This window comes from Enhydra lutris, unplaced genomic scaffold (genome assembly GCF_002288905.1).
Source record: "Enhydra lutris kenyoni isolate GAN:26980312 unplaced genomic scaffold, ASM228890v2 scaffoldscaffold56, whole genome shotgun sequence".
Classification (NCBI taxonomy): domain Eukaryota; kingdom Metazoa; phylum Chordata; class Mammalia; order Carnivora; family Mustelidae; genus Enhydra; species Enhydra lutris.
Genome location: NW_019154140.1, coordinates 6433253 through 6503644, shown reverse-complemented (window position 1 = coordinate 6503644; position 70392 = coordinate 6433253). Strand labels below are relative to the sequence as shown.

Genomic DNA, 70392 nt, shown 5'->3' with positions numbered 1-70392 from the left:
CTATGTATCATCCTCTTATTTTGTTCCATGTTTTTGAGGCTACCTGATTAATGCATACACATTTAGAATTATTTTAGCTTCTTAAATATTGTCCAGGTCCTTATCTTACTGGGCTACATTCTAGGTAATTTTGCAGTCCTAGTTTCCACCTTACTAATTTTTTCCTCAGCCATGTCAAATCTGCTATTTAATTGATCCACTGAGTTTTAAGATTCAACACTTCTTACTTTTTATTTCCAGAAATTCTTTTTGGTTATTTTTCAAGTCTGGTTAGTTATTTATAGTCTCTTATTTCCCAATCACTTTTTTGAGCTTCTTCATCATTTCTTTAAACCTATTAAACTTAGCTATCTTACAGTCTGTGATTAAAAATGTTTACATCTAGGGGTGCCTGGGTAGCTCAGTTGGTTAGGGTCTGCCTTTGGCTCAGATCATGATCTCAGGGTCCTGGGATCAAACCCCACATTGGGCTCCCTGCTTAGTCCTGAGTCTGCTTCTCCCTCTCCCTCTGTCCTTCCTCTCCCACCCCACTGTCTCCCCTTCTCTCAAATAAATAATATATAATCTTTAAAAATTTAAACATCTGAAGACTTTGTGGACCTATTTCTTCGGATTCCCACACAATATGCTTTGTTTCCATGTGTATTTTATGACTTTGACCATGAGCTATGAATTTCCTCGAAATTTCATCTGTGACAAAACTTTGAGTGCTGTGATGCGGAGGAGTTCCCACAGAAGATTTAGATTTGATTCAGCCAGTTACCTGAGTAGTACCAACCTAAGATCAATTTAAAATTTCTGCTTGAGGGGTATTTTTGTTTTTGTTTCTGTTCTTGTTTGGATCACACAGCATATGAATTTGGACCACAAACTCAGATTTGTGGTTATGAATTCTGAAGGGATATTTATTATTTTTCCTACCATCTGGAATGACTCAGACCAATTTCCTTACTGTCTCCTTCTATGTGAAGGTTTATTTCTCATTCTCCTTACACAGAGTTTTGGGGTGTACACTTTGAGGGCCCAACTTTGTGCAGGATAATACCTTGGCTGTATCTCTTGTTCCCACACCCTGTGAAGCCACCAGAGTAAAAGCTCAAGGCTTCTAGGGTTCTAAAGACACTCTCAGGGTAAAGACACCCTTTGGTCCTTGCTCACCAATCTCTGCACCTACTTTCACTTTATTTTGGGTTCTTTACAGTTCTTTCCTTTGTGCCAGCTTGGTGATACATTTAAGATTAAAAGTTGTTTAATTAAAATTGTTGCTAAAATTGTTATTTCAACTGAGATGGTCATTCAGGGTATCTAATCCATTGTACTCTTAGAAATGAAACATCTTTTTCAAGGCTGGGGTTGAGATGAAGGTAATGCAACCTTGACACATACAATTCTTTGTCAACTGTTCTGGTTCCAACACCACTTGTCCTCGAATGTCCTCTATTTGAAGGGTGTGTGTTGTTTGGGAGAAAGAAACATGGCAATAAATCCTTAATTATTGCCAATCAAATGTCAACGGATAGTCTAATGCAGTAAGATAACAAGTGATTAGAGGGAAAACTATTATTAATCACAAAGCAGGAATTGTGTCTACTCAAATTCAGGGCTTTGACCAGGAAGTAGACCAGCAGCAGGCACCAAATCAGCCTCTCTATCAGGCAGATTGCAATGTCACAACTGACAGGGTATACCGTATCAGTCCAAAGTTTAAGTCTCATGGAATGGGGAAGAAAGTGGGGGAGGGGAAGATGATGTAGGGGCATGTGTTCTTCCAGAGTTCCAGTTCCCAAAATGGCAGAAGTGGTTGAATTACTGCAATCATCTCTAGGAAGCAAAAGTGGTGATCTTGACATTTGCCTTTGGGATTCACTTCTGATTCCTGTCAAGATCAAGCATAAAGTTCTTCGTGGGGAGGAAATGAGGACGGGAAACGGGCATACTGAGATTACTTTGAGCGTATAGAACACAGACTCACTTGCAATAATTCGTTATTTGGGGTCCAACATCCTGTTCAGAACCTCTATCTCCACCCAGTGAGGAGACAATAGTGGGCACTTTCATGACCAGGCTCCTGAACTACTTGCTTTAATGTTTTCTCTTGACCTATCATCACCTGTGTTTTGGGTTTTACTAGACCAAAAGGCACAGAGACTGTGGGGAAGTGTTGGCAACTGGAATATTATTCTCCTATCTGGGCAGGTCCAAGTCATAGACTCACTGACCGTCAGATCTTAAACTCCCCACCAGTTGACAGATGAGCTTGGTGATGAATAAGGTACAAAGATATATGAGGTAAACTAGGAGAAGAGGGAGGTCAGGAAAGAAAGTTCTAAGGAGTACTTGGCTTGTCTGGGCAGAGAAGAAGGGTGACGAGGAGGAGGGTTATGGGTAAAATGTGCCACTGAGGTGAAGCCTATGAAGAAGGGATTGAAGCCTTTGATGGGTCAGGCCTCTTCACCATGTTCTTTCTAGCGTGGCAACTACCACTCAGAGGTCCCTCAAGCTGGACACACAGGTTCGAGGAGCCCTAACTCAGCAACAACTCTCTTTGAGAATGTGGGTTGAAGGAAGGTCTCCGGTGGTGGCCAGGCTACTCCTCATTACCCACAGTGGCCACCACAACCTTTCCTACTAATAGTCAGTGCTGGGAGAGCATGTCCTATTTGCCTCTCTGGTTCTGTCTGCTGGGGGCCTGTGGCATCAGACTATTGGCAGCTGTGGTTCCAGACAATGGTCACAGTCGATTCTACCTGGATCTTGCCTCAGGTTTTGCTTTAATAGGCCAAGTGGATCAAAGAATTTAACTTTTCTGCATCCAAGAGATTCTCATATATAACGTGCCTCCATTTCTTCACAAAACAGAGGAGAGAGGAGGCACAGGGTGATGCAAAGAGCGAGACCTGGATTTCCAGGCAGTCGATTTGGCCTCTGGTCACTGCTTTGCAACTCACCAACTATAAACTTGGATGGGTCACCTACATTTGCTGAACCCTCACGCTCTAAATCCTACTTCCCTGTTCTCTAGTGCAGAGTTCTCCAAGAGAGGCTGGACTACATGATCTACTGGGTATAGGGGGACAGTCTTTTTTTTTTTTTTTAAATATTTTATTTATTTATTTGACAGATGGAGATTACAAGTAGGCAGAGAGGCAGGCAGAGAGAGAGGGGGGAAGCAGACTCCCCGCTGAGCAGAGAGCCCGATGCGGGGCTTGATCCCAGGACCCTGAGATCATGACCCGAGCCGAAGGCAGAGGCTTAACCCACTGAGCCACCCAGGCACCCCTAGGGGGACAGTCTTAAAGGCTTTCATTTTTTACTCATCTTTCATCTTTTAAAAATTAAGCTTTAATACATTTAATATACAGATTAACACCAACACCGTCACTTGGCCCGTTATGAGAGGGTCACGTGTCAGGTATATTGGATGAAGCTTGCTGGATGCAAAGAAGCAGTGTCAGGGACGTGAGTAAAAAGTTTAAAAGTATCAAGAACATCATTTGAAATACGAAATATTGTTATTTGAGATACTTACATTTGCTGGTGTTGATAAAGAGTCACCCTGTTAACTGTGTGGCATGACTTGAGCTAAGAGCTAATGATAGAACTTTAAAAATCCTATTCATGTATGGGGGTGGCAACTTTTTTTGCCAGTAGGTTTTTAGGATCAAAAATGTTTAGAGACCACTTTTTTGCTGGGAGGATGTGAATGACAAAAAGTAACACGGCACCACCATCAAGACTCCACTGGAAATGGAGGTGGACACCAGAAACAACAGTTTCAACAATGGTGACATTTTTAATGACAAAAGACAATGAGGCACATACAACAAAGGGGCATCCGTGCTATGCAGTGTTTGTCCTAGGCCAGAGGCCAAAGGCAAAGGAGAAGAGCTGTCAACAGCCACATCTTTCTGGAGTTGGGGCCTCAGGGGAGAGTTGTTTAATGCATTCCTGGACTGCTTACGGAACATCCTTCCTGCCCTTCTGGAGAAAGAAGCAGGCATGCCCAGGATGAGGCTTGTGGGGCTTCTGCTCCTGGGTATGAAGGAAAGGAGCTCTTTGCCTAATTGCCCTAGGGGACTCCCTTCTGTGCAAGAGGGGCTTCTTTGGACAACAGTCAGCTTTCCCCTACCGACCTTTGCAGGATTGATGTAACTGGGCCTGTGTTCTCACCTGCTCCCAAGGCCTACTCCACCACCATGGAGCCTTCCATATACCTCCCCTACAAGGCTCTCTCACAAGATACTCCTCCCAAGAGGAGCAAAATAAGAGTTGAGGATGAAGGGCCAGGGGTCTCTTTATCTCCTACTAGGGTAATTGTAGTTGTTGCAAAACTTACAGCCACAGGCAACTGTAGGTGGGAAAGGACCCTGAGCTTCTAGTTTATTCTGCTGGTCTCCATGGTTGGAGTTGAGGCTTGAAGAGTCATCATTGTCTGCTGGGGTTTGGATGGGAGCCCAGCAAATACCTGGGAGGCTGGGAGAGCTCTGCAGCTGCCTCTGTTTGGGGTGCAGGTGGGAGTCCATACCTTCCTTCATCCGGCCCCTAGGCTCTGCTTTACCATGCCAGCAGACACTGTGTGTGGGCCACTGGCAGCCTAGGGCTCAAGGATGTGGGAGCAGGTGGGAAAGACAAGCGCCAAAAGCCCTGGTGATGGAGACATGAGCTGGGCTACTGGGAATGGAGCCCTGGAGCCAGATGAATTTGGACTGAATAACCATCAGTGCCCTACTCTTCCTGGGCAGGACAACTCTGTAGCCACTGACTTATGGCATTGCTCACGAATCCTCCAGAGCTGTGCTGTTCTGGAGAAGTCAGGTTTTCTGAGATGCCATAAAACTTCCAGGTGAAAAGAACCCTCGAAGCTGGAAACGATAGGAGAATGGTAAGGCAGCTGAGCTAAAGGCCACAAAAAGTAAGTGGATACATGCTGTCTTAGTGACCTAACTCTGACTATGTGGCCTTGGAGATAGAAGCTTTCAAAGCCTTGGAGCCACCAGGACTCACTCCAGGGTTCTGAGGGTGCTCTGTATAAGCCAAGCTCTCTCTCAAAGGCCTTTCTGGGAATCTCATGGTGCAGGTTCCAAGTGAGGGGACCCCATGGTGAGAGGGCCTTCTCCAACCTCAGGCTAACAACTCATTGTCAGTTGTAAAGTCAGTTTGATGGATTCCAAAAAGAAAAACAGAAAGACAGAAGGAAGTCAGGATAGCAGGAGGGCAGGAGGAAAAAGGGAAGGGAGGGAAGGAGGAAGGAAGGGTGGGGGAAATAATAGAAAATCTTACAGGGCATCTCTTGTTTCATAAAACTTACACATATGCATGGGTATACTAGGTCATGACAAAAATGGTTTCTTACTGTGGACTGTAGTTAAAAATTTGAAAAACACTCTCCTGGGAAGACCCCTTTGTTCAGGTTGCCTTCTCTGCTTACAGCTGCTTCCATTTATTCATTCCATTTCCACCATCTAGAACATAAACAGAGTGAACATTGCTAGCATGGATTAGAAAAGACAAATGAGTTTACCTTTCTAAACTTCATGTTTTTTACTCTCTAAAACAAGGGAACTGAGAGAATGACCGGTGGCTTCTGTCTCTATGAATCTGTGAATCTCTGTCTCTCAGAATGTTCTGTGGGAGTTTGCTGAGAGTCCTCCCTTCATTTCCACCACGCTCATAACTCTAAAATATTTAAGGAGGGAAAAGGGCCCTAGAAAATGGGAAAGCAAATAGTTAGGTGGGAGTGTTCTAGCAAGTTCAAAGGGGATATTTTTACCAGGAGTGTTGCCTCTGGGCAGCTTATAATCCTCTGTCCATGGGGACCAGGTCTCTGGGAACCTCACAGGGACAACATGATCCACTCCAGCTCTGGCCCCATGGCAAGAAGGTCAGAGAATGCCAGTCAGCCTCAAGGTGAGTGAACAGCCTGAAAAAAAGGGGAGTCCATCCGCTGAGGCCAGGCAAGCCACCCGGAGTCTGGTATAGAGGTCAAGAGGCTAGGCTCTGCCTTTCCCCAGCTTTTGAGAAATGAAATGCACAGGGGTACCTCAGCTTGGCACTTCTGGAATCTTCCCTTGCAGGCAGTTCACACCTGGAGGGCTCTTTTGTTTCTCTACAGGTCTTTGGGTCCATGGCACCATAGCACGGCAACTTCACACAGCAAATGCTTATGAGATGTTGTCTGATGTAACTTTGCAGAGATGAATACTGACAAAAGCACAATGTGAACACCCTCTAAGGACCACCCCCTACCCCCTCACACTGCGGGGGGCACAAGTGAGAATATGAGAAATGTGAACTTTGGGGAAAAGAAAGAGAAAATGAGTGTTTTCTGTAGAGGTTCTAGAACACGTATCAAATTCAGTCAAGTGAGAGGAGTTAAAAGCTATTGTGTAGCGTAGGGAGGCTGACCATCACCAAAGTCTTCAAGAGAACAGGGTCTGAAGAACAACCACTCTTCTTAGTCCCTGGCTAGGGCGATGTAGGATCAGGAGCCAATTACTGATGACAATAAAACTGGGGGAGGTGAATGTCATGTATTCTTGCTTTTCTACTTTCACAAAACAGCATTTCTAAGAAGAAAGCTGAGATTAAAGATCCATCTTTGTTCAATATACATACAAGCTGGCTCATTATTGCCTGGTGAAGCATGTCATACAGACAGTACATGCTACAAAGACCAGAGAACTGACAGTTATTTTGGCCTAGAGATGTCACGGCAGGTCTTATATGAGAGACGGAGCCAGACAGAGGATAGGGCTGCAGGGACAGATGAGAGAGAGCAGATCAGATACTGGGGGAAGATTAAAAAAAACCAGGTTAGGGCCAAGTGATGGGGCTCACAGCAGTGCATGCCGGGGACTCTGAAGACATCTACAATCTACAAATCTGGGTTATCTGATGGCGGTCCAACAGGTGAAAAGCCCATGGAAATAACTGGGGTTTTTTTGAGTGGCACTGTGAAACAATGGAAAGTGCAGAGAGAAGACCTGGGTTCAAGTGACTGTCACTCCCCAACTGCAAGAAGCTTAACAACTCTGCCCATCATGGTACAAAGGGAGAGTATTTTCTACTCTGCCTGACTTTGATGAACATCAGGCGAACAGCTGTGAGAAGAGACTAACAGTCAGTGACTGTAGAATGAATACTCAGTAGTCATCTTCTACAACTTTTTTTTTAAAAGAATTTATTTATTTATTTGACAGACAGAGATCACAAATAGGCAGAGAGGCAGGCAGAGAGAGGGGCGGGGGGGGGAAGCAGGCTCCCTATCTAGCAGAGAGCCCGATGCAGGGCTCGATCCCAGGACTCTGGGATCATGACCCGAGCGGAAGGCAGAGGCTCAACCCACTGAGCCACCCAGGCGCCCCTTCTACCACTTTTTGATAAGGTTTATTTTCGAGCTGCCAGGTTCCCTCATCTGGCCAATTAAGCACTGCAAACATGACTTCTTCCAGAGGTTCATGGAACTTTCTGAGAATGCCCAAAGATGTTAGTTGTTAGAGATTTCCTCCCTTTTTTTTTTTTAAGATTTTATTTATTTATTTGACGGAGATCACAAGTAGGCAGAGAGTCACGCAGAGAGAGAGGAGGAAGCAGGCTCCCCGCTGAGCAGAGAGACTGATGCAGAGCTCGATCCCAGGATCCTGGGATCATGACCTGAGCTGAAGGCAGATGCTTAACCCACTGAGCCACCCAGGCGCCCCTAGAGATTTCCTCTTATATTTTCCTTCCCACGATGCTTCGGGCAAGGGGATTCTTTCTTTTATTTTCATGATAAGCCAGGAATCCATCCATCACTCTGGTAGGACTTCCAAAGGGGCTCTTCCTTTCATCTGTTTTTCAGAATAGATGGTCCATTCCCAAGTTCAACCAATCTGAGTCTCTTCTATTTTTTTTTTTTTAACTTTTCCAGAGGGAAAGTTTCCATGAGTTTCTCTTCGTGAACTGTTTCAGTGCCCCTTAACAAATTTTGCTGTTTGAAGTTTCTTCGTTCTGCTTAGCCTCAGTCCATTTCTCTAAATCCACTTATTGAGAGTTTGAGAGGGGCTGATTATCCTATAGTCTAGCATAACTGTTTCATAAATGGTTCAGAGCCTATGGTGCCAGCAGACTGGTACTATCCTTCACTGAAGAGCTATGCCATGTTGGGCAAGCCATTTAACTTCGCTATGCCTCAGTTTTCCACCTGTTCAGCTTGTCCCTCTGAGCCATGTTTCCTCCCCTTCCCAAAGGAGCTCGCCAAATGCTGGACGGCTTTGGGGGTATCTTCATTATAGAATATTATGTTGCAATGTCTATTTCTTTGTACATTCCTCCACTGGACAGTGAGCTCTAAGAAGGTGGGGACCACATCTTTTTCATGTCTCCTCTAGCATCTAGAGTGGTGCCTAGCACATAGCCAAGGAAGCGCTGTAATTCCTAGGCAAAATTTCCTATGGCGTGTTTTCCCCGTCTACCTACAATTCCAGGTCTCATGATACACTCTTTAACTCCTCTCTTCTCTTCACACCAGTGTCATATGGGACGGATGGCTGGGTCCAGGGCCCAGGGCAGCTGAGACTAAGCTCGCTTCGACGAGGTTTGCGACGGAGGTTTGCGCAGAGAGAACCGAAGGTGCCCGCGACAGGCGCCCCCAGCCCGGCAGATGACGACGTCCCTGTCGGGTCTGCCCAGGTGGGGGTGACGCACCTGGTGGGGGTGACGCACCTGGGAGAGGCGTCCGCAGCAGGCTGGGTAGAACCACGGCGGCTGGAGGTGGGCGAATGCAACACGGATTAACGCGGGCACAGCGTGGATCTGCACACGCATAACCACGCAAAACTCTCACGCACCGAAGACAGAAGCAAGCCCCGCCCTGTGCACCGCAGTCGCGGAGGACCGCCCCGGGCAGAAGCTCCCGGTGGTTGATTCCGAGTCAAGATGGTTGCAGCGCCGCCAGCTCTCTTGCCCCGCGAGTCAGGTCTTCTGGGCCGGGCCACGGGAAGGGGCGGGCCTGGGGGCGGGGCCTAGAGAGGGGCGGGGCCAGGTGCTGGGCTGTCTCTGCTTGTCAAAAGGCAGCTGCCGAGCGGGAGGCGCCGGGAGCGCGGAGCAGCGTGCCCACCCGCCGGACCAGGTGCGGAGCCGGGAGCGGCGGGGAAGGGGGACCCGCGATCGGGATTGGGTCCGGGGGAGGGGCGTCGGGGGTACCGGCCCTGAGTGCCCGGGTGCAAGCACGAGAGTCTACATCGCAGGGGCAAACTTGGCTCCTGAGATCCGGGCTGTCGTGCCATGAGGCTGAGGCACTGACGGGACACTGAGGTCTGAGGAAGAGCTAAAGTCCGTGCCAGGCTGGCAAGAGGAGCAGCGACCTCCTCGGTGCTCAGGGAGTTTAACACACGAATTCTCTGCTAGCACAGCTCTCCGTACTTGGGCAACAAGAAGCATTTGTTTTCTTCCTCTGTTGGGGAGCCTTGGCGTGGAGTGGAGGGGTAAGAAGGGGAGACTGGCTGTCGATGGTGCTGAGGTCTCCTGGAGGTGGGGTGCGTGTGACCTTATCATCTTCTAGGACCTATGTAGGGTCACCGCGATGGTGGAGTTGGATCTTTTAAGTAGAGTGGTGTTTTGGTTTTTTTCTTTCTTTCTTTCTTTTTCTTTTCCTTTTTCAACCACCGATGATTTTAGACTTAGTTGGCCCTAATGCACTGGATTTATTTTTTCAGGAGAGCCCATCCATAGATGTTGAGAGGAACTTAAGGACAAACATCTCATTGAGGAGGGGGCTCAGGGAGTATTTCTGTTTGGGGAGTGAGGGGTCCCACATCTGTGAGTGGTTGGGGAGAATTCAGGAGAAGTAGCTGGGAGAGAATAACATGGGTCTGGAGGGAGCAGTCGACACAGCCCCCCTCCCCCATGGACCACTGAGGCTGAGACCCAGGCTGCCTGAGCTGGGAGAGCACTGAATCTCCCAGCACAGGCCCTTCCCGCATCTCCTCCTCCTCCTCTTCCTCCTCCTCCCTGCGGTGAGTGAGTCAGCCTCCTGTCTGGGCTCAGTTGCAGCCAGAGGGGCCAGAGCCCAGGCAAGCAACTGGGCAGGCATTTTCTGAGCATTGCAGAAGCTCTCCTAGGCAGAGTCAGTGCCACTCCAGCTCCCTGCTGGAAGGCTGTCTTCCTCGTGGCCTGTGGCAGCCACTCCTGTGTCGGGGACACCTAACACAGCAATGATTATGGGATCGCTATGGTATGACTGTGAAGAGATTGTGGATTTGTGGTAAATCCACATCTCTTATCCTTCTCCAAGGATCAGGAGGTATATCCCAGCTCCGTAGACTTCCAGCTTCTCATTCCACGTCTGCCTAGTGATCTTGTAAGTGGCGCGTCTCTGTTAATAAGGTGGGTGTGCACAAAAATTCAGGAAGATTCTAGGACTAGGGAAGCCATGGCCTTGTCAAAGAAAGTTTTAAGCCAAGCTGGTGGGGTGTGTGTGTGTGTGCGTGTGTGTGTTGAGGTGGAAATGAATAGTCTGGGCACGGGAACCTCAACTCTGTGAATTTCGAATGTTGTGTATTGGCGGGGTGGGGGGGCCTTCCTCGTCCCTTCCCTGTCCAAGTGCTGGAGGGGATTGAGGATCCTTCTCGAATGGTATGCAGCCAGACCAGGAGGTAGTCAGACTGTAAATTTCTCTCTGGCTTTTGTTTTGGGTAGTTCAGATCCTTGAGCAGAAATAGAAGGCTCTGAGTCCATTGCCTCCACTCAGCAGCCTCTCTGGACCTGTATGGAATGAGCCCACAACCAGGCTGTGGTGTGGGGCTGACTCAAATTGCAAAACTCTGGGGATTCACAGTCTGTACTCTGGTGGGGTCCCATGGCTTCAGTTTGATTATTCCCTCATTAGCCACAACTTGGACCTTTTCCAGGGTAAAGAATAAGAAAGGAGGGAAGAGAAAAAATTTAGGAAAAGAGAAGAGTGAGGTAAGAAAGGAGGGAAGGAGAGTTAGGAAGCTTTCCTGAACCCTCACAGCACCTTGGTCAAGGGCCTCATACTTTATTTGTAGAAACATTGTGGAAGGTCTGGTACAGTTTGAGGTGCCCTGGTTATTCGTGTTTGTGGTTTCTCAGTCTTCTTCCCATCCCACCTCAGAACTGATTTCCTTTTGGGATTAAGTCCCGGAGGTAGCACCAAGAGGAACCCCTGGACCTCCACCCCCCAATCTCAGAGCAAGTACCCAGTTTCTGAAGCCCGTGTGTTCCATGTTTGTCCCCCCTGAGGGGCCAGACCAAATAGTTATCCAAGCAGGAGACAAGCTCCAGCTCTTCAGTTCTGCACCCCATATCCTTAGGAGATAGTGGCCAACTCGACTGAGATCTGTTTCTGGAACCTCTGCTAGAAACCTGCTGTTGTCTTGGTCTAGCAGTTGGGTTCTGGTAGCCGGAAGGACAGAGTCAGGAGCACCGAAAGTCTGAGCTCAGATGACGGTCCAGTTTGTTGCTGGACGGGATGAGTTCTAGCCCCCCAGCTTTCTGTCACTGCTGCAAGTCTGTTTTAGATGCAGGTAGAGGGAAGGAAGGAAATGACAAGGTTTGGTTAAGAGACTCTGAGGCACCCAGCTTGGTGCTAGGCCCTCTGAGGGATGACAGGAAGCAGAACCCATCAAATTGGGCCTTTTCCCTGAGATGGTGTGAGCACCAGGAGGGGCAGCTGTTCTCAGCTGTCTGCTCGCTACCATCCGGTTCTGAGAGGATCCATCTGGGCAGAAACTAGCCTGGCTGTCATTCTGGACCACAGGGCATTGCTTCCAGTCATGCTTTTCTCTAATCCCCTCTTCACCCTCTCCTGCATCCGTGCCTTCTGGGTGAGCTAAAGACAGTGGCCATATAATTTACTGTCCAAACTGGGAGACTTTGAGTGTGACAGGGGTGTTGTTAATAAGTTATGTCAGGACAATGGACACACACCGCAGCTGTCAAGGCCTCACTGGGACATTTAGTCATTCTCCAAACCCAGCAGAGGCCACACTGTTAAGGGGAAGATGGGTGGGAGTGGGTTTAACGAGGAAGAGAAGGTGGGGGAATTCCTTCATGATGAGGGGAAGATGGAGGTAGCTTTATTCTGAAGGCAGCCCCAAATAGCCCACCTTGTTCCCTGGTACTAATCAGCCAATTCTAGGCTTCTCCCTGAGGTAGCACTGCCCACAGCCAGCCTCTCCCACCACCCACCACCCAACCTACCACCTGCTTGTATGACTTCCCTTCACCCTTGGCTTATGACTGGCTTCACCTTTGGTTTTCCTGCTCCACCCCTATCTCAGATGGGGACAGAAAGGCCTGCCAACTCCTCTTCAGCTGCCCCTGGGGGAATTGGGATTCACAATGGAGCCAAGACTTTGCCTTGTGCTTCCTCTTCCCTCTTCCCCCCTAACTGCAGCCTCTTCATTTTGTCTCTCCAGCTTCCCAGATCTCGGGGGGCCACATCATACCACAGGGAAGTCCAGCTCCCAAGCGGGTAAACAACAAGAAGGGGAGGTAGTCAAACCTTGCTTGTGTGGATAAAGGGCACAGGTCACTTGCAGTCAGTTTCTGGGAAACTGGTGAACAGAGTGGAGGTCAGAACCAGAGAAAAATCGTTTAGCAGGAGATGGAGTCAGTCCCCCTAGACGCTGGAGTTTGCCTGTCTCCTCTAGTCTGACTATTGGGGAAATGGTCTAGGGCGGGGGTAGACTGTTCTTGCTCAACCCAAGCTCCAAGCGTTGGTGGCAGTGACTGTATCCAGCTGCAGTGACATGTAGAAAAGAAACTGCCCTCCCTTCTGTGTTCTTGGTCCTCATGGTCCAAATGCTCAGCGTGGGCTCCCTGGAGAACCCTCAGCGGGTCCAGCATGAGAGTGACCGGGGAGCCCCGCGTGGGGGCAGAGCCTCATCCTTAGGGTATCAGTACTGACCACTCTGGCAGGAAGGAAGCTGTTCTCATCACCAACAAATGAAGAGGACAGGTGGACACCTCTTGGGAAGTCCCACTCTTTGAAGCAACCTGTGGGGCCAGGGAAGGGAAGAGAACCCCTGGGCTGATCTGCAGATGGCAAAATCAAGAAGCAGAAGCAGCAGGCGCTAGGGGCATCTAAGCATGTGTCATGCTTTTGCGAACCTGCCTTGCAGGTCCCGTGCCAAGGAATAGGCTAAGTAGTGTTTCCAGAACCAGATGCCACACAAAGTCCCCATTCTGCACTGGGGAGAGTCCTGGTCCTGAGTAGGGTGTGGCAGCTAGACCAGCGGGCAAGTGGAGTTTGGGCAGGACCCAGAAGCCAGTTCCTGGGAAGCTGCTGCCTCTCACTGGGCTTCCGACCACAGGTTGAAGCTTGGAGGTGTTGCACAAGGTGTGACATTCCAGGCACGGTGGGGCACCTATGAGGCCCAAGGCTTTGCTAGTGATACATCCAGTGTGTGCCGCCCGCTGGCATGGGGGTTGCAGCTCCAGGAACATCTACTCTGAACGCTGAGCTCAGTAGGACCCAGGGCTGTGTCAAGTTCATGGCATGTGTGGCCTCTCAGAGCTCCCACAACCTTGTGAGATAGAAGCCACTGCTATGCTCCTTGTACACAAGGGAAACTGAGGCTTGAGGAGTTTGAGCAACATGCCAAGGTTCCATAGCCGAGGAGTGGGACAGTCAGGACTCACACTTGGATCTGTCTTACCTCCACAGAACCCTACCAATTGTGCATAAAGTGGGAAGCCACAGGGCATCAAGTGCCATGCTTTGTGCATAATAGGCCAGCAATAAATGTTGGTGAGTGGCAGGGTTAGGTTTACTAACTGGTTTGAACAGGTTGACCTGGGTGCAAGCTCATTTTGCCCAAAGGTTACTCTGGGGACAGTGGCCTCTCAAAGGAGTCTCTCTCTGCCAGCACCCGCAGGCCTCAGGGCCTCTCCAGTAGTCTTGGGTACCTAACTTGGGTAAAAACAGCTGACAACAACTTGAGAGAGAGCGAGCTCTGGGCAGAGAGATTGCATGGGGATCAAATAAGATTTGAATGGTCTGGAAGACAAGTAACAAACACTCTGTCAATTTCAAACAAGCCACTGTATCCATAACCTGCTATATGCTATGGGCACTAAGGAAAGGTCATTGTCCCATTGTCCCATTGTCCCGGAAGCTAAGCTCATCCCTGTTTACCATTTCCCCACCTAGCCACCCCTTAAGGAACACTCCTGAAGCTAGCCTACCTGGAAGGAGAAATGGACTCTAGCCGCATGTGTCAGCCTCTGCCAGGCACTGTGCAATTTCTTATCTCCTTTAATCTTGACAGCTTCTGCTTGGGGGTATCTGCTATCACTCTCTCCAGCATGTATATGGGAAACCAAGGTGGAAGGAGACGCAGCAGGCTGCCACGCTGCATAGTTAACCCGTGACCATGGCTCTGCCCTCCTGGCTAATGCTGGGCCTGGCCAGGCCAGCCACCCTCGGTGCCAGAGCCTGGGGATAGGGGGAGAAGGAAAAAAAAGTGCTTAGCCCACCCTTCAGCAGAGGCCTCCAAGGTTCTTCGGCATACCACTGAAATGTTAAGCAGTGCTATCAGAAGCTGTGCTAACAGCCTCTAGGAATATGAGGAACACAGGGTTGGAGTTAGGCACTCCTGGGTTCAAATACTTTCTAGCTCGTGACCTTGGAAAGGTTTCTTAACCTCTCTGAATCTCAGGTGCCTTATCTGTGAACTGGGATAAGAACAGCTCCCTTATGGAGCGTGTGTGGGGACTAGAAATGATGTAAGTAAAGTGTCGGGCTTGAAGTAAGCCCTGGAAAAGCATGGGCACATTCAGTAGATACTGAGGGCCTACTGTGTGACAGGAACTATTCAAGATGCTGGGAATTTAACGGTGAGAAGTAGAGTCTTGTGTGGTTGTTCTCAAATCTACTAGACCAGAAGCTCATCATTGTGAGAGGTTCCTTTAGAATCCAAGAATGGCTGTCTTGGTACCTGGCTGAACTCAGATTTGGTAAATTTCTCTTCCTGCCATTTGTCGGCTGATGAGCTTGGGAAAGTTATTTAGCTCTCAGGGACTCAGAGTCTTCAATTCTTTTTATCATACAGACAATATACTTATGTATAGATTAAAGGATAAAATGGTATATATGTATTATATATATGTATGTCCTGTTCACATCACCTAAATTCAGAATGGAACATCGGTAGCACCTTAAAAGCTCCCGTTCCTCTCCCTATTTGCATCCCCTTCCTCTCTCTCCACCCCACTAATACTTTGAACGTTCGTTAGGTATTTCTTCCCTTTTCTTGTTAAGTCATCATCTATGTAAGCTTTACAAAGCACTGTATTATTTGACTTCGCATGTCTTTGGAGCTTACCTCCACTCATGCTCTCTGCGATGTAGGTCTTCGCTCCACATCACGTTTCTGAGATTCGTCCATGTGGACGCACGCAGAGTTAGTTCACTAGTTGTCCCTCGGCGTCGTGTCCCCGGTAAGGATGTGCCGCAATGTGTACATCGCCCCTCGTGGGGATGGATGTTTGGGTTGTTTCCAGTTTGGAGTTAATTGTGGTGACACTGCCGGGAACATGTTGCGCTTTTCTCACAGGGGGGCGGGGAAGGGCTGGCCTGGGGGTAGAGCTGCTGGGGTGCAGAGAACACGGTGGGGCCTTGCTCTACAGTGCCAAACCCTTTTCCACAGCGCTGGTACCAAAAAGCACTCCTTTCATAGGTGAATAAAAGTTCCCGTTGTTCCCCATCCTTTTCAACACCTGATATAGACTTCATTTCTTAAAATGAAAAAGTTACACTGGAGGAGTTTCTAAAGTCCCTTTCGGCTGTGGGAATGGAATCAACCTCCCGGCTTTTGTGTCCACCCGTCTGATGTGTTGTACACAGCTGGCCTCAGCCTGACTGCACAGGGTCTCCGCGTGCGGTTGACACCTTCCTTGCTGCGCGTCCAGCGACAGTGAGGGAGGGGTCTCGTGGCTTCACAGCCATCCCAACCCTTGGCGTTCTGTTCAGGTCAACCAAGAGCCTGGTGACGGTCAGCACATACTAGGTGGCCAATTACTACCCACCGAATTGCATTTTGCCGAGGGTATTGGGATGGTAGATTTTTCCTGGGCATTGATTTTGAGAAAAGGACATGGAAATCTCAGAACTTTGTGCTTATTAACTAATCAGAGTTCAGGGTGCTGGGGGCTGAGATGAGATTTACATCTGTCCAAGGCTTTTTGAACATCTGAAGGCTCCAGGTGAGGTAAACTGAAGACTAATTGTTGAACATCTGGCCTTGATCTTTGACTCTCTGACTTGTCCAATCTGAGCGGGGGGGAATGGGTTAGGGTGCTCTAGGATTGGGGTGGAGAGAACAGAGGAGGTGTCCTGGGGAAAGGAGCAGAATGCCCACAGAGAATCCTTTTCCCTTACAAGGTTGAAGAATCTTCCTGGAGGTGCTGGGTTGAATAGGGGTTAGCTAGACCCAGTGTCCCAGCAGCAACACCAACAGCCTCTGCCCACTCACCCAGCCACCCACAAAAGAATGTGGCTGCCTGGGCAGTTGCATGGGCCACCCCAGGCGGCAATCCTGTAATTACCCATCTAGTCTGTGCCTGTCAGCTCCAGGGGCAGGCAAGGGCCTCTGCCCTGGGCTTCGTCTTGGTCACTAGGCCCAAGCTGGGCTCGGTAGGGCCCCACCTAGTCTTCAAGCCCCTCCCACCCCAACCCTGCCCTCTTGTCTCTCTCTACACTAACCTTTAACCTCTGTGAGGCTAACACATCAGATAAAAGCTGACAATCGTAATAAACCAAGGGTTATTGTAACTTACACATTCCAGGCACCGTGTTAAATTTTTTCATGCATTTTCTCTGTATGCTCCTCAATAATCCTATGGGGTAGGAAATATTGTTATCCCCAATTTATAGAAGAAGAAACTGATGTTCAAAGAAATTAAGGGAGCGGGGGTGCCTGGGCGGCGCAGTTGGTTAAGTGTCCGATTCTTGGTTTCAGCTCAGGTCATAAACTCAGGGTCGTGAGATTGAGCCCCATGTTGGGCTCTGTGCTCAGCATAGAGTCTGCTTAAGTTTTTCTTTCCCTCTCTCTCTCTGCCCCTTTCCCCTGCTCTCTTCTCTCTCAAATAAATAAATAAGTCTTTAAAAAAAAAAAAAGAAGAAGAAATTAAGAGGTTAAATTTCTTGCCCAAAGTCATGGAGCTCCTAAGTCAGAACCAGAACTTAAATTCAGATCTTCTGAAGTCCAGAATGCCTGCTCCTACTTCACCTGCCCAGGATTTGTCCTGCACTGTGTCCCGGTTGTTCAACTCCGTCTTTTCTCCCACCTTCCTGTCTGAGGAGGGCTGGTAAAGAGGCTGTAGGTGGTGTCAGTGGAGGGTGAATGGGACAGTTCCAGGCTGGCCAGGACGATGCAGGAAAACACCTTCGGGGCAGAGTTCTTTGTTCCAAACAACTCTGAATTTCCGGACTTCTGCCAGGGGCAGGAAGGTACCTCTGCCCAGCTATTTGGCAAGCACACCAACATCTTGGGTGCCATGATGTTAAGAAGTGGGGGATGACAGCCTCCGGTAAAATTCCATTATAATGAACTCCGTAGGAGATCTGAATGGCTTTGTTGAGATGAAATTATGTTAACCACACTGCCACAGAAGAACTCAAGTGTGGAGCCTGAGAACCCAGAGGGGAAGTGGAGCTAATGTGCCATTAGGTGTCTTTTAGTAAAGCTCCGAAAAGTTTTGGAACCTAGAAGGAGAAGGAGAGTCAGAGACACCTCTGGTTCCTTCTAGAACGCCAAGCTTCTGGACGTTCGGGGTAGGGCTGGGAGGGGAAAGCTCTGTGCTCAATGGCACTTGACAGGGCTGAGCCTGTCTGTTTAATGGTCCATGTCCCCGCTGTGTCGCCAGCCCCTGAGAACAGGGCTGGGACCCGTCTCGGAAGTGTCTCAACTCTACACAATACTTAACTCATCACAGATATGCTCAGTTGCTGTTTATTAGATGGAAATATGTTTCTAGGTAGACTGGGACCCCTGAGCTAGAAAAGAGAGTTGAAGGGCAAGTGCTTTGTGTGTCTAAAACATTGTAAGAAGCCGGCCTACAGTTCAGAGGGCTTGTCCCTGATTGGTTCCTGAACTGAACCAGTCTGGCATAAGAACGAGCATTAGCATTCCTTGAACGGTCGCTGTGCTGAGCACTAGACACGCAATGAGGTAGCTATTGTTCTTTTTCTCCTCTCACAGGTGAGGGAACAGGAGCTTAGAGAGCTCTGGTCACCGGTGGTGACCAGACAGCTGGTGGGGGTGGGGGGGCAGGTGGGGGGCAGGTGGGAGGCAGGGTTTGCGCTCATGTAGGCTGCATGCACAGCCTGTTCTCTTACCTGTGAGGCTGGAGAGCTGCACCCCCGAGAGCCGGGGGCATGGAGGGCACAGCCTGGTCCAGAGGGGTAGCTCTACCTCAGGCCAGCAGGATGACCTCCGGGACTGCAACCCTGTGTGGCCAGCTTATATGATTTTTTAACAGGAAGCTGGACACCCAAAAGTGAAATCTATTTTTCAGAGACGTTGACAACTAATTTAAAAAATTTATAATGACCAGTGGTGATGATGGGGATGGCACACAGCACCCAGTCATGGCCAGGTTTAGCCCGTGGGCCTTCAGAGTGTGTTCTGGTAGTTTCTTTCTTTGAACACGTGACTGTTAGACGGAGCGGGACCAGGAAGGCCCTTGTTGATTGAGAACCCCTCCCTAAAGGCATGCTGGCTCTCCAGGGGCCCACTTCCCAGCAGGACAGAAAACTTTATAGGGGCCAAGTGTTTCTTTCCGGAGAATTATGAAATCAGTCTAATGATAGCCCATGAGTGAATCCCCTCCCCCCTGCCCCACTCTGTATCTCCGTCAGATATTTTCCCTCAGGTGTTAGAAGGAAAGTTTTGGGTAGAGAAATCAAAAAGAAACTAATAGTCAAGCTAAGGGATGTTCAGGAAAAAAGAAAGGAAGGAAGGGAGGGAGGAAAGAAGGAAAGAAAGTAAGTGGTACTTGGGGCTTGGGCTTGGTAGGCAGTGAATGACATGGATGCTGCAGTTTGGGCTCTCTGGTGAGGACCTTGGGCTACCGGACAGGGCTGTGCTCTCATAGCCTTGGACTTTCACAACTGAATTTCATCCTTTTAAAACCTGGAGGGAATAATTATAAATTAGTAACTAACATTTTTATGGAGTATCACAGTTTGTATAAAACCATTTATTTATTTTTAGATTTTATTTATTTATTTGACAGAGAGAGAGCGCACAAGTAGTCGGAGAGGCAGGCAGAGGGAGAGGGAGAAGCAGGCTCCCCACTGAGTGGAGAGCCCAATGTGGGGCTCGATCCCAGGGTCCTGGTATCATGACTTGAGCCAAAGACAGATGCTTAACCCACTGAGCCACCCATGTGCTCCTAAAACCCTTTAAAAATTGATCTCAGCTGCTACAGCTGTGCTATGAGAGGCAGATGAATGTAGAATCCCCTTTTCCAGACTCGGTAAATGGACAGTGTTTTCTCTTTTTTCTTCCTTCCGTTCCATCAAAGAAGAGTAGCCACGGAGGATTGAAACCCAGTGGGCAGGCGGCACTGGATTCCCACAGGCCTGCCCTTCCCTGCCGCCCCCACTCCTCACCTGGGGTTATCCCACCTAGGGTCCCCCCCTCCCTGAAAATCCCACTCCGGGGGGAGTGTGAAGGGGGACATGGAGAAGGCCCTAAGCCAGTGGGTGGCCTGTGGCCAGCTTCCTCCCCAAGCCTGCCCCCACTGCCTGCCACCTGGAGCTATTGTTCCTAAAGCTGGGCAGAAAATAGCTCACTCTGGGGAATTATTTTTGTCCCTGTTAAACTTCAAACCTGAGCCTCCGAAGAGTCTGGCTGCAAGGTTGTTTTTCAGGTCAGGGGGAGCTCTGGCAAAAGTAAGGTGGGGGCGTGTAGGGGAAGCGGTAGGTGGAGGGGGCCCTCCCCTCCCCCTTCCCCCGGGAGCAGAGATGGGCCCTAAACTCCTGGGGCTTGTCTAGCAAGTGCCTGACTAACAGCAACTCTGCGTAACTGAGGGCAGGCTCTGAGCTGCCCCATCAGGCACCTTTTCGAAGGATGTTTGCTGCTGCGGAAGCATGTTGAGTGAAAGCAGTGGCAATTCTGTCCTCTGGTGCTGAGGCCCAGGTTGGGGGCAGACCCGGCCCCAGAGCAGCTGGGGACTGCCAACAGCTGACCACTGAGGAAGGAAGGAGGTAGTTCTTCTGCAGACCCCGGCTAGCTCTTCCTGAGCCCTGCAGCACCCCTGAAAGGGGCTCTGTGTAGCAAATCTGTTCCATCTTTGCCCCTGGGTGTCCAAGCAAAACAAGGAAAAGGAAGATGGCCAGTGGATAGGGCAGTGGGAGGGGATTACAGTTTGGAGAGGGTTCAGGGGTTAGGACAAATGCAGCTATTTCCTACCACTTTGTTGCTCTGGGGAAGAATCCTCCAGACAGATCTGGCTGTTTGGGCCTGAAACTTTGGAACAAGTCTCTCTTCAGCTCTAGGTCTGAGGGGACGGCTGGGCTGGTGCTGCTCCCAGCAGCGAGCGTGGACATTTCGACCCAGGGTACGGGCTGCCATGTGACCACACAGGTCGGGGACTTCCCACAGGTGTCCGTGGTGTGAGTTGTTTGTGAGTATTGTGTGTCTGTGGCTGATGCCCTTCCTTAGAGCGCGATTCCTGGCAACGAGGAAGTGACCTTATTGACCAGGAGAGAGAGCAATGAGCCAAGTGGCTCAGCAGAAGTGTGTTTGGGGATGGGGTGGCCGTGTGGCACTTTGCTCTCCCCGTGCCCAGCAACCATATCTGGCCACCCCGGACAGACTGATGCATTCAGTAGAGATAGAGCCAGTGACGTGCGGCTGAGCTGTTCACCAACTTCCGTCTGCCCTTGCTGAGCCTTCTGTTCTTTCTTTGGTTTTCTCTCAGAAAACATCTATCTTCCTATTCAGCTGGGCTGAGTTTTCTAGAGCTCTCTCCTTTATCTTTACCTTTCAGCTCAGTGGTGGTAGTCCTACACCAGGGGGTAGAGGATTTCCCCCAAAGGAGGATGACGGGGGTGGCTCTGGGTGTGCACCAGCTGGAACCACCACTCTCTGAAGAAGGGGCCCACTGCTTTGCTGGCCTTGGGGCCCTTTCTCGATAACAGTGGGAGAGAGACCTATTTTTATTTTCTGCTCAACACTCGAGCTCTTCTCAGGTTGGAATGGAAATCGGATAGGAGTCTGAAAGTCTTCAGTTTAAATATCATTATGATAATTTGAAATTCCTGGTAGTCACGATTCAGTGGGTTTACTAGAAGAAGGAGTCTGTAGAAGGAAGAATGGGGGACACTTCCTATGCTGATGAGAGTGGTCAGTTGGCTCCTCTCTTCCTGGCAGCCTCCCTCTCTCAGGCCATGCAGAGCTAGCCTCCCTGCCTCCGACATGTCCTTTCTCCTTTTGCTTCTTGAGCTCTGCACAAGGACTGTCTGCCCAGAACCCTCATTAGACTTTTACCACTGCCATGTTGAACTATGATCCTTCCTGTCTCCGTTGGCAGGCTGAAAAGTGACCTCCCTGAAGAGCCTTCTTTACCTTGTCAGCACAAAGCCTGGGACTCTCCTGCATGTTCATGTCCTGTGGGCTTACCTGTATGGTAGCATGGATCCTACCCACTTGTCCTTCCTGTTTGTCCCCCTCCGTGGACCATGAGCTTCAAGAGGGCAGGGTCTCTGTGTGTCTCTCTGTTGTGTCTCTGACTTCCATGATGGGGTTTGCCATGGTGCTGGTGCTTAAAACCAGCCAGAGGTCATCATCAAAGGTAAGGCATCAGAGGCCAGAACCAATATGCCCCCCACAGTGTGAGGCCAAGAAGAAATTGTTTTCTGACCATCCAAGGGGGTCCCCGAGAAGAGATCTACACAGAAAGTTGTCTGGAACCCTGACAAAGCTGAAGCTCTGGAAAAGATCTTTAGGGGGAAACCATTCTAATCAGAAACTAAGGACAACTGGTGCTCTGTGCTCTAAGGTGGATGGGAACCTCTCTGTTTGGCCCAGGCCCTGCAAAGCTTCCTGAATACCTGAGCAGTGTCCACCCTCTCGCTAATAACCCAGAAGATAGGGAGGGTGCCTCTGAGTAGATCAGCCCCTTTAGGACTGGAGCTCCCCTGCCTTCTCAGACCCAAGATCCTTCACTGTTTCTGGCACAGGCTTAACAGCCCATCCCAGCAGAATTGACAGGCTTTGCAGGGCCCCCAGGACCTGGGGGCAAATAGGAGTCCAGGCCCACTGAGCCAGAGCAGCCCAGTGTACAGGTTGGGGGCCATGGTGGGCCCCCCTGTTGCCAGGGTGGCTGCAACCCCCACTGCCATGTCTGGCTTCCAGGCCCAGGTCTCTGCCCTAGTCTTCCCCCACGCTCTGTGCATGTACATGGGCAAAGCAGGTGAGGAAGAACCACTGGCCTGAAGACACACAGGCCACTGAGTTTCTGGTCCCACCAGGAGAGAATAGATCTGCGACAGATGCATGATGAACCCTAGGTGACAGAAGGAGGAGGAAGATGGCACTGGGGGCGGGGGGTAGAAGGAAAGGCAGGGAGGGGAGATGAGCAGAAGGGCTCAGTCATCGGTGGCACCTGGGGACCCAAGGGTCTTTGCTTCCTTGCAGAGGGAAAGTCCAGATATGTAACTCAGCTTCTCTGCTTGTAGGGGAGAGATTAGAACAATCCATTTTTCCCCACTCCGAGCAGCCAGATTTTTGGAAGCCAATGGCCAATGGGTGGGGTGGCCGGTTTTTTCCCAGTTCAGTGGAAATGTAGCTTTCTGGACAATGTTTGTTTGGAGTGGCATGTTTGGGGCACGAACAGGCTTTCTGCCCTCTGTGCACCTCTCTGGAGCCCTTTCTGACAGCAGTCAGAGCTCTAACAAGGAGCTTAAACTTCCATCAAACTGCAGTGTCCCAGGCTCAAGGCAGCGTGCTGAGTGCTACTCGGAGATGTCGGTTCCTGCAACAGCCCCATAACCCAGGTGCTCTCATGTCCCTGTTTGTAGAGGAGGATGCAAGAATGGACTCCGGGGGAAGCTGGATGGTAGTCAAATGGTCCAGGATGTCAGGCTGGCCAGGTTGGTTGTGGAGATGAGCAAGGGATCTGATGCTGAGGATCCTGAGGATCCTGAGGATCTCAGAGCTGGGGGGACCTGGAGCTTGGGTACTGACCTTTCCCACAGGGCGGAAGTCTCCGAGTGAAGCAAAGACTACATTGGTCCCAGAGGAAAATGAGGAAAAGAAGCCTGGCCAGGGTGGACTGGGATGGGATGGTCTGAGCAGGGGTGGACTCAGGCCTATGCGGACTTGGGCCAGGGCCCTGGGCAGAAAGAAAGATACTTAGTCTGGGTAGAGACCCACAGAGACGCCAGAAACTGGGCTTGGAGATCTCTTGGGAGGGAGAAACGGACTTTTCCTATTGTCCCAAGGCCATCATTGTTGCTTTAAATCCCATTCAGCCATCAGGTTCATTATCAATAATAGGAGTTCAGGTCTCCCTGGGGGGCGCCTAGAACCACTTCCCCTGTATTCTTGGTGTTCTGCATTTGGGCTTCTCCAATGTCTATTCCTTGATCTCCAAGTCACTGGACGAAGAGTCTCCTTGTCTCATCAACTTTGGCCTGGAGTAGTTATCCCCATGGAAGTACCCCCATCCTCGTATCCCAGGAGAGCCTCCAAGAGTAGGGAGAGAGCAGACCAGGCACACACCACTTCCCTCTAAGATATTCCCTTGTTGCCTTGAGTCCTGGACCATTTCTTTAGGCCATGGAGGGGAGAGACAGGAGTTGGAGTTGGTTGGGGAAGAGCAAGTGGGTAACATTTACCCACTTTATTCCTTTGAATGGCATGTCAGGATGGCATCGGTGTTGGCTGCTCCCACTGTCCCCACATCAGAGCCTCCTCTGTGGCTTCCCACAACTCCTCTCCTCCCATGGCCCATTTCTCTCCCACTCCACTCTGACTCCTGGAAGCTACTTAAGCTGTTCAGGAGAGGTCTTGGAACTTTCCCAGGGTAGAGGTGGAGAAGCACTGTCCCTCCTTTGTGGCCTTGGGACAAGTCCCTCCCCCTCTAATGGCCTCAGTTTCTTCGCTCTAAAACCAGAGAGACTGGGCTGTAGCTTATGAATGGGCCGGTTGCTTATGCTTCACCAGACACTGTCACTGCCCACACTTTCCAGCAGTGACAGGGTCTGGCCTGCTTGTTACCTGGAGAACCGTAATCAACTCAGAAATCTTGTTGACAAAGCTAAGGGCAGAGTTTCCACTGGAAAAAAGCAGCTTGCAGGAATAATTGTTGTTGATAAGAAGTGGAAATATATCTCAGTAAGCCATGTGTCTCTAGCCCCACTGTCTGGGGCCCTGTGGGTTCCTGCCTCCGGGTTCTGCTCAACTCCTAGAAGTTGCCAGTGCTCCCAACAGTAGCAGGACAGTCAGCTAAGAAAGAGGCTTGGTGAATGGCCAATACACTGGGAGCTGATAGCATGGTTTCTACAGATTGCCCCACTAACCCTTGACCCTGTACGGGGTTTCAGTCCATGACCTTTATCAGGTTCTCCAAGATGACGTGTATTCCCCAAAAGTTTGATTACGAAGCACCTTCGGGGGCACCTGGGTGGCTCAGTGGGTTAAGCATCTGACTATTGGTTTCCGCCCAGGTTGTGATCTCAGTGTGGTGGGACCGAGCTCTGTGTCAGCGGGAAGTCTGCTTAAGACACTCTTTTCCTCTCCCTTTCTCTCTGCCCCTCCCCTCTCAAATAAAGAAACAAACCTTAAAAAAAAAAAAAAAAAAACCGGCACCTCCGGGGAAAATCTTTCCTGCAACTGCTGGATTTCAGTCAATTTCCCAACGTTCAGTCAGTCGTTAAATAATTGGGGACACCTTGCTCATGTTCCTGGTGCTGCAGTGCTGGGGGCCAGCCTCCCCTGGACACAGCTGAGCAAAAGGGAGGCAGGCAGGCTTGGGGGAGCTGATGCAGCTACTCATGCTGTCCTACAGAGCCCTTTTCTTGGACTGGAAACTGTTCTCTCCAGGCAAAGGCCACAGAGGCAGATGCTATACTCACCACCCCCTCACTTACTGCCTTTGTGGGAATCATGGTCATACCTGGAAGCTCATAAGGTCTAAGTCAAAATTAAATGCAGCCCCATTATCATCTCTCCTTCTCCCTGCAACCTGACCTACAGCATAAACATCTTAAATTCTCCCACTTTTTACAACAGTTTTCCAGCAGATGAGGAATGGGTCCTTGTGTAATTGGCACAATGACGCCATGGGATGGTCCCACCAACCCTTCCTCCCAGAACTCTGTAGCTTCATCTTATGTCCACCTTCGATGGCTGTAAAGAGTTGGCCTAGGCCCAGGGATTGAAAGCTACAGGGGCTATTTCACCTGTGCATAGTGAAGAACTTTCTAGGCATACAGTCATCCAAAGCAAGTGTATTGCCATGAGAGACAATTCTCCAACAGAAAAAATATTCAAGTACAGGTTAGACTATTATAGAGGGGATTTAAGATTGTTGGACTAGAGAGAGTTTCCTTCCAGTCTTGAGGTGTTTGAGGTGACAGATATCTCTTGAGTTTTGCTTTGGACATTATAGTCTGCAGAAAATAATTTCCAACCCATCTCATGGTAATTTAAAGTTGTGTGTGTGTGTGTGTGTGTGTGTGTGTGTGTGTGTAGGGGCTGGGGAGACAAGGAGGCAAGAAATAGTTTGGACAAATTCTGTTTATACAGTGCACTTTACTCTCCCCTTTCCCTTTTTTTTTTCCACTCTGCTCCCCCTCAGCTCCTTCTAGGAGGAAATGCTGTGACTATTCTAGAAAAAGAATGTGAACATACGTTGGGGATGGTGGGAAGGAAGGAAAGGCCTTGCCTTAGCTGGCCATGACATTGCTGTGCCTAAGTTACACTAGAATAAAGAGATGACTGAAAGTGAGGTAGGTCCTACAGCGTTCAGCACACGGTGGACAGAGCTGAAAGGACGATGAAGCAACAAACACCAAGAAACGGGTGAGCGTGCACAAGCTCGTGTACAACATGGCGGGCGTGCACACCAGCACGTCTACTCCAGAGAGAGCCCCACATGCGGTTCACTCTGTGTGTGTCAGTTTCAGGAAGAATTTTCTCCCCCTCTTCTGGGAAATCACTTAGTTTTCCATTTCTTTCTAGAAGGAGGGGGGGCTCTGAGCCAATGTCAACAATAAGAAAGCTCAGTCTTGATCCCTCTGGTCCCAGCCTGGCAAGCAAGGCCCCCTCTCCTGGGCTCTCCTTCTCCACAGGGCCCGTTAGGGGCCACACCCCTCATGCCCTTCCTGGTCCTTGACATCTGAGGGTAAGTGAACTTCACTTGCACTAGCACGGTGTTGGGACTCTGCGGGTTCCTGAGGGGGTACAAGAGAAAGCTCGGTGAGTGGTCCTAAGGCCTCATTGTGATGGCAGATCCAGACTTGGAGCTGCACACTCTCAGGGCTGGGAAAGACCTTAGAGGTCAGGCCTCTTGTCCACCGCTTATCGGATACTCCAGGTCAGAGCTACTGCGCTCAGGGCTCCGAGGATGACTCAGTGAATGTGGCAGGGTTAATCCTGGTCTCCCCAGGCTCTGCCCAGCACACCCTGCAGCCACGACCCCATGAGGCTGTTCTAGGCAAAGCCTGCCCAGGGATGCCCGTTTAGCACAAGCCCTGGAAGGTGGGGTGTGGGTGGTGTGAGCTGTCAGACAGACGTGTGGGAGGGGCAGGGACTGTGGCTTCAGTGACTGGAAGGAAACACGTTATCTCCTCACTTCTTGCTAAGGCAAGGTCAGGACTGGGTCAGGCTCAGGCAGGGGTTTTGATGTGGGATTCAGTCCCCAGAGGAATGGCAGCCAGGGGCTTTCTGCCCAGTTGAGCTCCCCGCCCCCTTTCTCTGAGGCTCAGTGCCTGGGGTTTGGGTATTTCTACAGCACAGCAGGAGGAGGGTGCTCTGGGGACAGTCCCAGCCAAAGCAATGGGATGTTCTATGTACTCAGAACATGAATTGCGGGGAGGGCTGGGAGGTTGTATGATGTGGCAAAGGGGGGGTAGTATTAAGTGCTTTTTTTCCACAGGTCCTTTTCCTACCCTGTGTTCTTTGCCCCACTTTCCATGCACTTGAACTTCAGGCTAAATCTAGGTTAATCTCTCCTGAAAGGACCATCCAGTAGCGCACAATTGCCTGGGGAGGAGAGGCCTGTCTGTTGAATGGGGTTTTCCCAGTAAGAGGGATTGACTGGCAGGGAGGGGATCCTGGCTACTGCTTGCCATCCTCTGACTTTGGGAGCCACAGAAGGAAAAGTACCATGAGGTTCTTCCATCATGGCCTGGGGATTGTTCTTTTCACTGCTCCTGACTTAGTGGAAGTGAAGGGCATGTAGGACTTTGAACTGGGGAAATGACTGAGTTCTATCCCTTAGGAAAGGCAATAGAGTGGGACTCGAAGCTCAGCTGCCTACATTCAAATCTGGGCTCTGAAGACAATCTACTTCTCTGTGCCTTTGTTTTCCCGTGGCTAAAATAGGGATCATGCCACAGGGTCTGCCTGCTGTCATCGTAGTGAGGCTTAGATGAGTGAGCATGCTGGAGAACTTGGAGCAGACCTCAGTACAGAGTATGGTGTCTCCTCTGATGATTGTCACTGGAATGGGTCGGGGGCAGGGGGAAGTCAGCGGGAGCAGGGGAGGCATCTGGGTCTTGCATTCAGCTAGTTCTTGTTCGGCTCCTGGCCCTACCACTTGGCTGGCCATGGCACCCTGGGCAGCCAACCCGAAGTGCTCTGGACTTTGGCTTTGCCATCTGTCAAATGGGACAGCTCCCCACCTAACCAGGCCTGTTATGAGGCTTGTGTGGATAGTGCGTATGGAGCCTGGCAGGTTGGCACACAGTAGATACGCCACATATTCTTTTTTTAAGCTCAAGAGTGATAGTCTACCTGGATCTCAGGTCTGACTTTTAAAAACCTTAGGGGTTGAGGACAGGAAAGTGGTGGTCCTTTCCGTACTGACTCAGCCCTCACCTCAGCCCCTGAGGAGCACACAGGGAGCCTGGGAAATTGATAAGGCCCTGGGGTAGAGTCCAGAAGTGTGTGGTCAGCTGGGGACCTTGGGCAGGACAAGCAGGGGGAGCGAAGCAGAGCCTGGCTTGGGGGTAGGTGACATTGTGTGTGTCCCCAGCAGGTATGCCTCCTCCCACCCACGGCCCTGGGGAGCAGGGCCTGCTCCCTTGGAACTGGCAGTGCCCAAGGGGATAGTGAGTGGGCTCAGTGGGCTGATGGTCCTGGGAGCCACATCTCGGAATCCCCTTGGGCTCTTCCCTGCCTTGCCTAGTCAGGCCTTTGGGAGGCAGGGAAACAAAAGCTTGGGTTCCAGACCTTCCCCATCTGGGGACTGGCTTAAAGGCCTTTGCCAGGGTTCAGGGTCAGGCACCTCCTGTTGGCATCAGGGAAGGAAGTGTGTGAGTGTGCATGCATGTGTGTGTGGTCTGTCTGTCTCTGTGGCTAGACAAGCAGGGCTGGGTGTGGGTAGAAGTGGGAAGGGTGAAATTCCACAGCCCCACCTTGATGAGGCAGTATGCCACTCACACACATACTCTGGGCACCGGAGTCAGCCCACCTTCAGCCTTTGCTGAGGCCGGGGGTTGGGGGGTGTGGAGCACTGCTCAGGAAGAGCTAAAAGTGGCAGAAAACATCCTGTTTGAAAGCAATGAGTTGCCATATTTAACCCCTGCAGCACTTGCCCCGCCTACACCCAGTCTTCAGGCCAGCATCCCAAACACCTGTCTTTGAGGCTCTCCTGGGGCAGCAGTCTTTGCTTTACCACTCCCAGCCCCGCTGAGGTGTCTTGGCAGGACTACCTGGGCTGAGGTCTTTTCCCTGGCATCAGCCATGCGCCAGGCCACCCTCTGGCTCTGCTCCCCACTGAGCATCCCTCAAATCTGGGGGTGGGGGCCATGGAAGCAGCAAAGCTCCCTTAGAGAAAAGCCCTTCTGGGGAGCCTGGGTGGCTCAGTGGGTTAAGCATCTGCCTTCAGCTCAGGTGGCAATCCTGGGGTCCTGGGATTGAGTCCTGCATCGGGGCTCCCTGTTTAGTGGGGGGAGGGGTGTGTGTCTGCTTCTGCCCCCCCTCCTCTGTTCCTGCTCACTCTTGCTCTCTCTGTCTCAAATAAATAAATCTTAAAAAAAAAAAAAAAAAAAAAAAGGAAAAGGAAAAGAAAGCCTTTCCTCCCTCCCAACATCCTCTGCTGTGAAAGAAACAGGAGCACCGACAGCAGGGACCATGTGCTGGTTGCTGCCCCCCCCCCCTTTCCCCGCTGCTTCTTACTACTCCCCCCTGCAAGGGAGGGCCCGTCCTGGCTGCCGCCTGGTTCCCACCCCTCACCCCTGCTAGTGATGACATGGCACGCTAGTGCCCAAGAAATCACTCTGCCATGTTTTCCATCCCTGATCTGGAGACTAAAGTCTCTGGAAAGAACCTCACCGCTGCTCACTGGGCTCACCGGAGGACTGGCTGTGAGGTCAGTGTGAGCTGTAGATGAAGCGTTTCCCTTTTGTCACTGCAGAGTCCTTTTGGTTGGCTGCATCTGTGACCTCACAGAGGGCATCCCTGGGCTCAACTTCGCTGGTCCCCTGCTCCTTCAGGTGGGTGTTTAACTCACCAGCCACCACCTCACTGGCCTTCTGTCTTCCCGGCACAGGTGCGTGCCATGGGAAGGAGGGAACCAAGGGAAGGAAGAGAATACTACCCCGGGCTTGGCACACATGGGGCAGGTCCCGTGTCAGCAGCACCCGCGGCAGCCCTGCAGAGACCCAAAGCCCGCTGGAGGCAGGGGTGGGGGCTCCGAAGGGAGGGGCCTGCTGACTCTCAGGCCAGGGCCCCGGGGACTGTCCCGCATAGCAATGTTTCTTCCCTAGCTCCAGTTTCCTCTCTGTGTCCCTGGCCCGCACAGTGTCTGCTTGCCATGCCCGGGACTGCCAGCTCTCAGGCCGTATATGCCTGGGCCCCTTTTCCACCTCTGGACTCTGGTCCTGGGCCCTGGCTCCTTAGTAGCAGCAAATAACCCCAGACAGGGCTGAGTTTTCTCTTGGTGCTCCTAAAATGGTCCTATTTCTCGTGGGCCTCTGGCTGCTGGGTCCAGCCTTCTATGTGGCCTGCCTCAGGGTCAGGAATCCCCAGCCCCTGGCCAGCATCATTCCCGATGTCCAGGTGGCAGCTCACAAAGTTGCAGGAAGGGCCTGTTGCCATGCTGGGATAGCCTGTTCTTCCAAATCTCCTGCATCATGGCATGTCCAGGAAGCCCATGTGACGATGTGCCCTTGTTGGGCCAATTTGACTGTTATTCCCCACTCCCCACACCCACATTTGATTTCTCTTTTTTCCACCAAATCCACCAGATGTTTGGTCGCCTGAATGACACAGAGTCTGTAGCAACATCACAATGACGGAGAGTTGCAACATCTCAGCTGACCTGGGGTTAAGCCACAAGCATCCTAGACAGTTTCTCCTATTGCCTCACAATGGTTTGGGGCCTCTGGGATCCCTGTCCACGGCTTGGATGTGTGGACTGGCTTCTGGCTTCCCCAGAAGCCCGGGGGAGTTGGCTTGGACGTGGGGTGGGCTACAGGGACAATGTCGACAAACACACAGGCACTTTTTCTTCTCTTTGGAATTGTTTAAAAATTGTGCAATGTCTTAGATATACAGACAGACATATAAAACATAAAATAGTGTTTTAATAATAATAATAAAATAGTAAGATACCATATACCTACCCCTCAAAGAAATAGAATATAGTTACTACAGAGGCCCTCTGCATGCTTTTCCCCAATTTCAATCCCTCAAAGGTTTTTGTTAATCATTCCTTTGTTCTTTTTTTTTTTTAAGTCTCTCTATGTCAGTCTCTCTCTGCATGTGTATATATAAACATTACAGTTTAACAAGTATCAATCTCGCTGTGATAGGGCTGGGTAGTGGCATCAGTATTGGTTCCCAGTATGGTTCCCGGGAGAAGAAAAGCTGAGACAGATAGGGGATATACAGCTGCCTGCAATCAGGGTTCCCTCCACCCCTATCCTTATCTGTCTCACTTTCTTCCTTTGGTTTGAAGCTCTTCGTGGAATTAAAAAAAAATTAGGTATTTGCTTTGGGTCTGTTCTAATCATAGCTGCTAGAGATACCTCGAGCTTTGGGCTTCTCTGGGCCTCCTTTGCTTTTTTTTGTTTGTTTTTAAAGATCTTATTTATTTATTTGACCGAGAGGGGCACAGTGAGAGAGGGAACACGAGCAGGGGCAGTGGGAGTGGGAGAAGCAGGCTCCCCACTGAGCAGGGAGCCCAATGTGGGGTGTGATCCCAGGACCCCAGGATCATGACCTGAGCCGAAGGCAGATGCTTAATGACTGAGCCACCCAGGCATCCCTCTGGGCCTCATTTGTAAAGCGAGTGATTAATAGCATTTATGTCCTGGGTGATATAAGAGTAAATGGGATAAGACTCGAAGGGGCTTTGATATGCCAAACTCCAGCTCAGAGATTGCATTGGAAAGAAGCTCAGAGCCTCCCAAGGGCCCCCCAGAATCTACCCCTCCGACCTCAGGGTAGGAGAACGTGGCACTGGCTCATAACTGACTTTCTCTCTCAAGTTTCCTCTGCTCTGAGGGCCCTTCCTGCCCTGGGGCCAAGGGGCCACTTAAGCCTGCAGTGGCCCTTGTGAGGACCCAGATAAATGTGGGAGGTAGCAGGGTCTGAAGCTTTTGGGGAGGCCCGAGGAGCTCTGGTCCGAGAGCGGGAAGCCGAGGGCTCAATTTGCCTAATGGAAGAGTTAGGTCAGCTGCTTCCTGAGAAGGGTTTCCAAAAGCCATTAGTTTTATTCCCTCTATCTTTCCTCTCTCAAGTGTGAAATCCATCTCGAGATGATAATGCCTATTTATAAAAGCCATCTCGGAAAACAAAATCAGTTAATTGTCTATGACTCACATTATTCAGAAGGATGCTCAAATCAAGGTGTAAAATTTATAACGGGGGTGGGGGGAAGAAGAGGGACCAGGATTTTGCTTACGTTGGTGCCAGGACAATGGGGACATGGGCCTGTCAGGGCTGAGCCGTGCTGAGGGGAGGAGCGGGGATGGCAATAACAGGGTCTGATTCAGGCATGTGATCGATTTACTCCATTCCTCCCACCTTCTAGGATGAGGGGCTGAAAGCTTCTGTCTGTCACGTGCAGACAGGCTAAACACGTCACCCAAACGAACCCACCTAGTGGGCGGCAAGTGTGGCCTCTGAACCCAAACCATACCGTGAATGGCTTTGCACTCCCGACATGGGGAAGGGAGCTTCTGCTCCACAAAAAGTCAGGAGGGGAAGCTGCCTCGTGTGTGGAGAGCCACGAGGTGAGGGCACCCAAGAAGTCCTGCTCAGGCCTGGGACCTGGGGAGCCACCTGGCCTCACTGAGCTTCCTCCAGATGGGGGTAGAGATATAAAGGATGCCAGGCAGCCTTGGCACTGACTCCAGCTCTGGCCTTGGCCTGACGGCTGCTCTTGCAGGGATGGAGGCGATGACAGCCAGCGCTCCCTTGCCTGACCCTGGTGACTTTGACCGGAATGTGCCCCGAATCTGTGGGGTGTGCGGAGACCGAGCCACAGGCTTTCACTTCAACGCTATGACCTGCGAAGGCTGCAAAGGCTTCTTCAGGTGAGTCCTCCTCCAGGGCAAGGGGAGGGAGAAGCTTCTCTCCCGTGAAGAGAACCCCTGCCTCTTCCACGTCTCCTTCCTTCCCATGCCCATTGAACATGCCAGTTCTTAAAGCCACTGGAAGTACCGGGGTCTTGGGGAGGATATTTCCTTTCTCTCCTTCCCTCAGCTTCAGCTCTGTCCTCTGCCCCTCTCAGAAATGGATTTTCTGAGGTTGTTATCTAGGTCCCCATCTTTCCATGACTCCCTTGACCCATGGCCTCTACCCTACCCCGTGTGTCTGTCCTTTGGGACTAAGCCTCTTAAAAGACTAATGATCACAGGCATGTCCTCAGGGAAGCCCCAGAAGTTGGCCTCAGAGCTCGTCCTCTGATCCAAATCAAACCATTCCTTGGAATGAGGGGAACTGCACCCGGGCTGGATCTCCATTCTCGGTCTGTGCCCATGTCTTCACCCATGGCTCTCTGTCCCAGGTTGGAAAGCTCAGGCAATGTCAGCAATGTGCCAGCATTCCTACTCAGTCAGGGCCAGTTTGTCTACCAACTGTCTCTTCTCTCCTCCAGCAAGCCCAGTGTCACAAGTGCCAACAGTATGGGGCAAGTACTGGAAAGGCTGGATGAAGGGTGTTCCCATTGAAAGCCGGGAAGGCAGGATGGGAAAGTGATGCATTGCAGTGTAGGTCTGTGAACCAGGAGAAATGTGCATTTGGCATATATTGGAGAGAGAACAAGAGGGAGAAAAGCCTGGAAGAACCCATCAAAGAAAGAGCTTCTGTAGAGTAGTCTTAATTGAAGGTGAATAAAGAGATAAAGGGAACAGGGCCTTTGGCCATTAAGAGAGGAAAGAGTGAATCAAGTCCAGAATGGGGATGTCGACGTTGGCCTGGTTTCTCTGAATTGAAGGGCTCACCCAGTGGCTTTGAGGGCAGAGTGAATCAGAGCCTGGGACTTGTACAGTACCTGCCCACCCCCTACCCCCAACTCAAGGACCCGTGGGCCGTCAGGGAACATAGCTCCCAACTCACCTGCCCTCTGTCCCAGGAACCAGCAGGCCTGGAGTTTCATTGCCCTGAGCATTCGCTGGGCAGCGGGGTTTCTGTGGGTGCTAATTGACTGTTTGGCCTGGCGCGGGCTGCCCGCTTGGCTTCCTGGCAGGCTGCTCCCAGCTTGGGGAACCAGACGGGCAGCATCGCTGGCTCCAGGTCCTGTTGGCAAGTCTCTGATTCCTCTGCACTTCCTGCAGGGGGGGCCTTCCAGAGCTCCGATGCCACCTGGACCCTCTCCTGCACGTGGAGAAGGAGGGTGGGGGCATGCATCGGGGCTGCTTCCTATCAGAAGAGCAGGCAGAAGTGCATGGGCTGTGGAGCTGGCCGCGCCATTGCATGTCCTGGTTCCGATCTTCTGACTTCTCTGTTCGGTTACTTCAACTAAGCACTTGAGTATATCTGACCTGTTCCATACATAGTGTTAATCTGAGGGTTGATGAGATGACATGTATGAAAGTGCTTTAAGAGACATAAAGTGGTTCAGTCATTAGGCGTCTGCTTTCTGCTCGGGTCATGATCACGGGGTCCTGGGATCATCCCCGTTTCGGGCTCCTTGTTCAGCCGGGAGCCTGTTTCTCCCTTTCCCTTTGTCTCTGCTTGTATTCCCTCTCTTGCTGTCTCTCTCTCTGTCAAATAAACATATAAAATCTTGAAAAAAAAATAAAATAAAAGACATAAAGTATAAGGGTGCCTGGGTGGCACAGTCAATTAGGTGAGCGACTCCTGGTTTTGGCTTAGATCCTGATCTCAGGATTGTGATCTTAGGTCATGGTCTCAGGGTCATGAGATCAAGCCCCATGTCAGGCTCGACGCTCAGCACAGAGTCTGCTTAAGAGTCTTTTCCTCCCTCCTCCCCCTGCTTCTCCTCTCTGTCTCTCTCTCTCTCTCTCAAATAAATAAATAATTTGTTTTAAAAAGACGTTAAGTACAATATATTATTTTTGAGCCTGATAGGTCAACACTTAACATCCTTCATGGAACACTGTCTTAATAAAATAAACACAAGTCTCTCCAGCCGTCTACCCTCCTTTTGTTTTTTCATTCACACACTTGCTGCCCACATTTGAATGAGCATCTATGACCGAGGCACTGGGCTAAGATCTCCCACAGTTCTTGGGGCTGTTTGGTGAATCCATACAGGTGGCTGCTTATGAGGTTATGACACGCTGGAGGTCAGTTCCTCGATAGAGTTGCTCCAGCCCCGAGCACCCAGGCTTCCTGCCCTCGGATACACAGCTAGGCTCCAAATCCTCGAGACAGGGCTGCATTAGGATCTGGGTGGAGGGAGGACAGGTCCCTCATGCCCAGGGCCAGGTGTGGGAGACGGCCAAATGGACAGGGATGGTGTGTTTGCATATCCATGTCACCACCAGGGGGGCTCTGCGCACATTAAGCTGCTGTCCCCCACCCTTGGCCCCTCCCTCCAACAACCCCAGAACGAAAGTACTGGTATTATGGGCAGCTTGCTGCTTTTGTCTCATTACCCTGTCCTGGTCTGTCTTCTATCTTTACCTTCCCTGCCTTGAAGACTGGGCCAGGCCATGCTCTCCGAAAAGCCAACATCTCTTATTGTTTGTCTTGATTTTGTTTGGTAAACATAGGCATACCCTGATGGTTGGTCTTCAATATTCGTGGATTCTGTATTTACAAACTTGCCCACCAGTTGAAATTTCCTTGTGATCCCCACATCCGTACTTCCAGAATTTTCATGGTCCTTTCTGGGCTTGCTGAGTGGTGAAAAGGTCAAGTCCCCCGAGGCACACATTCCCAGCCACGGAGGAAAAAGGTGATGCATTCACCACAAGAAGGCATTCTTGTCTCAGCTACAAAAAAAGTGTCCTTTTGGTGGGTTATCTAGTGCCAGGGTTTTTGCATTTGGGGGCTTTTCAATGGTGATCTCACTGTTTGAGATGGCCCTTAGCATAGCGCCAAAGTGCTGTTAAGTGTCCCTAAGCACAAGAAAGCTTTGATGTGCCTTATAGAGAAATCTGTGTTCAAGAAGCTTCGTTCAGACATGAGCTATACTGTTGTTGGCCGAGTTCAGTGTTAATGAATCAACAATATATACTAAGTAAGGTATCTTTAAATAGAAAGCACACATGAAACAAGGTGATGTATTGATAGATTGATGAAAACATTGTGATCAGAGGCTCGCTGCAGGCTAACCCTAGGAACAATGGTTCAGTGTGTGTTTATTCAGTGTTCACGTTGACTTTGCAGAATGTAACAGCTGCCAGTAAGAATCAACTAAGTATACAGAATTGCTCCTCTTTTCTCCCCCCTTTGCCTGCTTCTCCTTTGCCTCATCCAAATTCGGGTGTTTTCCCATCTTAGTCTAGTTCAAATAGAACCCTCTTGTCACTTATGTCTGTTGGCAAAATCCTGATCCCAGGAAGAAAAGTTTCTACCAGTGGGGGTGCCTTCTCTGTGTCCGGCTCTGCATCCTTAGGAAGACAAAGATAAGTGCAACCGGTCCTTGCTCTCAGGAGTTCACCCTGTCCTTTCACGGTCATTCTCAAAGAGCATCCCTTCAGTGCTGGGTCACTGACGATTCTCTAAGCACTGGGGACCAGTAATCCCATTTGACCATTCAGCGTTTGGTGTGACTTCCAAGATAGTCAAACTAACCTGCCCTAGGAGCTAGCTGTGGTCATCCTAGCAGGTCCAAAACTCATAATCAAACCAAAATAGGATTATGAAGGTTGGACAGTGACCACAGTTCTAGTGATCATTGGTCAAGAATTAGATACCATCTCTGGCCGGTTCCTCCTACAAGTTATTTCATGCTGTTTTTGCTTCCTGCTCCCTGGAATGTGTGGACATCTTCAGGGAAAAGGGATATTTCCAGGGTGAATAAAATGTTGGTATAGGCAGGCTTCTAAGAGGTTATGTGTCTCAGTTATGTTAACACCGGAGCAGAAGTAAGGGCCAGAGGGGAAAAATACGTAGGTCTACTATAGAGTAGAAGGTGGGTGATCAATGGAGGTGAACGAATCTCTGGTCATGGGTGGCTGCCTCAGTCCAGGCTCTACAATGAAGGAAAAGGTGTGAAGGACAGAGAAGAAAATCAGAGAGACCCCTTTGATGAAGAGATTGAAGAGGACGGTGAAATTTAAGAGGTGGTCCTGGAAAGCAGGGTTGAGAAACAGATCACTGTTTGCCTCTCCTTCTTGCCTTTTTCTTGCCTGTTGATACCTTCTTAATCCAGATGCCTCACGACCAGAGCCGAGCTAACAAATACAGTGTGGAGAAATGCCTTCTTGTTCAGTGGGCCCAAGGTTCTCAGGGACCATGTTCGTAATGAGTCTTGTGGAGTGCAGGGTCAAAAGGCAGGCTGGTAAGGATCTGGGAACACGAGGAGTGTTCTGGCTTCCAGGAAAGCCCCCCAGCGGATACCACGGGAGCCGTGATGTGAAAGTGAGCAGAGAAATGGGGCAGAGGTCCAGGGATTTAAAACTCAAAGTGCTCACAGGCACTGGAGGAAACAGAGAGGAGAGAGGAGCAGCCGCCTAGGGCATTCTATGGGCACAAGTAAATGAGTCACCACGAAGTGAGTGTTGCTGGAGAAAACTTTGTCCAGTTCGGCTTGGCAGCTGGCCCTCTTCCACTGTGGCTCCAGGCTGTGAATGAAAGAGAACAAGGAAGGTGATCTATGGACCAGCCAAGAGTTGTTTTGGAAGCTTGGGTAGAAGAGGTCAGAATATTTAGAGAGGAAATATCTCTGAGTTGTCAAGAAAGGCAGTGGCAAGCATGTGAGGGAGATCTTGTCTGTCTTTGATAGCTCAGCACTTGGATCAAGGCTCATTGGCATGGAGTCACTCTCAACACACGTGGGGGGTCCTCTCTGTGCTATGGCAGTATAGGGCCAGTGGAGAGGACTGCCAGAGGTGACCCCACACTTCCAACCTGCCCATCGCAGGGATTGCTTCTATCCCAATGGTTTTGTCCTAGAGGAGACCTTTAAACAATCTCTGCTGCCTGCTCTTGGACTTTTTTTTTTTTTTAGTTTACTTGAGAGAGTAAGTGAGAGAGAGAGCAAAAGCTCGGGGGTGGGGGCAGAGGGAGAGAGAGAAGCAGACTCCCCACTGAGCAGAGAGAGCAGAGAGAGCGGGCTCCATCCCAGGATCCTGGGACCATGACCTGAGCTGAAGGCAGATGCTTAACTGGCTGAGCCCCCCAGGTGCCCCTGGACTTTAGGGGTGTATTTGGACTGCTGCTCTGGCTTGCATTGAAATAGGGTACATTCATGATGAGGACCGTAGTAGGGAAAAATTAGGGAATTAGGGGCCGTATTAGGGAAGCCTTGGAATCAAACAGATCTCGATTCTGATCCCGCTTTCACACTTATTAGCTGTGGGACATGAAGTGGGAGGTCTAACTTCCCACTGCCTTCTCCTCCCACCTGTAGCATAGGGACAGAGTCCATCCTGCAAGGCTGGTGAGAACGTCGGCGGTAACGCACGGAGTCCGATCAGAGAAGGCCCTCAGCGAGTGCTCGTCGTTATCCTCGTCCTTCTGCACTGTTTGTATCTGAGAACAGACAGCCTTTTCTCTCCTCTGTCATGGATCCTGGAATGTGTGTGTAAATCATCCCTGTATATGGGTAAAAAAAAAAAAAGTAGCAACAGCCAATAGTTCAAAAGGACATCTCAGTAAAAAGTAGGTCTTCTCTACTCAACTCTCACGTCCCTACCTCCTCTGGAAACTGTCACCATGACCAACTCATTGCGTTCGCTTCCAAATTCTTGATATCAGAGCATGGGTGTGTGTGCATGCACACACACTGGTGCACAGGAAGGTAGGAGTATACTATCCTCACCCTTCTGCCTCTTGCTTTGATCTACTCCAGAACACCTCCTCAAGCTAGTCCCCACGGCCACATTCTTCCTCCACCCTTCCCACTGCCCCGTCATTTCATATGGAGTTACTGTACTGTAAGGGACCAGTTCTCCATACAGTGCTGCCGCGACCACCTTTACGCACATGTCTTTGGGCCCATGGGCTGATTGACTCACAGGATGAACGCCTAGAAGTAGGTTCACTGCGTTAAAAGCTCTGTGCCTTTTACGTGTCGGTGAATATGACCCAATTGCTGTCCAGAAAGGGGGCTCGTGCTCTTTGCCACGGTGTTAACCTAGCTTTCTGTAGAGTTGGCTTTTTTAAACTCTCCCGAGAAGCCTTTGATGCTGCCACATACAAAGGTGCCCTATGGGTCCCACCTTGTTGGTCTTTCCCATTGGGAGCTCCACCAGGCTCCTGAATCCAGTCCAGGCTCTGAGATTTCTGTGATACATAGGATTGCAGTGGAGACAAAGCCAGAGCCGTCACTTGGCCCCAGGCTGGGGTTTTTCAGGGTGGGTCTCTGGTGATGGGGCCACCGACCCGAGAAGGACCCTATGGTCCCAGGCTTGAGTCCCTGGCCCCAGGCACTTCATGCTTCTGTGAACAGCTTGTCTGTCATGTTTTGATGAATTGGTCAATGTCCTCTCTCACCCCTGACTTTCTAGAAACTGTGTCCATATTTAGCCCGGTGGCACCACCCCAACCCCTCCTTCCTGAGCTGGGGTATAATTGCCAACCACCCAGAGGATGACAGGGTCCAGGCTCAGAGAGCAGCTAAGGCAATGGGCTCCCATGGAAACTCGAAGCTCTTGTTTCTCAAAACCAAAGAAGCTCACAAGCAATTAGCATGGGGAGGAAGGCAGGACAGGGTGTGGATCTTCAGAACAAAGCAGAGAGCCAGAGCTGACCGGTCTGGCTGCCCGACTCCTTGCAAGCAGAGGCCAGATGTCAGCCACATGGGCGGAAATGCCCTTAGCAGGCAGGAGAGTTGGGAAGAACTGGGCCCCAGAGCCTGAGAGTCCCACAGCCCTGGCAACTATGCTGGGCTGGACACACCTGAAAGCCGGTTTGGGGGTAGGGATGACCTCAGTCTCCCTGTTGGAGCTGGAGAGGGAGCATCCCCTCCCTGAACACTGATCGACACTCCAGAGTGTGACAGTTCTTTGTGATGGCTACCCTCCATCTTCCTGGCTACAATTCTAGGGTCTGGTCTCTGATTCTGTATTCAGAGGAGGCAGGGAAGAGCTGCGTAGTATAATTTTTCATAATAATAGTTCAAGAACTCTTTAAATTTATAAATTTATAAATTTATAGGCTACTTTCTACATCACTCAAATACTGTGAAGACATGGGACAAAGTTGGTGTTCTTTGGGATAAAGTATGGCAAAGGGTGAAAAGCACAGGTGTGAGCCTTGCGGTGGGATAATGTGCCTTGGCTGGAAGGACTTTTAACATTTTCTTTCTTCCTTCCCTCCCTCTTTCCCTCCCTCCCTTCCTTCCTTTTCCTCCCAGTCCTCCTCCCACTTTGCTTCTCAGTATTCATGAGCTTTCTACTCTAACTACAAAGCTGGGAGCAAGGACATTGGGGTTTTCCCCCCCAGTATTTTCTTTGAAGCCAGCTCTGCATATTTTTGGATTCCTACACAACCTCGTCAGAATCCACTCCTGCTGTCCGGCAGAGCTGGGCTGCGTGGCTATCTCCAGCACTCCTGTGTGTGGAAGCCTGGGGTGGGTTTCAGATTTACAGTGAGGAAGATCAAAGAAAAATGATAGTGCCACAACCTCCTGAGCCTCCTTGCAGCTGGGGGTTGTGCCCCCAGTGAGAGTCAGAGGCAGGTGCCCTAGAGCCCAAGGAAGGAGAGATAGGTCCCTGGGGGGCATGGGGGTGCCTCCCACCTGGAGGGCTCAGAAGCTCTCAGCCCCCAGCACAGGGCTGGGGAAGGGCTTTGGCTCACGTGTTTGGAGGTGCCACATGTATGATATGTTCCTTGTGGTGCTCCAAGCCCTAGAGAATTAACAGGAAGAGCTGTGAGCCAGACAAGACAGTGGGTGGGAGGAGAGAGCAGACCCTCAGCTCCTGGGCAAAGTGCCTGGTTGTAAAAAAAAAAAAAAAAAAAAAAAAAAAAAGGAAATGAGAGTTCACTCTGAATTAGAAACTTCTGACCCTTAAGTAAGTTTAGAGAATTACGGGCATCCTGGGGCCTGAACATTTGTGGTAACAGGCGGAGCCTCAGGAACCATGAGTGGGAAGGAGGAGAAGGAGTAAAGAGGTGAATGAATCTCATGTCCCCTGGTGATATAGTAGCTCATTTCAGGTAGCTAAGGTGCTTCCACATTTGCCTGTCCCTCTGGAGAGCTACCAGAGATGGATGGAGACTCAAGGAGAAAGGCCTTCTGTTTCCATAAAGGTAGGCAAAAGCCTGGTATGTGATCTCTCCCTGGGTAGTCACCACAGAGTGGGTATGGCCATTGGTGGGCTGGAGTTGACCCCCATAGCCTCGTGTGGTTCCACCTCCCCTTGCAGCCTGGCCTACTGGGGGCCCTCTTGGGTCAGGAGAGGGCCAACTGGGGGCCAAAGCCAACTACCTTGTAGGCCACTGGGTCATCCTTGGTCTTGAGTTGTTCTCAAGGGCCAGCTGCCTGGAGCTGTTTGTCTGTAGGCTCCACTTCATTGAGCACCTTGAGTTTCTAGGAATGAGAGCCGTGTGTTCGATCCCAGGAGCCAAAAGCCGAGTCTCACATCTCTAACAGCCAACTCGGAAGCCTTCACTTCTTGCTGACTCCCCTCACTGATAAGCGTCTTTAACAGCCAAATGGGGAGCCTTCACTTCTTGCTGACTCCCCTCACTGATAAGTTTCTTCCCCTCAGTGCTCTCACCTATAAAAAGAGGAGGTACACCAATAGTCTCTTGGATCTTCTAATCTTGGAGTCTGGTTACCTGTGACTACTGGCAGGCCATTTCTGTGTTCTCTTCTCCTCTATCCCATGGGTGCCCTCTGTCCATGTTGACTGATGAGAATGTTTGTCCTAAACCCCATTTATCTTCTAGTGAATGTGAACAGTGAGTCCTTTTTTTTTTTTTTTTTTTTTTTTTTTACCAAGAAGCATAACTAGTGTGTGACCAGCTCATTTCTGAGAGAGGGAAATGGTTGGAGCTGGGCCTTTGTTCATAAGGTTTGAGCATCTCCTTGGAAGATGCTGCTGGTCCCAGAGAAAGTGATTCTGCCACCATCTTTCTCTAGCTAAATCCTGTCATCTGTCCCAGGGCAAAACCCCAAACAAATAAACAAACAAAACAAAACAAAATGGGCCTGCCCCTACTGGGGCTGGGAACAGTATGAGGAACCCCAAGGACATAGATGATGTAGCCTCCTGAAAGTGCCATGTGGTGTGGCTGGCAGCAGAAAGCCAGAATTAGGAAAATGAACCCTCAAGCTTTCACACACACACATGGACACACACGTGTGTACACCCCACTACACGTACAATTTTACATAGAATACCAGGGGCCCCAGGGGTACTGGCTTCCTAAGCTAAGAACCTTTGGCAGGTTTCTATCCTGGCAGAACCCTTGCTCCCTCTGCCTTTCAGGAAGTCCAGGCCAGACCTCAGGGCTCCTGCACACTCGTCGGGCCTTTTATCTCTGAGCGTGTGATCTGGCTACCTTGAGCTATGGTTTGGGCCCTTTCTTCCTTCTCTGTGCACCTGCGCACGTGTCTGTCTCTGGACCAGGCCTGCTCTAGTCCGAGATCTCCAAACTCTGGATGACTTAAAGCCGTCCCCAGGGTCCTCACCTCCCATAATGGCTCACTACAAGCAGTGAGGGCTACTCTGCAGATTTTAGTAGTTCAAAAATGTCGCTAGGCTAATTCACTCATGTATTTCTTGTGTAATTAAAAAAAAAAAAAAGAGTGGGAAGTAGAGGACCATAAGAGTAAATTGGGGGGCCCGCCTGGCCCGTTGGTAGAGCAGACGACTCTTGATCTCAGGGGCATGAATCCAAGCCCCACGTTGGGTGTAGAGCTCACTTTAAAAAAAAAAATGAAAGTGATAATAAATAAATCCTTTCAAACATTAAAAAAATAAAGTAAATCAAAGCGATGATGGGAGCAGAGTAGGGAGTGAAAGAAGGAGGCAAGGTGTGGGGGAGGGGAGGGGTAGGCACTGAGAGTGACCAGGACTGGGCCCCAGATCCTCTGTGGGTGACATGGAGATTGGGGGTGGGGGGTTGTGGGCAGTCTCCGTTGTCACAGCCCCTGCAGGCCGCCAGGGCAGGGGCTGGGAGGGGTGTGATCCAGAGGTGGCACGTGCTCTCTCCCCGGGCAGGCGGAGTATGAAGCGAAAGGCACTGTTCACCTGTCCCTTTAACGGGGACTGCCGCATCACCAAGGACAACCGCCGCCACTGCCAGGCCTGCCGACTCAAGCGCTGCGTGGACATAGGCATGATGAAGGAGTGTGAGTATCCCGGGCCAAGGCAGGGGGTGGCACTGGAAGGGGATGGTGGGAGCTGCTCTTTAGGTAGGTTTGGCCCGAGAGGTGTCCGTACTGTTCCCCTGGGGCTGTTAGCACATGGGGTCTGGAGCTGGGCACTGCGGCCAGAACAACAGGGCCAGAGGCCCCAGGGGGGTCCTACAAACCTCAGTTGGATCTGTGTCTCAGAGTTCTGGGAAGGGCCCATCCCATGGGGGTGCCTGTGAGAAGGGAGAGGCAGGGCACGGCCTTCGTAAGCCCCCAGATCAGCGCTCCTCCAAGACAGATCACTGTTCTCACCTCCCTATTCCTGGACCTTCAGGGAAAAGATGAGGCTCAAGGACCCAGGGTTGTTTGGACTTCGGGGGAGTGGGCTGCTGAAGTTGGGGAGGGGCAGGAGTTTGGGGAGAAGATGCATTCAGAGCCTGGCTGGCATCTGGGTCCCTCCCTGCCCCAGCCTTTGGGCCACTCTGGCCCCAGGGGCAGATCTGGGGAGATCAGGGGGAGAGACTCTGTGAGGGGAAGCACTGGACTCTGGGATGGCCCTCTGCATCCAGAGGGAGAGAGAAGGGTGAGTCTGCAGGACTCCCTGTCCAGCTCCAGGATTGGAAGAAAGGACCAATGGCAGACTGACTTGTTCTAACCCTCGGGTTAAAAACAACCCCTGGACTTTGCATCTGAGCTCTGATTACTTGGTAGCCAGAATAGCCATTGAATTCAGCAGACCCCGGGAGGGGCTAGACCAGCCTTCCCTGGGCTGTAGACCAGTGCCCTGGGCCGACCCGGGCACGGGTGTCCTCCGCACCTTCTGTCCTGCTCGGCCTCTTGCTCACCCCTGTCTGCCGTCCGTCCACATGCCACTCACCTCCTCGGCCCTGGGACAACTTAAGCTGCGGACCTGAGGAGGCTCGGGAGGGGTGCTCAGATGCAGGCATGCCTGGAGGCCCTTCTGGCTATGAGGCTATTGTTTTAGGGGGTGAGGGAGGCAGTTACGGGAAGAGTCCCAGGACAGGGCTTCGGGGGTGGAACACTTCTTCCTTGACAGGAAAAAAAATTCTCTGTTGTTGGGGAACAGAGACAGAATGGAGACCCTCATGGGGGTCCTCCTGCTTGGGTCTTGACAGGCTCCCGCCTTGGTGGGCCACAGTCCTTCATTCCTGCTCCCGGCTCCCCAGTCAACCCTGGCAGGCCTTGAAGAAGTTTCCAGGCTGTTGTTCCTCCTCGCCCCCACAGGAGTGTGCAGGCCTGGACATGCTGATCTCTCCTAGCACCATCCCCTGCCCCGCCCGACTCCTGTGTTTATCCTGGAACAGAGGAGGCCAAGACTGAGTGCCTCATGGGGCTTCTCACACACTGGCTTAGGGCAGCCTGCTCTGTGCGAGGCACTGGTGTGGACACAACCCCTGCCCCTGCCCCCAAGGGGCACATAACCCCCGAGGAGCAGAGAGTCTGGCTCTGAGGCTCTGCCAGCCAAGAACAGCACAGTTCCACCGCTGGGATTCAGTCAGACTCTACCCCAGAGGTTCTGGGCGGGACCAGCCTCATTGATGCCCCCGACACTCTTCTCCTATGTCTCGGGAAGAAGGAGATGTCTGATCAGCTTCGAATAGGAAGAACACTTAGTAATCATCTGAGACTCAGAAAGGTAAAAATAACAGGATTGGAGTCAGAAAGCAAGTCTCCATGTTTGCTTCTAGATCTCCTCTGGTCCCCAAAGACAGCACTGCATCCATGGTGATGAACAGGTCTTGGGAGCATCAGGGTGCCCCTAGGAACACTGTGTGGTGATGGGGGCCAGCAATCCGGAAGTGGGTGCCCACCCCAAACCTTAACAGCTTTGTGCTTTGGCCACCCCAAACCCAGCCCCAGTCCTCCCCCACAGAGCCCTGCACCCCACCCTGCTGCATGCCCAGTGCAGCCCCCTGTTCCCCACTCTCGGGATGCCCTCGGGGAGCTGTAGTGAGGTAGCCCTGGGCTGCAAGAGCTGAGCCCTTGGAGCCTGGGCCACAGAGCTCCCGTTGAAGGAAGACCTTGAGCCAACGCTAGGCTTGTTCTCCCCACTACTCCAAGGGAAGGTCCTTCAGGGAGGGCTGTAGTTCTCAGCCTCAAGTCAGCCCAGCTGAGAGAAGTCCATCACAGTGGTCTGGGCCTGGAGCTCCCAGGTCAGAACCCGAGGAGAGCTACTCGTTTATCATGTGGGCTTGGGCTGCCTTAAGGCTCAACCTCCCAGAGACAATTTTGTGTCAACATTTGTAAAACCACAGGACAGCCCAGGGCTCCCTCTGAAAGCGCTGCAAGCATAGGCTCCCTTCTGGCAGAAGCAGAGAGGGGGCCCTTCCCTAAAGGGAACTCAGGAAGGGGAAAGGGATGGGTGTGGGAACAAATGTTTATGGAGCACCTACCTGCATCAAACACAGGTGCTTTCTTATTAAATTCTCCCAAGAATCCCTAAATACGTGAATACTTCTGTAGTTTTTGTTGTTGTTGTTGTTGTTGTTGTTTTGTAGCTGAGGAAGCTCAGAGGAATTCCGATTTCATACCTTTGAGTAATAAGATGGTATGGTAGCGGCATTCTTACCCAGGTCTGTTTGCTTCCAAATGCCAGGCCTGGGGACCCCACCCTGGTGCAGCCCACCAGGCACCCTCAGTGGGCCAGAGTTCCTCCAGGCACTACCTGGTCCCTTAGGGATGGGCTCAAGAGACTGTTCCCCTTTCTTTCTCTTCAAGTCCTAGTTGACTTGACCTTGTGCTTGGCACCCAAGAACTCTCGTGGTTGGATTCTTGCTTCTTGTTGGCCTGTCCTGCACAAAAACACCTTCATGTGAATTTGTTTGATATTTTTACAGATGTGTGTCTTTTCTACCCTGTGTTAGTACAATGCCTGTCATGGCATAGGTGCTCAGTAAATATATGTTGAATGACTGAGTAGTAGCTCCTCATTATGCTTCCTTGTACCTCTGCATCTCCCACTGGTCTATGGGTCAGGAAGATCTTCCAAATCTGATATTGCCTGTGTCATTCATTGGGAAAGACATTATATTCTCTTTTCTATTGTTGTCCTTAGGCCACCAGGGGCAACTTGAGGTGTTTTTTTTTTTTGTTCATGCTTTCAGATCTTGACCTCCTAAGGCAACCATAGACTTCATGAAGCAGAGAACATCTTGCATGAGAATAAACGTATGCAAAGCCATGTTAGCACTCAGCAGGGAGCCTAAAAGGAAGACAGAGAAGCTACTAAGCTGCCATATGGGTTTCCCAAGTCCCAAGGACACCGCTCATGTGTCTTATTCCTTGGAGAGCCCATCAAATGCCCTTTCAGAACCTGTTTGCTCTTTTCCCAGGCCAATGGCTTTCAACTCCAAAACATGTGTCCTCCTACATGATAGTAATGGCATTTTCAGTAGCGATTCGTTGAGAAAATGATTTTTTAAAAATTTCCTATGAAATTAGTAACCCCCTTTAAATAAAGACTTCCTTCCTAAATCACAACAGCATCTGCACATGTGAGAGCCTGATGACTTACCCTGTCTCCAGACACTGTTGCCTGGAGAGGGGGAGTTGGGGGTGCAGATTGGTAGCCCTGGTAGAAGATGCCAGATCTCAGCACTTTTTTCTCTAGTGCTGCACACCGGATGGCAGTCACCGTTTGATACAGTGATTGGGAGGAACAATGTCATAAGGTTAACCTTGAATCTTCTTAACTTTGTCCTTTTAGAGTAAATCATTTACGAACTTAACTACTTTATTTATTTTTTCATACTCTCCAGATGGATTGGAACATTTTGTGTGTTCCACAGCTAAGGACAAGAGTCCTATGGAGCAGTCATAGCCAATTACAATCAGAGGAGCTATGGGGCAGTAGTTACAACCATGAACTCTAGAACTGTGTTACCAAGGCCTGAGTACCAGCTTCACCACGTGTTAGCTGTGTGACTTTGAGCAAGGTACCTAGCCTCTGGGCCTGGGGGTCTCTCATCTGCAAAATGGGAATACTAGCTCTTGCCCGAAGAGGTTGTTACGAGAACTAAATATCTGTGAGTTGATATTTAAGAAGCATTTAACGTAGTGCCCGGTACCTAAAAAACTCTTTATTTTTTATCCATTTTTATTAACACATCTTTTTTCTTACCTAAAACTTGATCACCATGATTTCCAGCTCCCCAACAGACTAGAAATTAACATTTAAGAGGAAGAAAAGCACCCCCCCCAGAGGCAAACAGGAACCAAGAAGAGACAACATGGAGCTTACCAGAGAGGGGGAGATTGAAAGCGATGAGACGTAGCACAAGAACTCTGAATCATAGCAGGCCGAGTCACAGTGCAAGGACACAGCCCTGTTCAGTCCTAAGGTCATAACCTCGCTCCTGCAAAGTCCAGTAATTGTTCCAAATGATAAGTAAAGGTTGCATGTTTTAGGTGTTCTGTTACAAGGTATGCTGTCTTGAAAATATTTCAGTCACAATAATTAAACTGAAAAGGTGAGCCGGGCTCAGTTATCTGGTGGACTGGCTGGCATTTGACATGTGCCATCCCGACATGGTAGGACACATACACAGTGTTAGTGTACTTCTCACTGTCATTTCCTGAGCAAAGGACAATGACTAGCACATAGTAGGTACAATCATTGTAGATGTGTTGGGTGTCCAATCTCTCAGACTACTGAACAAACACCATGGCCAGGAGGCTTCGCTGGGCTCGCTGGCTCTCTTCCATAGGAGGGAAACCCAGGAAGCCTACCGTGCTAGTGAAGGAGATCTTGAACATCTCAGGTTCTCTCCATCCGGCCGTTTACTGGAGGCTGTACTAACCATAACTATTACAGAGCGGAAGACAGTTGGGTGCCAATGTGTGTGGGAAACAGTAGACATACCACAGAAATAAGAAATGAAAGCTCAGTGCAGATTGGGACAATCCAGAAAGGCTTCATGGTGAGAGAGGGCTGAAAGCTGGGTGCTGGAGAATGGATAGGACTTGTGCAGCTATGGGGGAGAGAAGACTCAGCTGGACAGGCAGCCGGCATGAGTGGAAAAGCAGTGACAAGACTGAGCGGGTCGTGTCTGCAGGCCAGCAGTCTCAACGTGACCGGAGCAGAAGCTGCGTCCAGAGGCAGGGGGGAAGGAGGTTGGAAAGTTAGGAAGAAGTAAGATCATGGAGCATCTTGACTTTAATTTGGACCATGGTGAGCAGGAAGGATCCAGAAAAAGTTTCTGAGCAGGAGAGTGACATCTTAGAATCCCAAGAGATTATCAAAGCCCAGTCAAGCCGAGAAGCATGTCCAGGATGCCTGTGGCATGACTAGCAGAGCACCCCCCCTTAACCACCCCCCCACTCCAGCCCCAGCACCCCCTGCATCCACCCTCAGGTGAGCAGGAAAGACCAGACACCTAATCTTGGATTCCCCTGGCTAGGGCTTCGTACCCTGCCTTGAATGCAATGCTCCCTGCTCCTTCCTCTTCCACCCCACTTGACCTCATGGGGTCTGAGCAAACACCCACCGTGGGAGAGGGTTGGCAGCTCTTCGGGCAGGTGAGTCAGTCACCTGGGCGTGGCCTCCTCCAGTCCTTCTCTTCGTATGGCTTCCTCAGCTGTGGAGGGAACACGCCTTCCTTTGCCACAAGCTTCCCTTCCTGTTGTCACTGAGGCTCTGGTTGCCCACTTCCACCCACCCACACTCCACAGGCTCTCCCTCCCCTCCCACCAGCTTATTTCCTTCTCCCCCCCCGACCCCCGCCCGAGGGGTCTGGGCCAGTGGGCCGCTCTTGAAGCCCGGAACCCACCCATCCTGGGGTTCTGGTTGCTTTCCCTGCTCTTGTGAAACTCCCCAGTTCTGTGGGCAGAAGTGCTGGCAACACCAGCAGACAGCAAGTAGCTACAGGCCAAGGGCCCCAGTGCCCACTCCTGCCGTCAGCACTCTGCAAGCCCCGACCCGGAGGTCTGTTTGCCTCACCCCTGTGCCAGGCATCCCTGCTCGCAACCCCGCTACCCCAGGGCAGCTGCCCAGCCCGGTGAGGTGGGCGCCACCCTAGGGGGCATGGGGTCTCCCTTTCGTCAGACACACTGGCTTGCAGCGGGAGAGAACACGGTGCTGCACAGTGTTCTCTTTGGGAATTCTAGAGGGCTCAAAAACTTCCCCGGGCAGAACTTTCAAGACTTCAGTATACTTGCACCTTTTGATTTGACCTAAGGAAGCACTAATAGGTTTTGAATGTTGCCTGTGTGTTTGAGAGACCTGAAGTCATTAAGATCTAGTATCAAAAATTGGAAGCCAAGTAACTTGTGCAGAAGGAATACAAGAAAACTGGGTGGTTTGGTAAGCAAAATTAGGGTGGGTACATATGCTAGATTTTCTGGTTTTCTGACATTGTAATAAAATTTTTTTGTTAATATAAAAATATTTTGTTATTGGAGGAGGGGTTGTTTTGCAGGAACCAAAGAGACAAAGTCTTTCTAAGTTGGTCAGAGTAGATTGGACACCCAAGTTCCATGCCTGGAAACTTGGACGTGGGAATGCCCCCGTGGAGGGGTCTCTCAGCATCTCCTAGCTTCCGACACTGGGACTGGCCACACAGTGACTCTCATCCTCTTCACCTCCCACCCCAACCCCCATCCTCAGAATCATGGGCTGTGAATGTGGGGGAGAAGAGACACGACTTGACATTTAATGAGCAGCCGGTCTGGGTTACACGTGCACTCAGTTCTCAAAACAGTCCATCCTCCAAGGTCAGGGTTGTCACTCTGTCACCCCTCAGCCATCCCACATACACCGGTTTTCTGGAGGAAGGAACCACAAAGGGCCGTAGAAGAGGTTGTAATGGAGCAAACTGCTTGTTTGATTAATGAGATGACCAAAGCCCAGAGAGTTCAGTTTGCCCAGAGTCCGATCACTTGCTCCTGAGAACACAGACTCATTAATAATGCCCAACATTCCCACGCCTAAGATCCTTTTTCCTCCGATCTCACGCACCTGCCATTTCAACAGGAAACCCAGTTTTCTGTCCATGAAGTGGGCCCGGAGTCCCCCATGGCGGGAAGCCCCCCAACCCCGTGCGCCCCTCCGATCTTGTGCCTTTAACAGCTGGAGGAGGGTTTCTCCGAGGAGCTGCAGGCCCAGCCCTCCTGAAAGCCTCCCTCTCACCCCACTTTCACCCCACAGTCATCCTGACAGATGAGGAGGTGCAGCGGAAACGAGAGATGATCCTGAAGCGGAAGGAGGAGGAAGCCCTGAGGGACAGTCTGCGGCCCAAGCTGTCTGAGGAGCAGCAGCAGATCATCGCCATCCTGCTGGACGCCCACCACAAGACCTACGACCCCACCTATGCCGACTTCTCCCAGTTCCGGGTGCGTCCACGAGTGGGCTGCCTGGGGAAGGATGGGCTGTGGGGTGAAGAGCCACCGCTGGGGTGGGGGCACAGGAGTGGGGACAGGAGAGCCTCGGCCAGCAAGAAACCGGGGCGGGGATGGGCATGCTGCTACGGAATGGGGGAGGCCTCCCCCCCACTCCCACAGGCCTGCCTGGAAGCCCCTCCTGTCAGAGATCGGGGACAAGGGAGGAAAGTGAGCCCATCTCTCCCTTCCAGCCTCCAGTTCGTGGGGAAGAGGGTGGAGGGAGCCATTTCTCGAGGCCCTCCTCCGTCCCAACGCCCAGCCTCTCTGGGGACTCATCTTCGTCCTGCTCAGATAACTACACAGCCTCTCTAGGTGAGTCGATGCATGCCCCCAGTGAGCCCAGCAGAGGAAGGAGAGCCCAGAGCTTCCACGGCCCACCTGTCCTTGGCCATAGATGGGAGGGTTGCACTTTCATACCGTGCGCCGCACAGTGTCCTCAGAATACTCCCCTTTGTTTACAGAAGGGAGCTAACCAGCCCAAGGGCCCATGCTGGGGAAGAGGCCAAGTTGGGCTCTGGCCAGGCAGGGTCTGTCTATAAAGTCTCTGCTCCCCACCAAGCTTCTGCTCCTGCCCTCCTCCCTGTGGGTAACCTGGTTCCTTTAACTGGTATTTTGAGCCTGGGCCTTTGCGGGGGATGGGGGGGTTCTGTTGTTTTTTGTTTTTTTTTTCCATTTTATTGAGATATAATTGACATAGAACATTGTATTTGTTTCAGGTATGCAACATAATAATTTGATACATGTATATATTGCAAAATGATTACCACAACTAGAGCTACTACCCATCATCTCACACAGTCAGGTTTTTATTTTCGTTGTGCTGAGAGCTTTCAAGATCTACTCTCTTAGCAACTTCCAAATATATAAAACAGTGTCCTTAACTGCAGCCATCAGAGCCTAGAAGGTGACATTTCAGGTGAAGGGAGAGCATGTGGGTCCCATTGCTGTACTTTCCCCCCACCCTAAGCTCTGGGGGGGTCACCACAGCCCCAGACGACCTGTCATTTCCAGCTCATCCTTGCTTTCCTTCTTATGGTCCTTTTCCACCTTCTTCTTCGTCTTCCTGCTCCATCCTCTCCCTACCCCGTCCTTCATTCCTTTGCCTCTCACTCCACCCTGCTACCTTCTGCGTGGGTCCTACAGGAGGGCAGGGATGGGAAAACCCCTTCCCTCTGGGGAGCTAGAACCCTCAGATATGGTACTTCCAGACTGATTGATGGATCTGGGCCCAGGTCCCAGAGAGGTGGGAGGGGTCTCAGTGTCAGCTAGACAGGAATGGCAGTGGAGACAGACGTGGTATCTGCCCACCCAGGAGTGACAGGAGGGAGGTGGTCAGGGACATTGCTGAGATTTACTGATCCTTTGAGCCCCCGTCTTGGACGGATTCTTCCCAAGTGTTGATCTCCTCTCCCTACTTTGCTGCTCTTTTCACTTGGTGGGCTATTTATTTCCATTGATGAGGATCAGTCTTCATGTTATACATTCAGCTTTTAATAATTCCACATTAGTCAATAGTTTTGATACCCTCATAGGTTAATTGATATGTGGTGTGCAGCCCCACCAATGTCAAGTTCAGTACAGCATATGTTGGCTGGCTCAGTTGACATAGCATGCAGTTCTTGATCTCAGGGTCATGAATTCAAGCCCCATGTTCGACCTAGAGATTACTTAATTTACTAAATAAATAATTAAATAATAAGATTCAAACTAGTTAACATTTTAAATTTAAAAATATTAAGCAAAAGTTGGGGTGCCTGGGTGGCTCAGTGGGTTAAGCCTCTGCCTTCGGCTCAGGTCCTGATCCCAGGGCCCTGGGATCGAGTCCCACATCAGGCTCTCTGGTCAGCCGGGAGCCTGCATTCTTCTCTCTCTCTGCCTGCCTATCTGCCTACTTGTGATCTCTGTCTGTCAAATAAATAAATAAAATCTTTTAAAAAATAAAATAAAATAAAAATATTAAGCAAAAGTAATACATGTTTATTGTAGGCATTCAGAAAATATCAGCTAAATTATATATATGTACAATATATAAAACAAATATATATTTTTATATATGTAAAATCTTTAGACCTACTACCCAAAGATAATCACTGTTAACACTGTGATATGTCTCTTTTCCATCTTTTTTTTTTTAAGTTATTTTGTTTTGTTTTGTTTTTATTTGACAGACAGAGATCACAAGTAGACAGAGAAGCAGGCAGCGTTGGTGGGGAAGCAGGCTCCCTGCTGAGCAGAGAACCTGATGCAGTACTCGATCCCAGGACCTGGGATCATGATCTGAGGCGAAGGCAGAGGCTTTAACCCACTGAGCCACCCAGGCACCCCAATTTTCTTTAAATGCATATGTATATTTTCAAGTAAAATTATGCTATACACAATCTGGAAACTTGCTTTTTTCTTTTAATAGTGCATCATATCATATTTTCATGTTGTCAGGATACCTCTGTATTATATGCTTAAAGGCTGATTGGTATTCTGGGGTATGAATGTACAAGAACATATCTAATCTAGATTGTGTCCCAGCTTTTTATTAAGTTAACAGTATGCTTGTACTAAATACATACACTTATTCCGGATTTTTTTTTCCCTTAGGATGAATTTATGGAAGTGGGATTACTGATCAAAGAATATACGTAATCATAGGCTTCCGACCCTACTATCAAATAGCTTTCTAGATTACTTGCACAAATGTGGGCTTCCTTTAGCACCCCATGGCCCAAGAGTTGCCTAATTCCTTGACATTGGCATCCACATTTAAACATATTTGTTTCTAGTTTATAGGTGAAAAGTCTAGATGTTCTGCTCTATAGTTCTTTGATCACTAGTGAGGCCAATCCTCGTTTTCTATAAGTTCATTGATTCCAAACTGGAGGTCATTAGAAACTACACATGATCTGTAAAATCATGGCTTGAGGAAATCTCATGTCTTGGAATATCTCTGATCTTTGATTTTACTGCCTTGCTCTGCTTGAAAGAAAAGCCAGGGGGAGTCCTAGAGGAAAGCCTGGGCTGAAGATTGACCTTGGAGAGAGGCGGTCACTATGGCATTTCTGGCTAGCCCTGCAGATGGGGCAGGGGAGGTCCTCATGGGGCCAAGCAGGAAGGTATCTGGCACAAGCATCCTGAAGTAGCTCTTTCTCTCTCCTCATCCTTCCCCAGATGTGATGGAGCCAACCAGCTTCTCCAATCTGGGTCTGAGGGAAAAAGACTCAGATGACTCTTCTCTGACCCTTGACCTGTCCCAGCTCTCCATGCTGCCCCATCTGGCTGACCTGGTCAGTTACAGCATCCAAAAGGTCATCGGCTTTGCCAAGATGATTCCAGGGTTCAGGTAAGAAGAGTCAGACTCCTAGACTGAGCTAGAAGAAGGCCTGGAGATTGCTAGTCCACTGCTTCCCAAAATAGAGACCCAGACCCTATCCCAGTCTTCCCACATCAGAATCTCTGGGAAGTATGGCCCATCCAGCATTACCCAGCAGGCCAGTGCTGGAGAGCCATCCATCCCTGGCAGTTTCAGAATGACAGAAGAGAAGCCCAGGGAGGTTCAGTGACTAGCCAGGATCATTTGCTAGTGCTGGAGCCAGTATGTGTCAGAGCCAAGGTCCAGAATTCCAAGTTCACTGCCATGTGCACTCCAACTGGCTTGGGTCTAATCCTCATGTCAACCCTTCAAATTAGACCTCCATTAGCCCTCCACACCCAAATTTGAAACCAAAATGCAGTGACAGAGAGGAGAAAGGGTTGCACAAGGCGACTTGTGAAATAATTTAGGGATCCCACAGGGAGACAGGTTTCCTGGCACACACAGCCTGGGCCTCCTTCACCCAAATTTCCATGAAAAGGCCTTTTCCTAACCGTACTGAGACCCTTGCCAAAACAGATAGATGTAAGGGGTGCTGCTGAAGTAAAGATCCTCTGTTAGGGAGTCACTGATACAAATTTCACTCAACTGTTGGATTGTTTTGGTAATAATGGCTCACATACTTATATTTAAATAGCTGTGCAGTGTTGAGGATTCTTAAAGGAAGAAAGTGTAGATGCTTTTAGTAGAATGTTGGGAGGTACTTATAGCTATATTGACACATTATTTATATCATTTGAAGCACTGCCACACAATACATATACAATGTGATTGAGAAAGAGAAAGAAAGAAATCGCTGGCACTGACTGTTGGCATCTGCTCAAGGAGTGATACCTGCGGTTGCCAGCAGAAGGGACTACGAGTGCTTTCTAGATGCTGATGCTCAAGTTCAGTGCTGGAATTCTGGGAGCCCCAAATTATGGGACATGGGCCAGCTCTGAGGGGGAACTAACGTGATGGGCTGTTTATTGTGTGGTGAATCTCTCTGCCACACAAGGAAGCCGTCGGTCACTGTCTCCATGACTGCATTGACAGCTAGGTGGAGATAATTCAGAGCGCCCAGCCCAGTTCCTCCCAGTTGGTGTCTGCCCTGAGACAGCCAACTCTGTGTGATTTTCTGCCTCTCAACAACTCAGATACCCGGGGCTCTCCGGTGCTCTTCCCCAGGGAATTCATGTGAAAATTGGGAAGAAGAGAAAAACCACAAACTCGCTCACTGCATCGAGACACCTTTGGGACACCCCCACTGAGTTACACATTTTGGTGGCAGAAGGAACAAGGGCTGCTGTGTGGCGTCCAGCAGGAATGAGCTACCGAGTGTCACCTGTGAGCTCAGTGTCATGCTGGGCCTGGGACTTACCCTCCAGAGCCTTTCCTTGGAACTGACAACACGTTCTGCTTAGCACAAGTTCCAGCTCCCTCCCACACTCTTCAAGCTAGTGTTTGCAAACTCAGTCTGCTCCAAGGTCTTGTTTTGTGTAAACAGCTAGAGAGAAAAACACTTCAAGGTGTTGACGGGGATACCGACAGGCCCACTTCTCTCCTAGTTCCTGAGAGCAGTCCTCACCTGTGCAGGGCTCATCTTTCCTAGCCTGGTGGGGAGCTCTGTCCAGATGCTCAGGTTTGCGGATTCTAAGGAGTGGCTGGGATGGCACACATGGAAACACTGTCCTTAAAAAAGCCGTTCATTTAACCAGATGACCTTGATGCAACACACCCTCCCCTGCCCTGAAGTAAGTAACCCAAACCCTCATATTTCTCCCATGCCCTTGGTCCCCATCCTTTACCCTGGCCACATATACTCTGACACAAATAGCATGACCCAGCCCTTGGTGTCTCTCCCCGAGGATGAGTTGTAGTCTGGCCCCTTCATTCCCTATCCAGCCTCATTGTCCCCAGTTCCCTAGTCTGGCCGCACAGTCATGGCCGACATGAGGTACGTAGGAGCAGACACTGAATCCATCCAGCTACTGATCCCAGATGGGTTATGGCGATCCTGCACGTGCTTGGGCTGCCTTCTCTGTCTTCGGCATGACTTAAGAAATCTCAGAATGGAAGGTGTCCTAGTGAAAATGGTGCAGGCCTGGCCAAGAGTTCTGGGGCCAGGGGGTTGTGGATGTGGATACTCTCTGTGATTGGACAGAGGGGACACCGAGCCTGGACCGAGGCCAGAACCAGGCTCTGGTGGGCCGCAGGTGGGGCCAGCCCCATAGCCCTCCAGCTCTGGGGGTTTCTGTGTTTAGGGATTCTATTTTTCCAAGAAGTGATAGAACAGTGGCTGAGTCCCTGGTTGCTTTGATCCTGCTGCCTGTAGGCAGGGGTGGAGGGTGTGGGGAGGGCAGGATGAGACTTCTGCGTGGGTGAATGCCGGGGTGGGGGGTGACGGAGGTGGCAGGCATGGGACCAAAGTGGGGCGGGACTGAATAGGCCGTGCTGGGTGTGAACTGCACACTGTGTGCCTTGGCCCCGCTCCTGCTTCCCACCTGCCCTCCCTCAGCCTCTCTGTCTGCACCCCACAAATCTCCCACCCTCAGTGCTTCAAAAGAAAGCCCTGGAGTTGGGGCACCTAGGTGGCTCTGTCAGTTGAGCATCTGCCTTCTGCTCAGGTCATGGTCCCAGGGTCTCAGGATCGAGTCCCATGTCAGGCTCTCTGCTCGGCTGGGAGCCTGCTTCTCCCTCTGCCTCTGCGGTTCCCCCTGCGTGTGCTCTCTCTCTCTCTCTGTCAAATAGGTAAATAAAATCTTAAAGAAAGAAAGAGAGAAAGAAGGAAAGAAAGAGAGGAAGGAAGGAAGGAAGGAAAGAAGACAGGCCTAGAGGAAGTGAAATCAGGTGCCGCATCCAAATGGCCAGGAGCCATCTCGGACCCAAGAAAAAAGGACCCGCAGGTTTCACTGCCAAGAGAGGTGTTAAGAGGGACCAGGCCAAACGAGCTGGAGCCCAGCCCTCTGGACGAAAGACCTTTGACCCCACTGCTGTTTCTATTCACCTGCTCCTTCCTGGGTGAAAGTCCTAAGGCCATAGTGCGGCCCTTGTCCCACGTCCTCTCCTGTCTTCACTTGGTCGTCTGTGTAACAAACAGCTTTCTTCCCTAAACTGTGAAGGATACCAGTTGACTAGGAAGCAGTTCCTGACCTCCAGGGCTCAGGGTCTGATGGCAGAGATGGACATTGAGCATTGCGGTGAAGAGATAAGAACCAAAGAGAGGCCTGCTGGAGGGACTGTGGGAAGCAGGCCGGGAGGGACCCGCTCTGCCTGGGGGTGGGGACGACCAGACAGACAGACACACATCTCCAGAGCACCTCACTGCCCAGAAGCAGCTGGCCACCAGTGTGAAAACTGATCAGGGACTATAAATATGACACAGGTCCAGAGAGGAGGCACAGAGCCAGACCTGGCGCCTGTCAGCAGGAAGGAGCTCTCTTAGCAGGAAGGATTTTTCCTTCATTTCCGCCTGTCCCCCCCACACCGGCCACCATCCCCTCTTCTGGCTGTGACTTGCACTTAGAAAGTCCCTGGGTTTCTGGCTATCATCTGATGTCGTTCTAGGTTTGCTTTCATAGAAGCCATGTGCCAGGATCACAATAGGCAAGGTGCCCCTGGAATCTCTCCCGCAAGCTTTGTTCACTTCTGGCCATCCATTTCAAAAGTGCCATTGAACAAAACATACAAAGAAATGCCTTACAGAACTACTTACCATGGCATAAGTTAGAAGCAACCAAAATGTCCAAAAAATAGGTGGATGAGAGACTGATTAAATAACTTTGCAGTATGTTGATAAGATGTAATTTTATGCAACTCGCTATGGACTGGGCTGAAGAAATGTTCATGACGTAGGAAGCAGAACACGATTACCAGGAACTCAAGTATGTTTTAAAAAGAGGGATTTGCGGGGCGCCTGGGTGGCTCAGTTGTTTGGGCATCTGACTCGGTTTCTGCTCAGGTCATGATCTCGTCGGTCCTGAGATCCAGCCCCAAGATGCTTCCACTCAGCAGGGGGTCTGCTTGAGGATTCTCTTCTTCTGCCTGTCTCCCAACTCACGCACGTGTGTGCACAGGTGCACGCTCTCTTTCTCATTCTCTCTCTCACAAATAAATAAAAAAGAGAAAGACAGAGATTTGCGTTTAAAAAAAGATAGGAAGGAAATACACCAAAATGGTCATTGTGGTTATGAACAATTTTTATTTGCTTTTATATTTTTTCCATATTTTGTGAAGATTTCATAATGAGCATCTTTTATTGTATAATGACTTAAAACCAAAATGAGGCATTAGTTTTTATTTTTATTTGGCAGAGACACAGCAAGAGAGGGAACACAAGCAGAGGGAGTAGGAGAGGGAGAAGCAGGCTTCCCGCGGAGCAGGGAGCCCGATGCGGGGCTCCATCCCAGGACCACGGGATCATGACCTAGGCCGAAGGCAGACACTTAATGACTGAGCCACCCAGGTGCCCCTAGATTTTATTTTTAAAATGTACATGACCATCAAGAGAAAAGTGACAAGGGTGGTGAGATGTCTAGGCACTGTGTCTTTGGGGCTGTCTTGGAGAAGACACAGGGGCACGTGGTAACTTTCTTTAAATGGTTAAAAGACCCCCCCATGGCTAATGGAGAAGTCTGGTTCTGTGTTCCTTGAGAGGACAGAACTACCCGCAGTGGGTGTAGCTCAACAGAAGAAGCTATTAGCCCAGGAGTTAACAACATCCTGGCTATCTCCGGAGACTTCAAGTACCCTGGCCCCGGAAGGATCCTGCGTCTGCAAGGAATGCTGAAGGAAAGGGGTCACGTAGCCTCTAAGGGGGAGGGGCTTCCAACTCCAGCACTTGGAGACTGTTTTCAGTGCGGACCCTTTGCAGCCATCCTAACCCTCATCCATCACCCGTGGATACAGATTTCTCATCCACCAACACCTGTTTCTCACCTCTCACCCAAGTGCAGCCCCGGAGAGGATGGCAGCCCTCTCCAGGTGGAATTTCCAGGTGGAAATGTACAGTCAGGAAGAGAAAAGGGAGGGAAAACTGGAAGCAAGTTGATCCGTGGGTGCTGCTTTTTCCCTGTCATTTTTCAGGCAAGCCCAGCTTGTGACTCAGAATAGTGGAACCAGTCATTGGCCCCTTCTCATCAGCACAGATTTATTGACCTTGTTGTGCTCAGGGCTCCGTGGTCATTGTGCGGGCAACGCTGAGGTAGTTGGGAATGAATGCCGGCCCTCAAGTAGCTTGCCTACTGGCAGTTCAGAGCCACAGACAAGCGTGTAAGGGGCGGAGCTGAAGGGGGAAGGGTAAAGAAGATGTGCAAGCAGCAGGCCATGAAGAAATGGTTCTAATCCTACTAAAAGTAACTGGGGGGTCGGGGGCTCCGAGGGAGACCTCACCGGGTTCAGAGTCAGGAAGATGAGATGCAGCAGAAGCAAGGCGTTCTTGGCTGGGGCAGGCATAAGAACGCCTGACATTGAACGTGGAGTAGTGTGAAGTTTCTAGAATGGAGGGTGGGTGGAGTTTGCGAAGGGAAGAGGGCTGGAAAGACAGGTTGGAGCCAAGGGATGGAGTATGGGCTTGACCCTCATGGGGTTGAGAGTCCGTGAGGGTTTCCGAGCATGGGCGATATCTTGCTAAAGCAGCTCTAAGCATCGTGGAGGAGAGACCTGAAAGAGACTTGGTTCCAGAGTTCTAATCAGAGGCAACTGAGAAAGATGACAGAGCTCTAACCAGCATAGTCTGATAGTAGTGGGAAAGAGGTCAAGTGCTCAAGAGATGTCCCGGAGATAGAGTTGGCCGAGGGTTACTTCTGGGAAGGACCAGAGGACAGGAGGGAAGAACAAGAAGGCATGGGAGGTGTTGAAGATGACTGGGGCTATACCTCTCCCTGACCTCCATGTTCCCTCTGTAACCCTGAGCGTTTCCCCAGGCTCTTCTTCCTGCCCCTAATAGCCCTGGCCGCGTGGGCCTGGGGACACTGGTGAGCCCCTGGGTTATCCCTGCCTTAATAACTGAGCTCCTTTTCTTCCAGCCTTGGTACACAATCACAGCCTGACATTTTCTCCCTCAGGGAAACAGTTTTTTTTCCCTTCCGGTCAGAACCCCATCCCTTCAGTGAAGGACCCAGGGCACACGCTGGTTACCTGGCAGGTGCCTGGAATAGTGCGCTGATTTGCCTGATCGGAAGTTCTTGACCAGTAACCTGACTCCTCCCTGCCCTCCCCGGCAGAGACCTCACTTCTGACGACCAGATCGTGCTGCTGAAGTCAAGTGCCATCGAGGTCATCATGCTGCGCTCCAACCAGTCCTTCCTCATGGACGACATGTCCTGGACCTGTGGCAGCCCCGACTACAAGTACCGCATCAGCGATGTGACCAAAGGTACCTTCGGGCCCCACCTCCTCCCTCTCCAGCTCCCAGACTCTGGTTCCCCCTTTCCTGGGGTCACGGGCCCTGGTCAGGCACATCGGAGAGGGCAACAGGGAGAGAAGGGTGAGAAGCGGGCCCCATCAGGGTCGGGGGCGGGGCGCAGTGGTTTGGGTTGGCGGCTCCCCAGTTCCACCCACAGCATCTGGCCATCTCTCTCACAGCCGGACACAGCCTGGAGCTGATTGAGCCCCTCATCAAGTTCCAGATAGGGCTGAAGAAGCTGAACTTGCATGAGGAAGAGCATGTCCTGCTCATGGCCATCTGCATTGTCTCCCCAGGTATGGGGCCTCACAGTGGGGAACTCAGGGACAGGGGAAGGGGTCCAGCAAGGCTGAGGGCCAGCTGGGCAGGCTGGAGGGAGGAGGGAGCAAAAGGAGAGACAGGAGACACCCACTTGGCTGTGTTTGCACAGCCCATGTGATATGTGTATGCCGAGAGGTCCTTCCCTGCCTTTGGCACTGAGACCATAGGGGTTACAGAGGTGGGACTCTGAGGAAGCAGATGAATGGGGTTTCTCAGGCCCTAGACAGGTCTGGATGTCCCCAGTACTCAGGTTCTGCTCTTGTTTGAACTAGACTGAACTTTGCTGATACTTGAGATCACCTGTGAGATAGGGTAGAAAAACTTGGGGCTTATACAGGCTTCTGCCTCGAAAGCTTACCTGATGGGTTTTGGAGGCTGTGCTGTGACCCTGAGCTTTTCTGTCTATTGGGGTGGGGAGAGAGAGAGAGAATGGCTGGGAAGGAGGTTATTGGGGTCCTGGTATGTTTTGTGGTACTGGTGGATGATTGTGGTACTGGTGAAGAGGCCTAAGGGGGTTAGTGCTGTCTCCACCTATGTTGAAGGAACCAGCAAATGGCCTCTGATCAGGGATGGGCTGGGGACCCATGGAAGGAACATGGGCTCCCCACCCCCTGCCCAGCCAGCACTCACTCATTCCTTCCTTCCTGCACTCAGCCATGATTTACTGAGAACCTGCGAGGTATCAGGCACTGTGCTGGGCATTGAGATTCAGCAGCAAACGGGACACAGAATTCTCTTCCATGAAGCATAGGAGGAGACATTAAACAATTACTCTTTAATGACTCATTCTCATGTGATGAAAGTTTGAAAACTAAACACGTGTCTGATACTACAGCAGGGTATAATAGAGGAGAGAACTTGATGCAGTCTGGGGAATGGAGGTAGGGGTGATGGGGAATGGCCCTTCTGAGGAATATCTTGGAAGCTATTGCCTGAAGGGTCAGCTAAGTTCCAGACAGAGGGAACACCAATGTGAAGCCTGGAGGCCAGAGGGCACGGCACATGGAGCCTAGAGACGGAGGGAGAGAGCTGAGCTGGAGACAGGGCCTGATGCGACCTGGGACCCTTGATCCAAAATGCAAGGGGAAATGGTTGAGAGGCTTTAAGGGGGACTGTGGTGTCCCAGGTCAGCAGCCATACAAGGGATGACCTAGGAGGATGCTGAGGTTGAGTGTCTGGGGGTAGGGGTCCTGGGGAGATAGAGTACAAAAGGACCTGGCTCAGAGCTCCTGTGCCCTCTCCTCCCACCTCCCCGTGCTCACAGACCGTCCTGGGGTGCAGGATGCTGCCCTGGTGGAGGCCATCCAGGACCGCCTGTCCAACACACTGCAGACCTACATCCGCTGCCGCCACCCGCCGCCGGGCAGCCACCTGCTCTACGCCAAGATGATCCAGAAGCTGGCCGACCTGCGTAGCCTCAATGAGGAGCACTCCAAGCAGTACCGCTACCTGTCCTTCCAGCCCGAGTGCAGCATGAAGCTCACGCCCCTCGTGCTGGAGGTGTTTGGCAACGAGATCTCCTGACTAGGGTAGCCTGCCGGGGCTCCTGGGGCGGGGCTGCTCCTCTGGGGCCTTGTGCCTTGGCCTGGGGCGTGCTACTGCCCGGCACACCTTCCCACCCCTTCCGGAGCTCAGCCCCTCCACTCCCACCTCCCCTGCCACCCAACCCAGCCTGTCTCCTGTCCGACCTAACACCAGGCTCCTTTTTCTGCCAGCCGCAGGCTGCCCCCAGTCCCGTGAGACCTCAGTGAGGAGTTGCTGTTTGTTAAAGAAACTCAAGTAGGGGAGCGGGGACAGATGTTAAGGGTGGGGCCTTGCCCAGGAATGGCCGTACGGATCCAAAATCACTGCTGGCGGATGCTGAGGGAACAGTGAGGCAGGAGAAACCCACCCATTCCTCAGGGACAGAGTTACCTGTACCTCCCCCGACTCCAGGTCTGAATGTCCAGAGCCAAGTGGGGATCTCCTTCCCCCTGCCTCGCCCATGATGAATAACTAGCCACAAACCCTCCCCCACCCTCCAACCCTGTCCCATCCTGCTGCCCATCTGTGCTGTTTTGTCCCAGGGCAGTGGGCCATGATGGAGCCTTCTCCCCTTGCTTCTCAGCCCTGGCCTGTCTAGGATACTCACTGCCAAGGATGGCCAAAAACAAGGTGACGAAGGTCACAACTCCCCCCTCACCCACCTCTCCTGGCCAAAGGGCCCTCTCCTAACATGTCAGTGCCCACTTCATCCCATTGCTATGGTAACATTCTTCCCAGAAGTTGCTTCTGGTGGGCCTTCTCCACATGGCAGGGACCACTAGCCCAGATCCCACCCGCCGAGAGGCCGAAGGAGGGACGAGAGCAGGGCCCAGGAACTGGGGGACAGGCAAACCCAGCCTCACAGAACAGTGGTAGATGGTGGCCACGGCTGTCCCTGTCTCCAAGCCCATGGCTCCTTGCCCTGGATCTAAGAGGTTGGTGGAGACCAGAGCTCTCCTTCCAATGATCTACGTGGCAAGAGTGAGTTGCCCCCAGGTTGCAAAGAAATGTCCAGCAGCATCTTCATCCTCCCCCTGCCAGTCCCTTACCTCCCATTCAGGAAGGAGAACCAGTGGCCATGGGTGCCGGTGGGGCCGCACCCTAGAATGGTCGAGGGTGATCCTGAGATGGGCATATTCTCCCAACTCCCCTGCCATCTGGAGAAGCAGTGCCACTCTGCTTACCAGTGGTGCCAGCTCTTTTCCACCTGGCAAGGAGGGATGGAAGAGAAGAACCTCAGACCCCCACAGGCCAGACCATGCCCTCCCAGGGGGCCCATCTAGGTGTAGTTCTGAGACACCCATCTAGGTGTAGTCCCCCTGAGACCAGGAGCTAGTGCTCCAACACCTCACTGTGGGTGGTGGGAGAGCAGTCTGGCTTCGGATGGCTAGGCCAAGGGAGCATCTAGGGTGGGGTCATGTGGGGTTGCCCTTCCTATTCTCACTCCAGCACCCCGAATCCAGAAGGGATGGGGGCTACTGACCTTGAAACTCCATTTATTTTCCCTTCTATAGCTGACCCAACAAGGGAGGTGGGAACATTCACTCTGTTTCCTCTGGGGTGGGGTCCCTGGGTGAGTGAGATGTAGGTGTGTGGGACTGCTGTGGAAGGGCCCCCTCAGGAGTCGGAGAGGGTCCCTCAGATTGTTGCTTGAGTGTGGGGAATGCGGCTACATTCAGTGCCTCTGGGGAGGAGTTCATGTCAGCCTCTACCCTCGCGCACTGTTCCCAGAAAGCCCCCGGGGAGCAGGGAGACTTCCACGGGGAGCACTGTCTGTGTCCACCGGGCCCGGGCTCCTTCTGGTGGAGAAACCTCTGACAGCCACGTTTCTCACGACCCCAGGGCCCCCAATGTGGCTGAGGCCGATATTTATTAGCCAGGAGTTGTTTTCAGAATCAGATTCCATCTTGCACCACATTCCAATGTAGCAGGGAGTCCTTTCCTATGACGGATGAAGAGAGATTTATGGGGGTAAAACTTACATTGTAAACAAATTCTATACATCAGCTGTTGTGATTGTCCTCGCTGTTATTTTACAAATGAGGCAGAGACCCTTGTTGGATTTTGGCTGCAGAAGACATTGGTCTGGCATGCTAGTCAGTGGGCAAAAAGGCTGAAAAATCGCCACACTAGTTCACCTCCCTTGCTAAAGAAAACCTGACTCTTGGAGGAGGGTGTGGTCCCCAAGCTCAGACACCTAGTCAGAAAGAGTTCCAGGGGGGCGCCTGGGTGGCTCAGTGGGTTAAGCCTCTGCCTTTGGCTCAGGTCATGATCTCCGGGTCCTGGGATCGAGCCCCGAGATCGGGCTCTCTGCTCAGCAGGGAGCCTGCTTCCCCCTCTCTCTCTGCCTGCCTCTCTGCCTACTTGTGGTCTCTCTCTGTCAAATAAATAAATAAAATCTTTAAAAAAAAAAAAAAAAAAAAAGAAGGAAAGGAAGGGCTCCAGGGATGGGCCTGGTCTGGGGACTCCCTGCCCAGTGCTCTATTGGCTACGCCATACTTGAGCTCAGACCCCATTTCCTCCCCCTCCCCCAAAGATGGCCCTAGTCCTCTAGAAGAGGATCTGGATTTTCGACAGCAAATCTAGATCCTGGACCCCTGCATTCCTTCCCTGAGTTGTCACCCTGCTGACCCATCAGGAGGGGGAGGGACACCTCAGCCTGTGTCTCAATGTGAATCAGACCCCCCTTCCAGTGTGGCCCAATGGGGTCTCTGCCTCAGCTCTGTATAATGCTGTTGCCTTATCAATAAAATGCATTTGTCTTTGTAATGTTTCTACCTTCCCAGTTCTCCCTCTGGCCCTGCCTGCTCAAGGGCACCAGACTGGAACCCTGGAAACTACCAGCTCCTCAGCCGTGGGGCGCAGAACACCAGCTCACCACCGAAGGGATGTCTGGGAGTGGGGGAGGAAAAGACAGGAGTAAAAGTGAGGTTTCACAGGACTGAAGTGGGAAAAAAAATATTATCTATTCTATTTTAGAATGAGAGAATGACAGTAGACATTTAGAAGTCTAAAATGGTTAAAACCATATTATTGGAAATGCTGGAAAGTGTGCACCTAGATGCCAAAGATGCAAGATTCTGGGAGATGGGAAGATCCTTCCGTGGGCTAACTGGAGGCAACTTGGGGAATGCAAGGGAGGCCAACAGAGAAGGTCGGAATGTAAGATCCAGGGAAAGGAACAAAGGAACAAAAGAAGGCTTTAAAGAGTGCCTTCTCAGTGATTTCCAAAGAGAATAACAATTGCCAGAAATTTGTCAAATAAACAAATGAAGAAAGATCTGCTTATGGTAATAAAATTAGCTGATACTCACATAGCACTTACTTTGCAGCGAGTAGTACTGTAAATAAATGTTTTAGGCAAACCAACTTGCTTTATACTTCCGTGGATCCCAGGGGAGCTGGGCTACTGAGAACCCCATCTGACAGAGGGGTGACTTGCCCAAAGCCCCACTGGTGGCAAGTGACAGAGATGGGATTTGAACCCTCGGCAGCTGGCTCCGGAAGGCATTAATTCACTCCTGCACCATTATGTTTCCAACTGAGTTGAGGAGCCTGGCAAATGACAGATAGTCTTGTCAGCTCTACTGAAGAGGATGTAAGGGGGGGTTCCCATTCTCACAGGAGGCCCTGGCATGTGTGATCGATCAGACAGTGCTCTACTCTTGGAAAGCCTGGGGTCACCTATGCTGGGTCCAATCCAGTGTGGCTCTTACCTGAGAACCTCAAGAATGAGAACCAGGCCACTGTTGGCAAAAATGTGCCTCATATTCAAAATGCTGTGTGGAGAATTGCAGATGCTTCCTGTGCCTAAACGGACTCCCAAGGGACCCAGAGGAGCTGATGCATCCCACTCTGTTCCCCAAGGAAGGGAGATGTATGACAAAGGCCACATCCCCAAACTCAGCAAACAAAAAGACCCAACCAAAGACACAGCACCATGCTCTGTGAATGGGGAAATCATGGGCAAACGGGGCATTTATTTTAAGATAAGTCGGATAGTCTGGAACCCTGCAGGTGTGATTTACTTTAATTTTTCAGAACGGTCTGAAAGGCTATAGTGTGCCACTACAAGATGGGTTGGTAGGAGAAGAATTGGGGATAGGGCCCGAGGGCTATTTTGTCCCGAAAGATGAATGGGCTTCAAGAAGGAAATCAACAGCTACCTATACAGGCATGTCTCCCGCTGGAGAAGTGTGAAGAGGAAGGTCTGGAAAACCATTAGGAGAATCTGATTTAGCATTGTACAGAATGCAGGAATGCAGGGTCTCCAAGGCTGTGTGTTCCCATAAACTGAGAAGAAGGCACCCCCAAAGACCTTAGTGTTAGGAGAAAGCGATGTGAAGTTTCCATATTGCAAGCTTTGGTTCTACACCTGTGCTGTTCAATGCTGTGGCCACAGGTGACTATTTAAGTTGAAATTCATTAAAAGTAAATAAAAGGAAACATTTAGCTCTTCAGTGACGCTAGCCACATTTCCAGGGCAACGGGAACAGACAGTCCAGACTCAGAGCATTTCCCTTGCTGCTTGAAACCCTGCTGGACAGGGTTGGTCTGCACACAGCGTTCTTACCTGGTACTAATTGTGTTGATCTGCTGAGCAGACAGCCACTCTGCTCGACTGTAGCTTTTCATAGAAGATATGAAGGAAACATCCTCCCTTTACACCAGGCAAGGCTGGAACTGGGTGGCTGTGAACAGCTCTGCTCCTTAAAAGAGACAAAAAGGGAAAGCACAGGCCATGGGGTTGATAGCTCCCCAGCTTTATGTGACAGAAATGGCTCAGCAGCATGTGGGGAAAGATGGGTTCCTTCAGTCCCGGGGGGCACACAGATGGCACCTGTCTGGAGTGGCTCGAGCCTTCAGGTCGATGACGCCTGCTTCAGCCAGGGCTCCTCAGAGGCTCTCTGCAGGGTGGGGTCTGTCTCCCAGCCCAAGGGAAGGTCTCGTCCTGCCCGTGTCCTGTCCGTTCGGTACCTAGTGTAGGCAAATCCGTGCCCAGGAGGATGAGAAGTAGTTGGTGGCAGGGGTCCCTGCTCCAGACGGCTGCAATAGTCTTGGAGTCTCCGTATTCAGTCAGGTCATACAGGATGTATGAGGGAGTGGCTAGCTGGGGTCCCAGGAAGCCGACTCTGAAATGCAGAATGAAGTACGGGGAGCTTACTGAAGAGAGGTGGAAGCAAATGGGTCAGGGACAGGGAGCAGTAGGGTCACGGTGTGATCTCAACCAGCACTGCTGGGGAGTTCTGACACTGGGAAGACCCTTCACAGGGCCCCAAGTTAGGTAAGGAAGCTGGCTTTTTTATCCCTGCATCAGTGAGTCACTGGATGCAGGCCAGTCCCCAGGAAGAGAGTGTGACCTTGACAGGACCTTGAGCTCCTTGGCTCTTTTCAGCCAAGGGCAGGTAGGACTGGGGGTGTGTGTCTTCACAGTTTGTACAACCAGATGGGACCTTTCAGAGTGAGCTGCTCTGCTTGGGGAGGAGCCAGAAGGCTTCCAGGCCCTGCCCTTTGGCTCTCTGGAGGGGGACCCCAATAGTCCCTGGAGCTCCGCTCCAGAGGAGAGTGTTCCTGGCATCTTCCCAGCTAGGGACCATCTAGTGCTCTTTTCCTGAATTATCTTGAACTTCACCACTAGGTGGTGCTACTGCCCTACAGGGACAGGCTTGAGCTATCTGCTTGGCCTCTTCCTCCTCTCCTTCCTCTGTTTCCCGCTCTGGCCTCTCTCCATCTCCGGAAAGCAGCTGAGATCCAGCAAGGTCCTGACTCCCCGCTGCTGGAGGCACCTAGTTGGTGCTGTTTCGGTCTCCTCATGCCAAGGACCAAGCAGGCTGGACAAGGGACCCGCTCTCTGGCTTCCCAGGCTATCCCTGGAATCACAGCTGCGGGGCATGGGGTGGGAGGGCGTGAATCTGACACACCTTAGCCAAGGGGCCCCCCAAGACTGAGTTCTTGTGCCTCTGGACACCTTCCATGCTGGCTCCAGGTTCCCTCTGAGGTCCAGCCTGGTTGTGTTGGTTTTATTGCGTTCAATCACAAGCACCAAGCTCAGTGCCTGGGAGACAGATGTGAGTAAGACAGTCACTGCCCCTCAAAAAAGGTGCAGTCCAGGAGGACAAGACAGACCTACAAACAGAGCATCCCCTAGCAACACGTGCAGAAGCCACCAAGTAGATGGCGAGTCGATCAGCCAGCGCCATAAACCGTTGGGTCACCACCCTGTCTCTGGGGGAACATGGGCAATTTTCTAAATTTTTGAGCCTCAGAATCTTCACCTACAGAATAGCAACAAAATAGTGCCTACCTCTGGTTTGCTGTTGTGATGGAATCTGTGTAAAAAACGAGCCCCACTTCCTGGATGCAGCCATGACTCAGAAACCCTGGGGGGCATCATTATTAGGCTTCAGAGCAGAGGGATAGTCCAGAAAGTTTTCATTAGGAGTTGACATTGCTCCCACCCCCTGACCATGCATCCCCACTGAGCCCTCTGGACTCACGCCATGTGGTGTCCTTGGCCTCAGGACAGGAGGACTCCTGCTCCCCAAATAGCTGTTAGAGCCCTGGGGAAGGAATCATTGTGCCATCTGGCCACCAGAGGGCAGGTGTGCAACTTAATAAGCCCAAAGCAGCCGCTACCTAAACCACCCTCTGAGGAGAGGTGAGGGAGATGGGAAGCCGGGAAACACATGGAACTCTAGATAAATATTGTCTCCAACTTCTTCCAATGACGCTCTTTCTTTACCAGTGTCCACTAGATCCTTGCTCCTTTGGTGAGGGGGACAGCTCGCCACGATCCAGCCCGTCTGCCTGCCTCTCACGTGTCACTGTCCACACACTGAAACTCCAGCTACTGCTGGGTCCAGGCCCCTTGCAGGTCTCTGGCTGTGCATGCGCCTTGGGGGCTGGCCTCTGCACCGGTGGTTCTCAGTGCTTTGGTCTTAGGACCCCTTCACACTTCTAAAAATAAGGACCCAAAGAGCTTTTATGTATGTGGGATTGTGTCTAATCATATTGGCCATGTTGGAAATTTAAATTGAGACATTTTTTAAGTATTTATTAAATCTTTTAAAAGATGTTATTTATTTACTTATAAGAGAGAGAGAGCATAAGCAAGGAGAATGGCAGGCTGAGGAAGAAGCAGGCTCCCCGCTGAGCCGGGAACCCGATACGGGACTCGACTCCAGAACCCTGGGATCATGACCCTAGCTGAAGGCAGATGCTTAACTGATTGAGCCACCCAGGCATCCTTAAATTTTTTTAAAATAAAAAAAAAAAGTAACAATAACGAATGTAAGTTAACATAAATAACACTTTTTTTATTAAAAATAAATTTTTTCTGGATGCACCTGCTTGGGTCAGTCAGTTAAATGTCCGCCTGTTGGTTTTGGCTCAGGCCTTGATCTGAGTCCCTTGTGGGCCTCCGTGCTCAGCGGGGAGTCTGCTTGAGACTGTCTCCCCCCACCCCTCCCCCATGCACCTGGGTGCCCTCTCTCTTTCTACAATAAATAAAGCTTTAAAAAATAAATAAACAAATAACCTTTTTTCCAAAGCAAAACAATTTGCGGACAAGAAGGCATTGTTTTACAGTCTTGCGAGTCTCTTTACTGTTTGGCTCCATCGAAGGCAACTGGGGTCTCATATCTAGCTCTGCATTCCGCCTTTAGGGATATCACACATCATGAAACTTCTGGAAAACACCTCTGTACGCAGCAGAAGAATGAGAGTGAAAAGGCAAACCATACCTTAGTTTTACGATGAAAGTAGTTTTGGCCTTGCGAGGGCCCTGCATGGAGCTCAGAGGCCCACAGGGATCCCCAGACTACACTCTGAGACCCACACTGTACTTTTGTCTGTGAGGTTGTTTCCTGGGCCAGCCATGCCCTCCCCTCCTCCCTGATTCCCCGGTTTTCTCAGTTTTCTCAACAGGGCTGATTCCAACTGCTCCTGCCTTTGCGGGCTCAGGGTTCAAGTCTTTCACGAAGCCTTTCCGGAACTTCCCTATGCCATACCCCACCCCTCGCCCTGCGCGCCCTCTCTCTAGGGGAGAAGTGTTCGCCTACCCTACTGTAGAATGAAGCATCCACTGTTGTGTGTTGTAAGTTTCCGTTTTGCCTTTGGGGCTTCCCACCAGACTGGAATGAACGAGGGATTCCACAAGGTTGGAATGAATGGATGAATGAATGAATAATGGGCAACGTCCTACCCACTTCTGTGAGCTCGAAAAGATCTGGTCTTCACCATAGATGTTAAGGGGGAGAAAAAATCTGCCTGGGTCCCTGCTAGAAAATGAAATGCAAATGAACTTATGTAAATTTAAACACCTTCC

At 50.9% G+C, this 70392-nt stretch overlaps 1 protein-coding gene across 1 annotated transcript; it reads left to right on the top strand.

Moving 5' to 3' along the window:
- The first annotated feature begins 32582 nt into the window (after positions 1-32582).
- LOC111157858 (vitamin D receptor) lies at positions 32583-64300 on the top strand. Its single transcript, XM_022519555.1, has 8 exons — positions 32583-32728; positions 42944-43074; positions 50243-50427; positions 50667-50787; positions 53635-53806; positions 60040-60191; positions 60401-60517; positions 61807-64300. The coding sequence occupies exons 1-8, from the start codon at positions 32583-32585 to the stop codon at positions 62064-62066; spliced, it is 1284 nt and encodes a 427-aa protein (XP_022375263.1). The 3' UTR covers positions 62067-64300.
- The last annotated feature ends 6092 nt before the right edge of the window (positions 64301-70392 follow it).

Bases quoted from the DNA above. Each gene is read 5' to 3' on its own strand.
- LOC111157858 (XM_022519555.1), top strand. From the start codon at position 32,583: ATGGAGGCGATGACAGCCAGCGCTCCCTTGCCTGACCCTGGTGACTTT. The intron at 50,428-50,666 runs GTGCGTCCACGA...TCTCCCTTCCAG, and splicing joins CCGACTTCTCCCAGTTCCGG to CCTCCAGTTCGTGGGGAAGA. The intron at 60,192-60,400 runs GTACCTTCGGGC...TCTCTCTCACAG, and splicing joins CATCAGCGATGTGACCAAAG to CCGGACACAGCCTGGAGCTG.